The sequence below is a fragment of the Arachis ipaensis genome, chromosome B4, assembly GCF_059453495.1.
Source record: "Arachis ipaensis isolate K30076 ecotype BB chromosome B4, ASM5945349v1, whole genome shotgun sequence".
Taxonomy (NCBI): domain Eukaryota; kingdom Viridiplantae; phylum Streptophyta; class Magnoliopsida; order Fabales; family Fabaceae; genus Arachis; species Arachis ipaensis.
In genome coordinates, this window is record NC_142439.1 from 88031839 (window position 1) to 88103927 (window position 72089).

Sequence of the window (72089 nt, forward strand, 5' to 3'; positions counted from 1 at the left end):
ACGCGTCGTATGATTTTCTACTATCTAAGCTGCATCCGAGAGGTTCCAACTTTTCTTTTCTTCCTCAGCCACTATACACTATGGAGCCTGAGCCAGGGCCTCCTTTTGACATCCAACCCATATACCCTGAGTAGTTCGACCCAGTGCCAGAGCTAGTGATACCAGTGGAGCCTGTGCCGAATTATCAACCACTGGACCCGATGGATGGGCAGTTCAGTCCTTTAGAAAAGGCCTTGATACCAGCCATGCCTAATGGCTTTCGGTTGATCCCTTCCAACGAAGCATCGTCTGATATCATTCCACCTTCGAAGGACCATATGATCATCGATTTGACCACTAGCCTATCAGAGAATACTACACCATGAGAAGTAGAACCAGGATAGTAGTATAATTTATTTTTCCTCGCATTTTGTAGACTTTTGTGAGGGTTAGGACCTTCTGTGTATATATTAGATAGGCTCCAGTCTAATGTACTCTATGACAATTCATATTGTATAAAATTTAGATTTCGAACACCTATGTGATATATTTATCCATGTTTTTCCGCTTTTATCATAAACATATTGTGTGCCTAAATGTTATAAACAATATCGATAGACCTGATTAACTCACAATTATAACATATATACGCTACAGACTCAATAATAGAACTAATATATAGTATAAGAGTTTTAAGGTAAACTAAATAATAACACTTAATGATTAATATTGATCGTCATGACATACCGAGAGTTAGGTCATTACAAGATTCATATTTTTTAATTATATTTTATGGAATTTCAATTTAATTGATGCTTTTTAACAATTGCTACTATAACTTTTATTTGTTTTGTTTATAGTCTTGATTGATGAAGTATATATGATGAATTTTTATCCTTTTATATTAATCTCTTGAAAAATAGTCATACTTGAGGAAATATTTGTAGGTGATTCTCTCTATTTTGTTCTCTAACAAAGTAAGTAATATTTTTCTTTATCATTTTGCTTATATTATACTATATCTTTTTTATGTTGCAGTAACAAATATTGTTCGACAGTTTTTAATAGATTTAATTATTTCGGTTAGTTTTTATAATTTTATTAAATTTTTAATTAAATTTTTTTATTTTTAATTATTTTTTGTTAGAAAATATTTTTAAATATTTATTTTTTGTTTGACGTAAAATGAATTATAGAGCCTTTTAAAAATAAATATTCTAAGATTATTGTAATTTTTTTAAATAACAACTAATTAAGATATAATTATAAATTTTTATTTAATATAAAGATTCAATTACAAATTTTTAAATTATATATAAGAACTTAACCATGTACGAGGATCCCGCTAAGCATCCATGGCTGAATGGTTAAAATTTTAGTGAAACTATGTATAACTAATAAAGTAGTTACACTTTTTTAATAATTACTTTTTTGATAGAGTTGGAAATATTATATTTTTGTTTGATATGATTATACTTGACAATAATTATTTAAATTTTATAAGAATATAATACAAATTTTTATGAGTTAGGTTCTAATGTACTTTTTTATTTAATATAGTATTTATATTTATTAGTATATAATGTGTGCAGCAATAGAAAATTTTCATCCCATATATATATATATATGAATACAAAATTTTATGAGTTTGAGTTTTAATATACAATTGTTATTTAATAGTATTTAATATTAATTAGTATAGTTGTGTAGCAATGGAAAATTTTCATCCCATATATTAATTAAGATAGAGTATTTTAATAACTTTAAGGTAAAGTTATTTAGATAGGATGCTGTCATATATATGGAATTATAGCCACAAAGGGTGTGTCAATAGTCTTTCCAAATGCAACTCATAAAGTAAACATAAGGAGATCAATGAAGTACCAATATAATTTAGGAAGCCTGGTGAGGCAGTCTCCTTTAGTAAAAGATTACTAAAGATCAGTAAACTAGTGTGCAAAATCATTAAGATTTATTGGTAGAAATATAGAAGGTGGAGATTGAGAAAATATAATTTGAGATGGACTTTAAAAGAGAAGACTGCAAAAAGAGACAGAGACTTATTGAGAGAGTATTCTTTTTTGTAACATTAAAAATTATCATTTTATAGAGTTAAAGAGTCCAATTCTATTATTGTAGTCTGACCCATAGGTGTATAGGTATATATGAAATGACTAAATTAAAATTTAATGATAAAAAACTTGATATTTGTAGGTTAAAATATTTTTTTTATTTTTGGAATAATAATAATAATAATAATAATAATAATAATAATAATAATAATAATAATAATAATAATAATAATAATAATAATAATAATAATAATAATAACTAATGAGTGTTTTGAAAGAATATGTATAAAATATTCAAAATTTGCATAATACAATAAGATTAACATTGGCTTATATTAGAAAACATTCATTTTAAGACTTTAATTTGTTCATTTATTTTTTAGTAATACTTTAATTGGTTTTTATTTTGTAATAAATTTTTTTTGGACAAAGTAGTTTTTAATAAAAAAAATTGGTTTTTAATATTTTATAATTTGTGTTAAAAAGAACAAACTTACTATTATGCATATTATTTGTTAATTTTATGGATAGTTTTATTTCACAAATAATCCTATTTTGCTGAGATATATTGATAAATTTAAAAAAATAATAATATTTCATAAGTATTTTCTGCATAACTAAAAAATAAAAAAAATTCATCCCTATTTCACAGACTATGCATGCAAAATCGCATAAAAAAGATTTTAATTATATTAAAATATTATTTTAAATTAATCATTTATTTTATTTTTCATAATCTTTAAAATATAAATATTAATAAAAAAATATATACCTCTATTTTAATTCAAATAAAATATAAAAATATAATATAATAAAATTTAAATTTTGTGTTTTAATTCAAATTCAATAAAAATAATATTTTTATAAATTTATTAATTTAAAACAAATCCGTAATGATTTCTTAAGTTTTATTATAAATCATCATTTAATTTATCATCATTCATAGAACTATTACGGAAATTTTTTATTTTAAATAAATACATCTAACATATAGTCCTACATATAACATATGAATTCAAAGTTAGGATTTTTAGAGTTTGAACTAATATATAATAATATCTAAACATTTGTTATACTATATTTATTTTACAAATTAAATAGTAATCTGACTAATATTATGCTTTAAGTATTTTCAAAATCGTAATTACATAAATTTGGTTAATATTATTGCTGTTAATATCCTCCCAAATAACAAAATTAGGCTCAAATAAAGTTAAGGGTCCAATCCAGTAGATTAGCCTCTTTCCCTTATCCGATCCGACTTCCTTCAAAAGTTGGGGTTCGACGTAAGAAGGCACCTAACATTTATCTAAGTGAATAACTGTCTCCGTAAATCTCTCTCCCACTTCTAGAAGAGAGATCCCAACAACCCTAAGATAAAAGGGACGGTTATCCACTGGTTGAGCCAATAACCACCGTTGAAATAGTTCCACTATCATAAGTGGAACTATTTCAACTGTGGTTATTGGCTCAACCCCTATAAATACCCTGACACACTCAAGTTCACCTAAGTCCAATATTCTAAACCTGCTTAACTCCTTGTTGACTTAAGCATTGGAGTGTTTTTGCAGGTATCACCCCCTATTCCTCAAAACACACAACTCAGACGGCGACTCCCATGCAAAAATCACTCGGAGACCACTTTCCTCAGACATTTGGGCTTTCCATCCAAACCCAATCCACCAGTTTAGGTAACTCTTGGAACAGTTACTTTGTTTTATTATAATTTATTTGTTATTTCAAACTCTTAAATTTAAACTCTTGCACCACCTTAAAAAATTATATATTAGATAAATTGTTTTAAAATCAAAATGTGTAGTTTAAAGTTATAGATTTATAAAAAACAGAATTTTACAAATAAATTTGATTTAAAATAAAAAAAATTGATTTCAATTTATATTAGTTTTTATTTTTTATTTTATTTAATATAGATAAAAATATTTTTTTATTAAAATTTATGATTAGAATATCTTTCACTATGATTTCGCTTACATAACATGCAAAAATAAGAATAATTTCCTTTGTTTCATAATTTTTGTAGTATGTATTTTTTAAATATTCATTTCTTTCTTAATTTTCTAGTCTGTATAATGAAATTAATAAGTAATATGGATAAATATAAATCACCTATTTATAATACAAATTTAAAAATTAAGATTTTTATTTTAAAAAATAATTTGTTATAAAATAAAGTATAAATTAGTCCTCATTTTTTTAAACAATAATATTATTGAGGAATTAAATTTAAAATTTTAAAAACAAAAAAGATTTTATTTTTTATTTTATTAGAGATAGTGTATTATTTTTCTAATAGAAAATTTTTTATAATAATTTCAATGAAGTATTATTTTTAATTTTAATATTTTAGTACACAAAAACTTATAGAATTTTATAACTATTTTAACCATATTTATCAATCTTAGCATTTAAAGAAAAAAAAATATGATATTTAAATTACACTAGTTGATATTTCATATATAAAACCATTTCGGTACTTTTATGTTAATCTTGCTATTTTTATAAAAATATTATAATATTAACATAGAAGTTGAATTTTTTTAATTTATTTTTTTTACAAGTAAGCAATAAATTTTTGTTCGCATAATTCTTTAAAACCTCTTTTCTATTTACTTAGTCATCATACTTAATAATAGAGTCCTTTTTCTTCTTTGGTTATTTTCTCTTGTAACTAATTATTTAGTGAAAAATATATAATAATTAATTTAATAGCTAATTTTTAGTACATATAATAGTATTTTTATCTAAATAATGTATAAAAAAATAAATAATAATGGTTCTTCTATTTTTTATAATGTCATTTCATGCATAATTTTTTATATTGTATATTTGTATTTTTTAAATGACATTATTAAAAAAATGATCATATTCAGTTTTTATAGAAAATATAATTATATATATTAATACTTAAATTTAATATTCAATAAGTCAGATAAAAATTAAAAATTTCAACTTTTTTTATTTTAATTTAATTAAAATTCACAAATTTTAATTTAAAAAAAAAACAAAAAAGGAAATTATTTTTCTTTTTCTAATCGTAGCATTTACATTTTGATGTTAAAATAGAATTTTTTTTTTCTTTCTAAAGAAAATGTGATGATGAGATAAGTTGATTTGAAATTTTTTTTCTCCTGCAAAATTAAACATTCAAACACAAATAGTACTCTGGATCTTTGTCCTATAGCAGCTGTCCCTTACTATTTTTTCTTTTACACCCACACTACAGGACAAATGCCAAACTTACCATTTATTCGTATTTAGAGTATCAAACTTCTATTAAAGGACGATGAAATACCTGAAATATATATATATATATATATATATATATATATATATATATATTGGAATTAAATATAATTTGCCTAATATAATAAATCCTAAAAGAAAATAAAAAAAAATTGAGAAATGCTAGAATGCTTTCAGGATAAGGAATTTCTCACGCTCAGAGAGGTATACTGTTTGTCACATTGTTGAGTATAAATTACTCTTATTTAGCTGATTACAAGATGTGTAAAAAGCAATGAATTAGATTCTTTCAATATTCTACAACAGCAGATGCTAGTATTTCTTGCCCCCTAAAAGCTTTAAATTAGAAAACAAATTTACATGTAAGAATTGCCGGATCTTGCCCGCAACATTGGACTTTGTGATTATCGAACATGAGAGGCGTGTGATTTTTTAATTTTGAAATGTTAAAAAAATATGAGATCGATTAGTTATTTTAGAATAATGTTAATTCAAGAAGTATCTTTTATAATTGAAGACTAGATTATCATTTCATTTTAGTTAAAGACCAAATTATTATATATTATAGAAATGGACTATGATGCATAAACACCTTGTTACGTCTGTCGGCTTTGAGAGTTATTCTTGGTATAAATAGGTAGATATCTGAATGTGACGATAAATAACAAAATGTATTTAATAGAATGAAATTAAATCTGTTAAATTTTAAAATAAGATAGAAAAATACAAACAAGCATATATGTATAGATCAACAGTATTGTATATGTATACAGTATAATACTTACCAGCATATATGTCTATAGTTTGTATGTGTACGAGAATAGTATTATTACGAGTACCATTTAACTCGATAATAATTTGCACTAATATTTAACGTAAAAGAAATAATTTAAGATCAGGTAACCTTAATAGAAGTTTTACTATGATAATTATATTACGTATCTGAAATTTAGTCGACATGTATTTATTCTGTCTTAATGAAAAAAAAATATTTTTATAAACACACTTATACATACGTAAATAAAATCACTTGTTTGTATGTCTGACTTAATTGATAACCTATATTTTTTATATAATTAAGTTTAGAAAAAAAAATACTATTTATATCAAAACACTCTTAACACTCGTATAAAAATATGGTTATTATTAATTAATTGTGTATTTAAACTATTTTTTAATTAACAAAACAAAGAAAATGTGTGTTTAATATTAAAAAAATATCGATTGTCAAATAATATTTATTAATTTAGAAATAATATGTATTATCAATTATTAATATAAAATATTATGTAGATTAATTTTAAATAATTAAAATATTAAAATCATTTAAAAAGTAAATTGATTCTTAATTAATATTAATAAATATTAAAATAATATTATAATTTATCTAATAATCTTTATATTTTACATATTTGTAGTGTTCATGTGATTGAGAAAAAATTAAAATTACCGTATTATAGATATAGACAAAATCGGAGTAGATTTGATGGTAAGGTAGAGGATAGATCCTTACCTGTCAAATTGACTGGCAAGGATATTTTGAGATAGTTGGAGGGTGTGCACGTCTCACTTGGCAAGGTGCAAGCAGTGGCCGGAAAAAGAAGATGCGGACAGCAAACCGTCATGCAAGACGAGTCTCCTTGGAAAAAGAGGAGTATATTCTTTGATCTCCCATACTGGGAGAACAACAAATTACATCCCAACCTTGATATGATGCACATAGAGAAGAATGTGTGCGACAACATTGTTTTTACCATGTTGAACGAGAGTGGTAAAACCAAAGACCACCTAAAAGCTCGAAAAGATCTCCAGTTGATGGGAATCAGGCATGATATATTGCCACTTGAAGGTAGAAAGTATCCCTCTGCAGTCTTTATCATGTCCAATCCACAGAAGGATGTCTTTCTTAAGACCATCAAGAATGTGGTCTTTCCAAACGGGTACTCTAGCAATAACTCTCGCTGTGTTGACTTAAAACAGCGCAGGTTATTGGGCTTGAAGAGTCATGACTGTCACATTCTAATGAAACATCTATTGCCAATTGCGTCAAACATGTATTGCCCACCCTAGTGTCCGCCGTTATGGCAGAGTTATCAACCTTTTTCTGACAAATATGCAGTAAATCCATAGAGCCTCAGCAACTTCCTCTCCTTCAAGATCGTGTGGTCCATACTCTGTGCCACATGGAGATGATATTTCCACCTTCCTTCTTCACATTCATGGTTCATCTAACAATGCATCTGGTCGAGGAGGTACGCCTCAGTGGCCTAGTGCACTACCGGTGGATGTATCCAGTTGGAAGGTAATCATCTAGATAAGCCTTTTCGACCTGTTTTATTAAGATAGCTTCACTAGTAATTTACTTGTTATTGTCTCGAAGGTACCAATGTCGTCTCAAGCAATACGTGCGTAATCGGGCACAACCGGAAGGCTCAATTGTAGAGGGCTACATATTCGAGGAGATTCTCACATTTTGTTCAAGATACCTAGGTAATGTTGAAACTAGGATCAACCGACCGACGCGCGTCAACGATCGGCCGAGCGAAGCTCCGCCGAGCGAGATTGCCAGCATGTTCCCAGAGGTTGGAAAGGCAGTCGGGGCTGCTTCATTTTTTACTCTAACAGCAATCGAAAACCTTCAAGCACATCGCCATGTACTGGTTAATTGCATTACTGTAGAGAAATTCTTGGAGTAAGTATAGAGTCTGAGTTCTAAAATTAACCGGTAAGCCAATATGGTATTGAGAATATTGACCTTGAATCAACTTTTTTGTATGCATAGTGAGTTCAGAGCCATCAGAAAGAGAAAGCTACGAAATAAAACAAGGTCCCAATCTCACATAGATAGTGTTGTGCACAGAGAATTTTTCAACTGGTTCAAACATGAGGTAATCCTTTATATCTCAAGATCCTACTACCCTTTGATGCTATCTTGCATCTAATTGTTCCATGTCAGGTCCCATTTGGAAGCACCAGTCATTCAAACGAGTTGCAGTGGCTTGCCTGTGGTCCTATTGCTCAGGCTAGATGCTTTAAGGCTTACAACATCAATTGATTTAAATTTAGAACCATGTCGAGGGAGGAAATGATGAAAACATAGATTAACGGGTTTATGTCACTTCAAATACTAGAAGTTATGCAAGCAAACGGGATAGCAATGTCGCTGTTGGTGATGTCTCGTACTACGAGAGATTAGTAAACATCATTAAGCTAAATTACAGTGGTGAATTCACGGTAGTCTTGTTCAAGTGTCTTTGGGCAGACACCACGTCGAGCAGAGACATACAACAAGACGTTTTAGGCCATACCTGTGTCAATTTTGCCACTCTGATTCACACTGGTGATCGAGAAGACGACGAGCCATATGTCTTAGCATCTGAGGCGCATCTTGTGTTCTACGTTGATGATGAGGTTGACAACGGATGGAGTGTAGTAGTCCATGTGAAGCCAAGAGATTTGTTTGACATGGGTGAAGATTATGAACATTGTGAGGTCGATCTTCATCCCCAGTCTTGTATGACTAGCTTGCCTGAATTTGATGTCGAAGGCCTACGGTTGACAAGAGACAGCGATTTAGAAGAATCCACTAATGCCGGTGTTGAAGATTGTGATGAGGCCGCCGATTCATAAATACATTTCTCCATCATGCATGTAGCTCATATTCATAGGAGATTTTGCATATACTATCATGCTTCACCAATGATTTACAGTGGATTGTATTTTAGTCATATCATTAGACAGTAGATTGAATTAATCGATATATGTTAGTTATGTAAAAAAAATTTCTCTCATAAAAAGCTCTTTTATCTAACTGGTTTTCACAATGTTGTAACCTCTCCTTCAAGTCTTCTTGCAATCCCATTTTTATATTATCCTTGTATATTCTTTATATGTCTATGGCATATCAGGAAAATTGGAGAGCCGAGACTTCTTTTTGGTTTGCAGAAGCAGCTGGTTCGTAGAGAAGATAAGAGATGCATTTCCATTCTCTTCGTTGGACCACGCAACATCCTTTGCAAGGCAGTTGTGGTTTAAAGATTCTCGTATATAATCATGGCTGGATGCCTTCTCTGGACATATACACTTCACTAATGCCATTGGTCATGCGCCGGCTTCAATGATGAAGGTTTGATTGCTGCCGCCCTTACAAATTTTGACATCCTTTTCATATTTTTTTATGAAACCCGATAGAGATTTTAGGTGGTTATGTTAAAATTTTAGGAATTGCTTCAATGGGATCAAAGGTACAAGGCTAAATTTGGATTTGAGTTTATAACAAGTACGGATATATGGTTGTCACAGAAAATACTTGATGAGGTGAAGGTAAATATTCAGGTGTTTACTCTTGTATTTATCTATGTCTGACGTATATAAAAGTTTTTTATTAGCAATAAGGAGCATATAGTAGTCCATACATATATATAAGTAAATCTCTTTTCATTTATTTTTTATGTTCATGTAATTTAAACCTGATGTCTAGTTAGAAATTGAAGGGACTACCAAATAATTAAGATGCTGCGAGATTTCTTTATTTAATTTCTTTGTGATGTTTAAGATCAATGATGTAAAATCTGATGTAAGAAAAAATTGTGGTTTCAAAAGGCCATGTTACAAGAGAAGCTATGATTAGCTAGCTAGTTATTATATTACATCCTTTCGGCTTTATTCTGTTGCTTGGTTTATATAAAACTCTATTTTATAGAAATAAAATACAAGGTGAAAGTCATAGAACCATACGACATTGTTATATATGGATTTGGTATGGATAGTTTATTTGGATGATAGATAAATCAATCTAATTTTTGTTCCTGTAGTTGTTTCATATAATATTCTTCTATTTTTTAGTCTTTTCGCCATGCATGTTTTGCTATTTCATCATATCTAAATGTCTGGTTACACCCCTGGCTATTTTTTTGTAAATAAATAAAGAAAGGATACAAATTAAACTTTATGCACAACTAAGATAACGCACAACTTATTGTTGGTAAAGTAGTGTCTCCACATCTTAGATTATGCACAAATTACATGGCCTTCACTTTTTTATTACTATTATTAATTAATGCTATTAATTTATTTTTGTTTTTGTTATTATTATTAGTAATGGTGAAGGTTACAAAATATTTTAAATCCTTTTACTGCTATTATAAATTTTTCTACTTTGTGTAGGCACTCTATGAAAATATTCTGTCGTTGAACTGAATATTGCAACACGGGAGGAATTTAAACTCATAAAACATGGACTTGAACGGCTATGAAAACGTAAGAAAGACATGAATTCTATGATGTTAATATAATAATATTATGTTCACACACTAATTCTTCATATTCCGGGCTTGTTTGGCTATGATATAACTCTCAGGGTTATCTTGATCCAAGATTCAAGAGGCATCCGAAGAACCGGGGTAGGTGGTTCTAGATTCAATGGAGAAAGTGGACGTTGTCTCCCCCGATAGTTCTAATGAGGCTGATTCTGCTGGACGAAAGGCTTCCATGCTGTCATATGACCTCAATAAAACGTCAGAAGAGAATGAATATCCTTATAGTGGAATGTCTTCTGAGAAGAAGAGTGCATGGCACTTGGCTATGTGGGCAATCCTTGACAATGCTTTAGTTTAGGTAAAGAATTTCAATTCAGGTTGTATAGGATAGCTGAGAATAAAGTGTTGATTTTGTCTCGACTTTATAACTATTTAGATTGTTATTAGAGATTGTTCTTATTAGAGAGTTTATCATATTAGAGAACATAGGGAATTTGATATTTAGTCAAGATTAGTACATTTGTTATTTTTTGAGGTGAATAATTCCTGAATTGGGTTTATTACTAAAAGTACATTGAAAAAATGGAAATATTTCTTATCCATGCTCATGTTATGTTATTTGTTGAGAATAATGTTCAATAGATTCTCCTATTTAGCAAAGTTGCCGTACGTGTTGTAGTGTTCATTGAAAACTTATTTTAGTGTTTAGCCATTATCATTACAGTAATTACTGTACAAGACTATAAGCATGCAGCAAGTAGCCATGGCAAGAAATAAAAAAGAATTCAATAAGTTTTTGGTCCTGTAAAATTAGTAGTTTATAGTTTTGAATTATTGAAGATGATAATAGAGACTAATTTCAGGGATGGTCTGAATATCTATTTTGAAACCAAAACCATATATTGCTAATGTTAGAGGAATCAAAAGCTGAAGGGGACTAAATTTAATTGTTAAAGTTAAAGTAAAATGAAAATAAAATATGAGAAAAACTGCTTATAAAAGGTCAAAATAAAATAGCAAAACCAAAATAAAAGTTGAAAATACTCTAATTTAATAAGAATGAAAGCTAAAATCAAATAATTGTTATAACAACTTAAACCACTTTTGCTATAACTTTTTTTAATATATATTGACTCTATTATTATTATTATTATTATTATTATTATTATTATTATTATTATTATTATTATTATTATTTTGAAAGTAGCTTCAACGTGCCTCAATCCTTCTTTCCTAATCTTTATACACTATCCACCACCATAGCCCTAACTCACAGCCGTGAATCTATTGAACCAACCCCTTTCCCAGATAAACTCTCACCTCCCCCGCTCTCGCATGTCCTTGCTGTCGCAGACGAGGACCGCTCATCTCGTGTCGCTATCTCGGTCTTTAGAAGCTGCCTGTCGCATTACCGTCTAGGCCCGCGTGGTCGTCGTCGGTTCGGGCCTGCTGCTGGCGCGTCCTCTCTTCTCCGGTAAGCACCAATATTTCTTTCAATTTCTGATGTTAAAATGCGAGTATGGTAGGTGTTCTTACAGTCAATGAACTTTGTTCATGTATCGATCTTTGTACGATGCTTCTCTGTTATTTTATCAAAATTGGTAATATTTAGAGAGATGAGAAATTTGATCAGCTTCCTATTATGATAACCAATGCTATTCTAAACCTTCCAATTAATCATATCGGCAGTTTTTGAAGTGGCTAGTGGCTACTCCCATTCATTTAAGTAACTCTTATCATGCTTTAAAATTGATTTTTATATATATTAACAGTTAAAAGTAAGTATGTCACAAATAGAAGAAAAATATATGAAAGGTAGGATGAAATAGAGTTCCATAATCATATGGATAAAAAGTATTTTTGTTTTGGGAACAACTCTAGATAAAAGCTTACGTGCAGAGAGGATTAGTCTAACATATATAAATGATGTTTTTGTTTATTTTATACATAGGCACATTCAAATATATCTATGTTCTCTAGGCTGTGGTGTTACCTCCGAGAATCCTATACTAATAAGAAAAATCAATTTTGGATTTCAGAGACCACTTTGCATTGCATTGGATCGAATAATAATACTGATGACTAAGCCTTTTTGGTCAAGGGAAGTTAATTCACTGGTCCAATAAATCTGATAGTTGGTTATTACCTGCCCTAATTATTATTAAGCACGCATGTTTGCTAGTAGTGATTAGAAGTAAATGATAATGCTTAACTACTAGTAAGTAATTACTATTTACATTTGTGATTATAAGCAAGTATAATCATTAAAACTAAAATTGATTATGGGTGAGCCATGGCAGCTATGGATCCTCAAATGCTCGAATAGGATTGCCTCTGATATGAAGATACTTAAGGTTTCACCCAAAAAATAAGGATATCACTCATGTATCACTTAGTTATGGTCATAAATACTGACAGTACTTTGTTGTGCCACCTTCAAATGCTGATTGGTTGATAATTTAATTCTAATGATATATATGTAATAGGTAATATAGGGTTTTAATTATAAATTACGAAAGAATATATCATGCTTTGACTCTCATTGATTCTGGTTTGTTTTAGCAGGAAAACAGGTGTCATTTATCTTTTAAGATGGCTAGGAAAGGTTGTTACATGAAAAAACCAAAATTAGGACCAGGATGTCAGCAACCTCAAACGATTCCACCTCCGACTTCGACTTCCCACCATGATGACTCTCAGATTCCCCCAGATAATGGTGATAGTGTTCCTGCAACTTCACGTCCGTTTCATCTACTGCGCAGTGAACCAAGGCTTGCTCCAAGATGAGCACAAATAGCATTCAGAACTCGAAGTCAGGTCACGTAAACTTGGCAGCTAATGCAAATTATGTAGATTCTCTTTATCAAGAAGTTGATGACCCCTTTGTTGCCTCTGGAGCTTAGAGTCGCAAAGGACGCAAGACTACGAAGTTTTGGACAGTTAAGATCATCGGTAACATATTTAATAATTTTTCTTTGTTCAACATGATTTAGACTCTATGCTATATATTAATTTTCTTGCATGCTGTCCACAACAGATACACATATAAGGTATTATATTTGGCTTATAGATTCCAATGGCACAATCAAGCTGGCAAAATTAAGTGTGAGGGAGGCTATGAAACGGCTTAACGGTATAAGGATCATGCTCAAGTTCAACAACGAAAAGCAAGCAATTGGAGACGAAGCTGGATTGTTGAGTGGCGTGTTTGGTCTGCTAGGATCTGCCTATGGAAAATTTCCTTTCTTTGAGAAAAGTTGGCATAAGATTACCACTAAAGACAAGGTTTATAACGAATGTGTCAAGGTAAAAGTTTATATCCGTGTTGAATTAAATCTACTTATTTTTACAATTATTAACAAATTGTATTATTTATATAGAAAATTTTTCACTTTGAAGAAGATAGTGAAGAAACTATCAAGAAAAATATTTTGAAAAGTATGGGAAAGTCTTGGAAGGAAACAAGGCTGAGGTTGTATAATGCTTATTACGAGCCAACATCAACGACTGAACAAAATATTGAGCACCATCTGCCGAAAATTGATCGAGAGCATTGGAGATGGTTCCTTGACTATCGCGCAAAAGCTGAGACGCAGGTAATCTAGTATATCATTGGTACATAACAATACAATTTATGTTGCATTGAGTCTTTTTAAATCAGTTTCTAATCGCCCTTTATCTTTGATGGACCCATAGGAGAAGTGCAGGAAAAATACGATTAATCGATCAAAACAACTATATACCCACACTGGTGGTTCGAAAAGCTTCACACGATGGATGGAAGAAGAGGTACTTTACTTTTTTATTCACTATTTAGACTATCTCTATGACTTAAGTTTCCTTGATTGTGTGGAATACAGTAATGGCATAAACTTTGTTGTTACAGTCAGAACAACAAGGGAAGAGAGTTAGTAGAGGAGAGTTATGGATCACAGTGCACAAAAAAAAAAAATAGCTCCTATATCAATGATAAAGCAAGAGCAATTGGTGTAAGTACTACTTATTAATTATAATTGATCGATAAAATTATGGTCTCATATAGGTTAATAGTTTACTTTTCTATATTTTGTTTGTTTTTTATTTCTTTACTGAATAGTTTACTTCATGAATTGGTTTGGTATTGGGTTGGAAACAGTAATAAAATGTTCAAAGATGAGTTTCTATTAATCCTAATTCATCAGCTTTTCACTTACAATTTCATCCCCTATGTTAAACTGGACCAAAAGAAGTTTACTAGTTTAATTCATGAATTGGTTTGATATTGGGTTGGAAACAGTAATAAAATGTTCAAAGATGAGTTTCTACTAATCCTAATTCATCAGCTTTTCACTTACAATTTCATCCCCTATGTCAAACTGGACCAAAAGAAGTTTACAATTTCCAATGCTGCTTACTTTTAATTATTGTTGCAAATTTACCTCAGATGTTTTTAAACAGTTTCAACTTCAATGTAATTTAGAAACATTTGGGATAGAATTGAAATAATTCAGTTTCACTTATCCCTTATTTCTTTTTATAGTGGTTGGCATCCTATGGAACAAATTCTCTATTTTGGTTGTTTTATGTAAATAACTTTTGAAACCAATTTTTTTCATTCATATTTGTGTGTTTTTTTACTATGATGAGAGTGATACAGTTAATCATCCTGTTTGGCGTGTTCTTGGCATGAGATGGACCTATCAACAAAATGAATGTATTTGGTAATTTGTGTCTGTAGGAAAGAATTGAGGAGATTAAGCAATAGGATGAGTCTTCTAGAGTGTTGTCTCAAAATGATTCCATTGCTGAGATTTTCGGAAAAGAGAAATCGGGTAGAGTGTGTGGTGTGGGAATCGGACCGACTCCTAGTCATCTCTTCGATCCAAATTCATATCTGCCGGGCAACAGAGTCCAAGTAGAGGAGACCCAGAGGAAGCTTCTTGAATTGCAGGTAGAGCTGAAAGCCGAGAAGTTGAACAGGAAAGCGATGGAGGATGAGGCAACAACAGAAAAGAAAAAGAGGCAGGCGATGGAGAGTGCTCTGATTTAGCTATTTCAACAGCAGGGTGAGGAGCTGCCACCAAAGATCGCTGCAGGGATGAGATGGCCATGAATGATAGAGCGAAAAATAATATATTAGGATTGGAGATATTTTGGATTGAAGCAAACATTTTTTTGAATTAGACTATGCAACTCTTTGCAAGAGATTTATTTTCTTGATATTTTTATGAATATATTCTTTTGTTTTGCAGATAATTTTTTTGTTTTTGCCTCAAGTTTAGAGTCTAAGATTAAAAATATTAACTCTTAAAATAATAAAAAATCTAAAAAGCAAAAAACAATAGTTTTATAATATTTTAAAAAAATTATGCGATTTTTTTAGAAAAACCCAAATTTCCTATTTTTTAAAAATTTTTTCTAATTTAGCGGCGGTTTTAAATCGCCAAAAAGTGTCCCAAAATTTGAAAAATATGTCCAAGATTGTGGTGGTTCATAATCACTGGTAACTATGCTCGAAATCAAAAGTTTCATCTTGCGGCGGCTTTAAAACTACTGCAAAACATGCGTAAACTTGGAAACATCGAAGTAAATAGTGGCGGTTTAAAACTGCCGGTAAACATGCAGAAAATTGTGTTACTTGCATTTTATGGCGGTTTTCTAAACGGTTGCCATGAAATACTGATTTAACGGCAGTTATACCAGCGATTGCTGGAAACTGCCGCCAAACCTAATCCCCGTGTCTATAACCAGGGTGGTCCAGTGAGCCGCAGTTTTTGATTTTGCGGTGGTTTAAAACCGCCGTTAATCATAAAAAAATCGCCGGTAAGTAGCACTTTTTTTGTAGTGGTAAATTTTATGTCTTTTTCATGTCTTTGATTCATAGAAAATAGATAACCATTAAATTGAATATTCACTTTGTTTATAAGCATTCCGCATGTATCTCTATAAATTTTTGTTGAAAATAATAAGATTTATAATTTTCATAAACTAACTCATATGAAATTCATATAAATTTTAATGGGTTAATAGTTAAATTAATTCTTGGAAGATAAGATATTCTTCAAATTCACTCGTGAAAGATTTTTTCAATCAAATTGGTCTTTCAAATATTACAAATTAATCATATTTGTCCTTCAGTCACTCTATTAACAATTTTTTTTTAAGATTGATACTGTAAAACGTTAATTATATATATATATATGTCTAATTAGATATTGACTAAATATATTTATGAAAATTTAATGATTTAGTTATTTTTCCTAATTACAAAAAATCTATTCCCAATATGACCTAGTGACTAAATTAATAAATTTTCTTAAATATATTTAGTTAACGTCCAATTGAATATGTTGTGTCATGTATGTTATCAGTTAACATTTTATATCATTAATCGTTGACAAAAATTGTGAGTAGAGTAACTAAAGGACAGATATGATTAATTCTAATCTTTGAAGGAACAACTTGATTGAAAAAATCTTTTAGAAATGAATTTAAAAAATGTCTTATCTTTCAAAGACTAATTTCATTATTAATCCAAATTTTAATATATAATTAAATGCTTATTTTTGCGGGGACAGAGAGGGGTGTGTGTGATTTGATTTGAGTTGGTGGTTCCAACTAAATTGACGTGTAAAAGGCGACAAGGATAGAGGCAGTGATGATGCATGTTGCAAATCAAATTAAAGCTTGGAAGTGCCGCCAGCAAGGGGATACTTCCCTTAGTCACAAAACTCGCCTCTCTACAAAATCTAAGGCAAACTAATAAATAACTAAACAAGTTCGTTCTTCATTCATTTCTCATCCATTTTGAGCAATTTTCCTTCCTTTCTCGTCTTCACTTGGTTACCCTCAAGAAGGCATTGCAAGAATCATGAACGGGAAAGCCTCAATCTCCAAGGAGCTTAATGCCAAGCATACCAAGGTTTCTTGCTACTCCTTGTTTTGCCCTCTCTCTTTTCAACTATATATATCGTTTTGTAAGTTCTAATTTTGATTTTGTGTAATTTTTTGAGCTGGGTGCTTTGAACTTTGAAGTCGCTCCATCTTTTAATACATGGTTTGTGTCCTTAATTAAAGTCCTATTTTATTTAATTTCTTTGTTGATCAACAAGCTAAGAAGTCAAGAACAAGTGATATTGGATGGAAACTTGTTACGATTTATACTAAACCTCAAACCGTTCTGTTCTGCTAAAATATACTAATGATACAGAAAATGATATTTTAACATGGGTAAAAATTGTCTGATCTGTATTATTATTATAAAATTTTTAATTGACAATTTGTGTAAATAATTTATAACTATGTTAAATGTTTGTAACTTTTACAAGTTTTATTATTTTTTTTAATGAAATAATGCTACATCAGTCATTTCTATCAATAATTTTTTTTTTAAAAAATAGAAAAAACTATAACTAGATACACATTACATATTTTAGTATATAAAAAATCTTACCTGATAAAAAAATTAATCATTAAATCAATTATTATATATTTAATATATAAATATATATTATTTAATTTATTTTTAATTTATATTTTATATAAATATCTGATTTTATTATTGATTTTTAATGTATACATAATATAATTGTTACCGTATATATGCAGATACATATTTCTAATTTTTGTAGTTCATAATTAGACAGTTGCTGATAGTATTTTTGTGTTTTTGATATTTGTAACACTCATTTCATCATTCGCACATTCTTTTTAACTTTTGATTTACCCCTTTAAATTATATTGGATAAAAAATAAATACGTATTAGGTGTGCAAATAAATATCACTATTCTTATGGGGTTAAAACCAATTTACTTTTTCACTTTTTGGTCATGCTTTTGGCTTTAGTTCTTAGATTGAATTAAATTTTCTATGATAATATAATAATTTAAATCAAAATCAGAGGTGTAGGAACAGATGGATTATTTAACCTTTATTAGTTATTTTTGTTTCTTATATGATGCCACTTGTCACTATTTGCAGATCTTAGAAGGACTTATGAAGCTACAAGAAAATAGGGAATGTGCAGACTGCCGGAACAAGTAACGAATTTCATCATCACTTTTTTTTTTTTTAATTTAATTTATAGATAAATGAAAATGATTTTATTCATCAATCTCAAATCATAACTTCTTTGAAAGCAACTAGCAAAGTGCATGGTAAATTTAATAAAATTTGGCAACATTGGTGCAACATTATTTCTTTGTTTCTTCAAAGTCTAGTAGCATTTCATTGGACATTTGCTTATAGAAAATTAAGTCTTTCCATGTCCACATGGAACTCTTCTTAAAATCCTCAGTGAAAGAGTTAACTGCAGGTTTTAGACTCAATTTATGATCAAAACACATAATGTCAACAGACCTAGTTTCTTTGGTATTCAACTGAAATTGAATATCATCACCAATATTCAACCTAGAAATACCAGCAAGGAGGATTATAAGTCACAGACTTAACTGTCTAGATATAACCAACAAACACAATATCTATCTAATAAAAATAAGATCAGTAAAATTTGCTTCATTTTAACAAAACAATTAACAATCTATGAATATTATTAACAGAGCACAAACATTGTTACATATTGTTTCACATTCAAACTTTGAGAAGCCAATGCAAGTGATATGACAACAATCTCATTAGCTTTTAGTTGCAATCCAACAAAAGTGTATCATAATATTAGGTAATAGTTGCAGTGCAAGAAAACAACTTAAAATGTTAAATTATTTGAAGTCCTAATACTATGTACTAAAATATCATTCGATGACAAATAGATGCACTAAAAAGGGAATTTAAAAGAAATTGAGGTAACAACTACCTACCCCTGCTTCTTCTTCTGACTCATATGAAATCTTCACTAAAAGTCTTTCAAGATGATGTCAATAAGGGATCAAATGTTTTGTTCAGGCTTAGGGTACACACATTTCATGATAGTTTTTCTGCACTTTTTAATGATAGCTTAAAAGATCAACGACAAATATTCCTCTCTATTGATCCACTCTCACAGCAGTATATGCTCCTTTTTCTGCTGTGAAACATGAAGATTAGAAGATGGCATCAGTAATTTCAAGACCTAGAAAATAATGTAAATTCCTAAGATCCTTTAGTGGAAAGATTTTGTTAATGTCTTGAATAAATGTTTCAATTTCTTTTGAATCACTACTTGTAACAACAACATCGTCAACATATGCAAGAAGAAAAATAACAGAATTGAAAATCTGTCTTATAAAGAGTGATAAGTCAGAACGTGCATTAGTGAATCCAAAGTCTTTTAAAGTTGCTACAAGTATTTAAAACCAAGCTCTTGGAACTTATTTGATCCCATAAAGGGCTTTATTGAGTTTACAAACTCACATATCATCAGGGCTACCATAGCCAAGAAGTTGTAACATAAAGACTTGTTCATCAAGTTTTCCATTAAGGAAAGCGTCATCAAAATCAAATTGTTTCAATTTTCAAATAAGAGACAATACAATAGTAAGAATTACCGTAACTATTGATGGATAAATGACTGGGCTATATACTTCACTAAAGTCTATGCCTTCTTGTTGGTGAAAGCCCTAAGCTACCATTTTGTACCTCAACATGTTACCTTGAGGATTCTTTTTGATTGCATACACCCATTTGCAACTAATGATAGTTGCATTGGGAGGGGGATATACCAAACCCTAAGTATGACACTTTTGAAGTGCATTCATCTCAATATCCATACCATTCTTCCAATGATCACATGTAATAACTCTGTACAGATTTATGAATTTGATGAACCAAATCAATAGGAGCTGAATTTTTTGTAGTGGAATTAGGAGTTAAACTTTTGCTTTTGATCTTGTAAGCATATGATGAGTATTAGAAGTAGAATGTAAATTCTGAACAGTACCAGTATTTGTACTATGAGATAAATTTTCAAATAGTAAGCAAATCTCAATGTTAAAAATAGGCATTGGTATATCACAATGAGTGTTAGAATTATCAATAGTATTTGATGTTGAAGTATCAATAAAGATAGTAGAAGAAGATGGTGAAGAGTTAGCATCATCATGTCCAATGACAAAATTTGTCATAGATGTAGAAGGACCAGATGTAGGAGGAGATGTTGTACTAGTTGTTGATGGAATAGTTAGTGGCTGAAAATTAAAATCAAAACTAATAATAGAAGAATTAGCGGCACTAGAGTTCAAATAAGATTGAGATTGTAATACAGATTTTTGTTGAAACAAATTATTATAAAGAAATTCTTTTTCATCAAAGATCACATGTCTAGAAAGATAAATCTTACCATCCATATTCATGCACTTGTATCCTCTATGTTGATTATCATAACCCAAGAAAAAGTTTTTTTGATTTATAATCAAATTTCACTTTATTATGTGGCCTTAAGAATAAAAAACAAGTGCATCTAAAGACTTTTAAAAGATGATAGTATGAAATTTTTTCAAAAAAAATCTCTCAGAGACTTTTATTGTGTAAAATCTTGGTAGGCAATCTAGTTACAATGAAGACAGTGCTGCTAAAGGCATCTACCCAAAATTATATTGGGAGTAAGGCAGTAGCCAAAAGAGCTAATTCTACTTCGGTAATATGTCTATGTCTTTGTTCTACACTTACAAGACATTCGATGTATGATTCCTTGGCTAGCAAGAAAATCAGTAAAGGCTTTAGATAAAAACTCCATACCTTTATCTGTTTGAAGAGTCTTTAGTTACACCTGGTTGAGTTTTCATAAAGACTTTGTAGTTCTTAAATGTTGTGGAGCTTGAAATTTATTGGTTAACAAATACAAACAAACAAATTTTGTACAAGAATCAACAAAAATGATGAAATAATAAAATCTAGATCTAGAGTGAACAGGGGTTAGTCCCCAAATGTCAGCAAAAAAGTAATTCTAAAAGTGTAGAGTAAACTATATCAGATTGAACAAATGAAAGTTTGTTCATCTTAGCTTTAGAACAAGGTTCACATATAAGTAAAGAATGAATGCCATAAGCTGCAGATAAAGCACATGTATTAAGAACTTGTAAAACTTATAGGTGTTGTAGTATGGCCAAGTCTTTGTTGCCACAACTCAGTGTAAAATTTTTACTAGAATTAACTATCAAAGCCGTTTTTGTTATGGCCAAGTTTTTGTTATGAGAGCTATCTCTATTACAATTCAAAGGAAAAGAAACGAGAATAGCAGTCTTAGGAACAATTAGTTCATTAAAAGCATAAATGTCATTTCTAACAGTGTCTTGAAGAAAAATCTTGTGTGAGTTTTGATCACGAACAATGCAATTATTAGGTCAAAATTCAAACAAAAATGGTTATTTTTTGCAAATTTGGAAACACTTAAGAGAATGTGAGTAATAGATGGTATATGTAATAAATTCTTAAGCAGAAATTTGATTTTTGAATGTTTATCAGATAGAAATGAAGAACCAATAAGGATGAAACAGGTGTACATTGACCATTCCCAACAAATAATTGATCCTGATCATTAGTAGATTGAATAGAATTTAATAGGTTTGAGTGATTAGAAGTGATATGATGGCTAGCTCCAGAATCTGCATACCAAAAACCACCACTTACGACTAATGATGTAGAAAAAAAGAACCTTGGTTGGTGGAATGAGGAAGATGGTAGTAGAGGATGAGAATTGGTATAGGAAATCTGAGCTGGTGGAGGTTGTTATTGTGATTGTTGTAGATTTGGATTCAAGTCGGAATAGCGTAGTGGTCTTGTCTTCCACATAGCTGGGACTGAATACTTGGAGTTGAGAACAAAAATCTACCTCTTCTTCCATTTCTATCACTTCTTCCCATTCTACCATTAAAGCCTCTAATATTGTTGTAGTCAAATTGAAACTGTGATCGAGCAAGATTGGTCATAGCCTCATAGGCATGCCAATTTCAAATTTCTTAAACCTCTCAATCACATCTTTATAAGCCACCAAAAAAAATTCAGCTTCAACAACTCTAATAGTTCCCAATCTTGACATTAGTGTATTCTTCATTTAAACCATCTAGAATTTCTTGGATATGATCATCTACTTGAACATAGTAACTAAGAGAGGATAAGAAATTCACAAGCTTTTGAATTTTTGAAAGATACTTTTTTACTGAAGTTGTCTTCTTTACAGATCTCAATTGAAGTTTTTGTAGCTGAAGAATCTATACGCATCTTGTTGATGTAATCCCAAACTTGATGAAATCGAGTGAAATGTAAAACCTTATTCTTGTAAGTATTTGTCATGGAAGTAACAAGCCAGGTGGAGTAGAATGTGAGATTATCTAATCTCCATTTCTTGAATTCTTCTGATTTAGTCTTGGTCTTCTTGGTGTCATCAACCATGAATTCTTCTGGAATTTTAGAAGAATCCAAATGAGATAGATTTAGGTGTCTCCATGTTAAAAAATCCTTATCATCTAATTTTTTAGTAAGCAAAGGACCGGAATAGACTTCTTCAAAAAAAAGTCTGTGAGTGAAATTTTCATGATGCAGATAAAGATTGATTGATATAGAAAATACAGATGAAACAGGAAAGAGAATGAAAGAAATTCCAAGAAAAATATCTAGAACCTGACTCTAGATACTATGAAAGCTTCTCCCATTAGAAGTAACTGTAGCTAAGATGAAAATAGAATGAAAAAAGAAAGTTTTTCGCATTAGAAGCAATTGTAGCACAGAGAGAGAGAGAGAGAGTTTTGCTTGTGAAAGAAGAAATAGAGATTATATTACTAAAGAACAAGAAAAAAGCCTAAGCTACCCTTACTCTATTATTATAATAGTAAAAATCAATATTATAATTTTTGGAATGAAGACTATATATGCCCAATATCAAATAGTGATTTTAATGTTCAAAGAGCATTATATTTTTCCGTGAATCGTATGGTAAAGGAGTATTTTCACATGCATGTTCACAAATTACTTAATGGGAAGAGATGCTATTCTAAATTATGGTTAGTTTATAATTATTGCAACACTTGATTTACAAATTTTTAGGGCACCACGATGGGCGAGTGTGAACCTAGGGATATTCATTTGCATGCAATGTTCCGGGATACACCGAGGTCTTGGAGTGCATATATCCAAGGTTTTTCATCGACAGCTTTTAGCCTAATAACTTGTTCTCTTCTGATCTATTGAGATTATTTTTATATATGCTTGAGACTTAGACAAATATACAACATGATATTACAGTGAATTGGAAGCAGACAAACAGAGAATTATCCTCGCCTAATAATAACTACAGAACTATCTACTTACCATTTGCTTATAGTTGCTAGGTTCAGTGGTTCTACTTGGTCATGCAAATTAAAGCCGCAAATAAGCCACTATTTGTATGATTAAAATTTGTCTTACTGTAGTCCTTAGATATACGTTCTCTTAATTTATACACACATATATATGTTTAGTGTATGTATCGATAATTGATTATATCCCTTCTGATTTTACGTGCGATTAGGTGCGATCTACAACCTTGGATACATGGTTGCCCGATCAGGTTTCTTTCATGCAATGTAAGCAACCACCAGTAAATGGTTAAATTCGTCTTTAAAAAATTACTTAATTTCAAATTGGATGGTTTCCAAAATTTTTTTAATTAAATTTGTCTTTTAAAAATTTTAAATTAATTAAATTAGTCCTTTCGTCATTTTCTTTATTCATGACATTAACATATTTACTAGCGCAACATATTAAGTGATACTACAGTATACATCTGACCGTCGTAATTGGCTGCTAATATAATAAGTTTATGAAATTAGTAAAAATTAACTCGAAAATTGAGAGATTTTAATATTTCAAGATCTCCCTCAATTTAAGATTAATTTGATCTAATTGCATAAACTTACCATGTTAGCAGCTAATTAAGACAATCAAATATATGTTGTGGTCAGTATGATGTCACTTAACGTACTATATCAGTAAACTTTGATACTATGAATATTGGAAATGACAAAAAAAACTAATGTGATGATCAACTTAAAATTTTTAAAAAACGAATTTAATTAAAAAAAATCTTTCAAAAATTAATTTAAAAAATGTATAATCTTTCGAAGACTAATATGACCATTTACTCAACTTATGCAATCCTTTTGTTATTTTCTTAGTGTGTTTAGGATTCTTATGGAAGAGGTTCGTAAAATTTTAAACTCCATTTACGAGGATTTCATTTTAATATTTGATTCTCAAAATGAATTGTACTTATTAATTTTAAATATATATAAAGCCTTTTCTTAACTAATACTCTGTAATTAAAGATACAGAAAATGATTAGAGATAGAAGTATTTGTCTTTTTTTTTTTTAAATTCTATATACAATATATATAGATACACACATAAGACTATCAAATAGATTAATTTTGTCCATTCAAATTTAACCCGCTTAAATTTACAGATTAAATAGACTGATCCGTTTAAATTTATTTTTTTTACTAACTATAATTTTTTAATTTTAGCCGTTTATGACTAGCCTAATAAATTAAATGGGCGGGACTCAATTATCCTTTTATTTTATTTTTTAAAAAATTTTTAACAAAAAATATTACTTTTGACTCAAAAATCATAAATGAACAATGACTTTTTAATTGATGGGTTGAGTTTTCAATTTAGATAAAAAAAAAATATTGACCGTAGGTGTTAATTTTTTAAAAAAAATACAAAAAAATTAAATGTCATTCTTGTTGAGTTTGTAGATTTTTCTATTTAATCTGTTATTTTTTTAATCCAAAATTTAAACATCTAATTATAAAGATAAAAATTTTAAATTTATCTATTTAAACAAATAAATAAAATAATTTTACAGATTTAATCCATTTTAATGCTCTACACATGCTCTTTTTTTAAATTTTTTCTTTTCATTTCACTTTTGAATATCTTATATTAATGCCTACTAAACTAGTCTCTTGATTTACATGTCTCATATGTAGTTATGGGTAATGAGAAATCAAATAAGGATTGGGAGGCAAAGCTGCCCGCCAATTTCGACAGAAGCACAATGGGAATTGAGAAATTTATTTATTCCAAGTAAACAATTAAACTTTGAAACTTTTAGTACCGAGATTTTATTTTACTTTTAAAGACATCACCTGAAAGTTGAAATTAGACGATTATATTTAATAATTTTTCATGGAATTGCAGGTATGTGGAGAAAAAGTGGGCTTCAAAAGAAGGATTAATTAGTGGAGCTACAAATTATTTCCCGAAGAACATTAGTAGGAAACTTTCTTTAGAAGAAAGCATTCTTTCCAAACACGTGGCACAAGTTCTGCCTCCATTGACAAGAGCTCATGGTGGGGTAAGTTATAAACAATACAAATACAATTATGTTAAAGATAATAACAATAATCACTAATTAATTATTTATATAAAAATATAAAATAATTTTATATTCATATTTATAATAAATTTTTTTAAATAATATAAGAATAAAATATGTTTTTTATTTCAACATTTTTAAAATTATCTTTAACATTTAATTTGAATCAATTATATTCTTAATTTTTAAAATGAGTTTTAATATTAATCATGCTATTAAATTTTTAGCAATTAAAAATTAATCAAACTTTTTTCTCAATTTTATCTTTAACCTGATTCTAGCTCCCAAATTTCAATCCTAATTGTCAAATCAAACCCTATTATTGTCACTGTCATTCATCTATCCCTCTACCATCATCACTAGCCACCGCTACAGTTGTTTAAAGTGAAGAGAGAAAGTCTGAAACAGTGAAAGAGGAAGGAAAGAAAGCAAATATAGTTGGAATGCATTAACAAGGTGATCGAAAGCTAATAAGAAAGTCAAAGACTTATTACTTTCGGAGATGGATGAGTAAGCTTGAAGTTGAATCCGAAGTGAGAGTGAAGGTGAGGGCGGTTACTGGAGGAGGTGGTAGCGGAGGATGAAGAAGAGGAGGAAGAGAAAAAGAAAGAGGATATGTAGAACCTCTCAAAGATGGCCATGAGCAAGAACATGGAGATGAGAATGAAAGTGGAAATGAAACCAAAGGAAACTGCATTACCGGAAAGTAAGATATCCAAAAAATATTGGAAAAAGAACATTCAAAAACTAAAAAAAGAAACATCTAAAACTATTAAAAAAATCATTCAAAATCAAAACAAAGAAACATCCAAAACCAACACAGACGAAAAAGAAACAAAGGAAGATGTGGAAAAAGGAGGGTTTTGCATGTCGCAACGAAGGGAGATGCAGCGTTCGGCGGCCCTGCACGACGCGAGGAGGGAACTACAGTGGTTGCTTGGGCTATGCAACGCAAGGGAGGGAAGCGTAGTGGTCGGAAGCACTGCACGTCATGACAGAGGGAGATGCGATGTTCAGCAGGGCTATATGCGAGGTGGGACCAATGATGGCCGGAGGTGCTGGGATTCGCAACAGAGGGAGCAGCGGTAGTTGGCGGCGCTGCACCCTGCGGTGGTGGTTGGCAGGAATGTGGGGAGGTATTATAATTTTTCACATGGATGAGGAGAGAGAGATTAGGGTTTGTGTAGTTAGTTTTTTGATTGTATACTGTCAAGGGAATTAGGATAAAACTAGGTTGACTCTTTTTTGGGATTTTTTTTATTGGAATCTATTTTACCCTAGTAGACTACAATTGGCTATACCACTAATTGGTCCCATATACTTTTTTTTTCTGATTGATCTCTTCCCTTTTTTTCTCTTCTTCTCCTTTATTATTACCATCATCATTTTCTTCTACAAAAGTGACACATAAATTTTGGTTAATCACATAAAAAATCTATTAGAATGACATTGAAAATTTTGATAAATAACACAAAAAAAAATTAAAGAACTACAAATCCAAAACCTTAACTCAATAAATAAATGTGTTTCAAAACTAAAAAATATATTAATTTATTACAAATGACACAGAAAATGGTTAAACTCTTTATATATGAGTTTAATATCACTTAATTAGTTTAATAATAAAAAAATATTTTTTGATTGAAAATGGTATAGAAATTTTTTGTGAAAGACACAAGAAGTTTTCAAAAGATCACAAGTTAAGAAATATTCTAATAACTTTTAATTGGTTAAAAAATTTCTTGTGTCATGGTTAAGAAATTACGGTGTCAAAATTAACGAACTACATGTGCCATGATTAAAAAATTTTGGTGCTATTTTTTTAATAAATTCTATACAATTCAAAACAATTCCTCCTCTTCCTCATCATCATCATCTTCATCATCTTCTTCACATTTCTATAATTATTCTTTTTTTCACCCTCTTAACAAAAATTTGTATCACGGTTAAAAAATTTTAATATCAAATTTAAGAAATTTTTTGTGTCACGGTTAAAAATATTTCGATATTATTTTTATGATAAATTTTGCACAATTTAAAATTTTTCTCCTTTTCTTATTCTTTTTCTTCATCATTATCACTGTCATCTTTTTTTTATTCATCTTCCCTTTCTTGTTTTACCTTCTCATAATTCTTCTTATTTCACCTCTTAATAAGAATAAAATCAAGAAAAAAAGAGAAGACAAAAATTAAACAAAGAAAAAATGAAATAAAAAAGCTGAAATAAATTTTTTATTGGAGGAGGAAGAGGAAGAGGAAGAGAAAGGTAAGAAGAAATAAAAAAAATATAGCAACAACAATAATAGAAAGAATAACGATGAGGAAAAAATATGCGAAGAAGAACAAACACGAAGAAAAAGAAGTGTGTGATTCACACGCATATTATGTGATTGATTTTTGTTGTATTTTATTATACCTAATATAATTTGTTATGTACTCTCGTACTCCTACTTGTAAACAAATACCAATATGAATACACAGTTCATTCATTTTGCATCCCAATATGGTATCAGATGAGAACTTTTACGCTTCTGTCCTTTTTCCCTCTCTGGTAAGAAAATTCTCCAATTTTCTCGCCACGAACATCATAACCACTTAGATTTCTCCTTTTCCTCAATCGATTTCTCCTTTTCCTCAATTGATTTTTTCTATTCTTCGATTTCTTCTTAACTAATTTCTGAGCAATGATGTCCCTTTCAAATGAAGTTCCGTCACAAGCGGTTCTTCCAGCTTTGATGCTACATTCGTCAATTCCTGACGCTTATACACTTCATTCAAGTGATCACCCAGGCCTCATGCTGGTGTCTCAACCACTTCAAGAAGACAATTATGCTTCTTGATGCCGATCAATGCGTCTCGCACTCAGTGGAAAGAGCAAAGTTGGGTTCATTGATGGCTCCCTCCCAAAATCAGACCCCGCTCTTGATCCAGTGCTTGCAGAAACATGGCAATGCACCAATGATATCGTCACTACTTGGTTGCTAAATTCAATTTCAAAAGATATCGCAGCAAGTGTGATTTAGGCTAGCTCAGCTACACTTTTATGGCAAGATCTGGAAGCTAGGTTCTCCCAAAGCAACGTGCCTTGAATCTTTGAGTTAAAGAAATCACTGATGACACTGACTCAAGGATCTCTCACTGTCTCACAGTACTTCACAAAGCTGAAGATTCTTTGGGAAGAACTCAACACCTTTAAGCCTCTTATCAAGAGTATGTGATGCTATTCCTCATGGGCTTGAATGACAAATTGGCAAATGTGAGGAGCCAAATTCTGCTCTTAGATCCCCTGCCTCCAATTGAAAAAGTTTTTTCACTAGTGCTGCAAGAGGAGAAACAACGAGCACTCACTTCATATCAACCACCTCAACACATGGCTTTTGCCGTGAAGCAAGCTCCAGGAATCATGAAAACTTCTGGATCTAAGATGAAAGGCAAGAAAGACCATCCTCAATGTGCACACCGTGGCTATCTTGGCCACACAGAAGAAAAGTGCTACAAACTGCATGGCTATCCACCCGGCTACTCATAGAGCAGAAATACTCACTAAGTCGCTCAGGTGAATCCTGTCGACAAGCTCGAGCCAAGCCAAGAAAATCAAGATTCCCAACCAAGGAACGGATTCTCACTTACAGCATCACAATACAATCAATTAATGGCATTGCTTCAAACTCAGCAAGCAATGCAAGCCATAGAACCTGAAATCTGTGCAGGTGAAATATTTTCTTCATGTTACATGAATCAAAAGGCAGTGTCCAGCTCCTGGATCATTGATTCAGGGGCAACCACACACATAACCAACTCCTTCACTACTCTCATCAACCCACAATCATTACTTAATCATTTTGTAGCCCTACCAAATCAAACTAGAATCAAGGCCTTAGCCACGGGCAATGTCATTCTTAGCCCCATATAACCATCTACAATGTCATTTTTATTCCTTCTTTTCGGTGAATTTAATTTCTATAAGTTCTTTACAAAAATTGTCTTATTGCATGGTTACCTTCTCTGACCTCTCTTTCATTATATAGGACAAGATCTCCAAAAAGGTGATTGGCAAAGGTGATGAGTTAGATGATTTGTTTGTGCTGCAATCACCTTCCATATCACCTTCCACACACATAACTGGTTCTTGTCATCAAGCGTCCTTTGTTAGTAGTGATGTTTGGCATGCTCATTTGGGTCACACATATGAAAAGATTTTGAATAAATTGAGTCCTGTTTTGTCATTAAAACCCATCAAATACAATAATTCAAATTGTCCTGTATGTCCTTTAGCAAAACTTAAGCATCTTTCTTTCCAGTCACAAAATAATTTATGTAATAATGCCTTTAAATTGATTCACTGTGGCATTTGGGGCCCTTATCGTACTTTCACATACAATAATATGAGATATTTCCTCACAATTGTGGATGATTATTCAAGATTTACTTGGACTTATCTTTTGAAATAAAACTCCAATGCTACTAATATTCTTATGAATTTTGTTAACATGGAGGAAACTCAATTCAGTGTTAATGTAAAACAGATTCGATCAGACAATACCAAGGAGTTATTACTCACTGATTTTCTGCCGTCGAAGGGCATAATTCACCAATTTTCATGCGTAGAGAGACCCAAGCAAAATTCAGTTGTAGAAAAAAAAAAGCATCAACACTTACTTAATGTTGCAAGAGCCCTCTTTTTTCAGTCCAAGGCACCCATCAAATTCTGGGAAGAATATATTCTGACTGCTACCTTCTTGGTGAATAGGATGCCTAGTCCAGGCCTATAGCACACTTCACCATATGAGAAATTATTTCTCAAATAACCAGATTATCATGCACTGCGGGTTTTCAGGTGTTTGGTTCATGCATCCACGTTAATATCTCAGAGGAACAAATTCTTTACACGGGCTATAAAAGCAGTTTTTGTTGGATATCCTTCAGGGTATAAAGGATACAAGTTATATGATTTAGAGGCAAAGAAGTTCTTCATGTCCAGAAATGTCACATTCAATGAAAGTGTATTTTCCTTCAGTGAGCTACCAGCTGATCAGTTCCTTTTTGTGGATAATTTTCCAGATGTGGTGATGCCTACAATGCTCCAAGACACTTCTCTTCATGGCTCAGCACCAATTCAGCAATCCTTTACCAATACTTTCAACCCTCATCACCCAACAATACCTTTAACACCTGATCACAATCATGATATTATCCTTGAACCTCAACCATCTCAACCTATCCTTAGAAGATCTACTAGACTAAATAAACCTCCACAATATCTTCATGATTACCAATGCCATAATGTTGCCACCATAACCAATTCCAAACATTTGACGAAACCATACATAAATTTTGTAGCCAATGAAAATACCATACCTGAACCTGCTTTCTACCACCAAGCTGTGAAATACCCAGAATGGTGACAAGCCATGAATGAAGAGCTTCAGGCAATGGAAGAAACTAACACATGGACCTTGGCACCTCTCCCACAAGAAAAACACACTATATGTTGTAGATGGGTATACAAGGTAAAGTGTAAGGCTAATGGATCAGTAGAGAGATACAAGGCGAGGTTGGTCACAAAGGAATATACACAACAAGCTGGGATAGATTACAAAGACACCTTTTCTCCAGTAGCCAAATTAACTACTATTCGGGTTCTTCTATCACCAGAAGCCATTAATAACTAGTTTTTGTTACAAATAGACATGAATAATGCGTTCCTTAATGGTGACCTCTTTGAAGAAGTCTATATGGATTTGCCTCTTGGATACAAGACCAAGGAGTCAAATCTTGTGTGCAAATTGAATAAGTCCATCTATGGCTTGAAACAAGTATCCAGACAATGGTTCTTTAAATTTTTCTCAGCATTATTGAGCCACAATTTCAAACAATCCAAGAGAGAATACTCCTTTTTCACCTTTAGCACAGGTGACAACATAGTCTACTTACTTGTATATGTGGACCACATCATCTTGGCAAACTCCTCCAAGAAAATAATGTGCAAGGTACAACACTTATTAGAATCTATGTTCAAACTCAAGGTTTTACGTGATTTAAAATACTTTCTGGGGCTGGAACTTGCAAGATCATCTGAAGGCATTGTCCTTAGCCAAAGAAAGTACACCTTGAGCATATTGGAAGACACCAACTTTGTTGGTGCTAAGCCAAGTTCCTTATCTATGGAGACAAATCTGAGGATGAGTGCCTTTGATGGGGACCCATTGCATGATCCTTCCACTTATAGGCGTATAATTGGGAGGCTAATGTACTTTACAATATCACGCTCTAACATCACATATGCTGTCTCCACATTGAGTCAATTTCTATCCAAACTAGCCACCACTTATCTTACTGCTCTCCACCACTTACTGAGGTACTTAAAAGGGACTGTGGGACAAGGCCTTCTCTTCTCTGCCAAGTCAAAACTGCGACTTATGGCATATGCTGACGCTGATTGGGCAGGTTTTCCGGACACTACTAGAAGAAGTGTTACCGGTTACTGCATTTTCGTTGGTGATTTTTTATCTCTTAGAGATCAAAGAAGTAACACACTGTCTCAAGGTCTTCTGCTGAATCTGAATACCGTGCCATGGCAGAAGTGGCAGCTGAAATTAACTTGGTTGAAAGGCCTTCACTCTGACTTTGAAGTTGACATTCCATCTTCTATGCTCTTTTGTAACTCACAATCAGTCATCCACATTGCAACGAATCCCACATTTCATGAGAGAACAAAGCATATCGAGATCGATTGTCACTTTATTCGAGAGCGAGTGATGGCAGGATTCCTGAATCTCATTCACATTCGGACACAACACCAACTAGCTGATATGTTTACTAAGCCTGTAACTCTAACTCACTTCAATAATCTCATTTCCAAGTTTGGCATGATAAACATTTATCTGCCAACTTGAGGGGGGATATTATACCTAATATAATTTATTATGTACTCTCGTACTCCTATATATATATAAACAAATACCAATACGAATACACAATTTATTCATTTTGCATTCCAATATATTTAGATCAACTTGATTGAATTTGATTAATAAAAATATTTAGATGTATAGTAAAATCGGTATTTAATATCGAAGTGTGTATGTGTGAGTGTAATTAGAGAGAAACAAATTAGTAAAATCTCTTTTCGGTATTTTCTTTTGAAAAAAAAAATAAAAAATTTGTAATTTTACTATTTACTTATATTATTTTCATGATTATTTAAATATAGATTATAGTTTCTTTTTAACTTTTTTTTTATCTATAAATTTTAGTTGCCTCATTTTGATATTTAAAAGGTGATATCAAAGACTTATGATATTAATCTTCCACTAAAGATCAAGGCATTTTAAATACAAAAAGTTGATTAGATGCAATTGAAGGAAAATACGTAGGAGTTAATCATGACAAGTGAATGAGATAGACAACAATTATGTTATTGCTGACTTACACTTGACAATAATAGATTTGGTATTGTCGTTTATCTTAACGAAAAAAAAAAAGAAAAATTGGAATGCGCTCACAAAATTATACAAAGTTAAGTTGTTATACAATAGAATATTCTTAAAAAGAAAGACTTTATACGATTAAAATTGTGCACGTCGTGTTCTTTCTTGATAGAGTGAGCAAAACACGAGTTGAGCTGTGAGTGGTAAGATCTCTTCTAATTTTTATAATATATTTTAGTGTGTTATAGTTTTCTCTTAAAATTTGAGTTTATATATAATTTTATCACTTAATCATATTATTTTTGTTATTATTTAAATATAAATTATAATAGTAATTTCTATTTTCTATTTTATAAATTTCAGTTGTATTACTTTATTTCATTAACTCAAATATGCAATACAAAAAAAAAAAAGGAAAAATTATATGATACTTTTCATAAGCTTAGATTTTGTCCCTTCATTTCAGGGTTCCTTAGTTGTGCAAAAGAAGAGTTCAGCTCCACCGTTAATTAAGAGGGCATCTTCATCAGTTGATTTTGATAAGTTCATAGGAAAGAGCAATGGCAGTGCTGACCTTTTTGCCTTGCTTTCTGTCCAAGAAGATAAACAAGGTTTCTCAAGTTGGGCAACATTTGATTGTGAGACATCAAAAACTTTATTCTTATACCCTTATATATTATTTTCTTCAAACAAAATTGAGGAAATTATTGTTAAACTAACTAAATAGTAAATTACAAAACGGGTAAGACGTACGGTGCTACATCTTGAGCAAAATTTTAATGTGATTAATTATTAAGGCTATTGGTCTTTTCAAATTTATATTATTTATTTAGTTCAAATTTAATCGTTATAACAACTTACACTTGAAGTTTCAATATAATTTTGTAGGACAACTGGAAGCTGGTGAAGAACATTATGATTTTGTAAATAATTTTTTTGGAGAATATAACAGGAAAATACCGATGCTTTTCTTTATTTTCGTGATTGTGTTTTGATTGGTATAAAAGTAGCATGAAAATAACAACAGCGAGTTACTTATAGATTGTTTTACTATATTTTGTTCAACTTGTAAAATTTTTAGATATATTTTTAGATTGTTCTATCTTTGCAGGAGGTGTGAATTAAATGGCGAAAATTCGATGAATAGATTGTCCTACAGCAGCCATAGTTGGAGCAAGTGCCAAAAGATTATCTTTGTTGATCACATTACAATTTGGCATCAGAATAATGAAGTTGCATTCATTTGGTGCATGCTCTTCTTTTTCCTTGATTTTTTCAACAATGCCATCTGTACTATCGCAGCTATTTTTGTAAACTCATCTGGAAGACTTGCTAGTGGTCGTATGTAGCATGACTTACCTAATTAAACTAGAATTTCAAAATAGCTTATTTATAAAGAGGGAACAATAATTCAGATACTTTATTTTTTTAAAAATAAAAAATATTTCCCAATATAACCAGTAATAAAAAAAACGATTATTATGTTAGGAGAACATAAAAAATAGCTAGAACTTATCTTATTTATCATTCATTAATTATTGTAATAATTGATGATACTAAATAAGATAAGTTTTAGTTGTTTTTAGCTAATTATTTTTTGTTACTAAATATTTCCATAAGAAAAATTACAAATTTGTGTATGACAATAGCAACAAAACGATTTGAGCAATTTTCACTTTTGATGCCAGAAAAAATGGTATAAAATTCAATCCTATCTTCGATCGTGATCCTAACTTATGAAAATGAGCCATAATGATTTCGTCTTTTTCGACTGCAAAAATGACTCTGAGCTATTGTCAGATGGTGTTATAAACATAATTAAGAACATTTTAACTAAAATAAATATAATACGTGAAATATAATCAAGGAGTTAAGAGTTCAAAATATTTACACAACCATGTATATTGTTTCAGCTAAAATGCATGCTTACATCTAGTTCTTAAAAATTATTGAGAGTACCATCAATTTTAAAAAAAAGTGTACAAAGAATTTTATTTGCATTGAGCTTTCTTAAGCTATAATTTTGATTCAGATTAAACTGAAGATAATAAAAAAATTTTAGATATTATATATTTATCCAAACCTTCTTACGATTACAAAGTGTCACAAATTGGATCACACACTAAAAGAAAAACGTTGAATAACGTTAAATTTAGCATCGCAGAATAGCGGTAAATTTATCGTTGGATTTACCGGCGGTAACGACATCAAATTTGTAAGATTAAGTAATTACCGGCAGATTTATGTTTTCAACGGTAAATTTGCCGGTAATATTTGAAGGAAAACAAAAATAAATTAGCGCATTCTTTAGGGTCGGATTTACCGTTGGATAACCCGGACGGTAAATCAACTATGTGAAACTGTGCATTTTGGTGACTCGCAATGATTTTTCATGGTAACTGGGCCGTAAATTTAAAGCGTGAATCCTCTTTTTCCTCATTCGATTTTCTCTCTCTCTCTCTCTCTCTCTCCCTCTCCCGCTCTCTCTCCACCACCACCACCATCTTCCACCGCCGAAACCACCACCATCACAACCTCCTCTTCATCGCCGTCAACCCACCACCTAGACCCTTCCCTCCTCATTCTTCTTCTTCTTACATTCTTCTCTTTCCCTTTGGTCGCTGGTACGGAATTTATAACCACAAACTAACCGGCAAGTGCACCGGGTCGTACCAAGTAATACCTCAGGTGAGTGAGGGTTGATCCCACGAGGATTGAGGGACTAAGCAACAATGGTTGATTAATTTACTTAGTTAGACAAGCAGAAAATAGTGTTTGAAAGTTCAAAAGCATTAAACAGTAAATTCAGAATATCAGAAGACAGTCAAGTAAATAAGTTGGAAAAACAATATGGAGAAGGCAATTAAGGCTTCAGAGTTATCTATTTTTCGGATTGATTTTTTTTTATTAATTTATTTTAATCATGCAAGATTTAATTCATGGCAAATTATATGTGACTAGAACCTAATTCCTTAGACCTTTTTAGTCTCCTCTAACTTTCATCAACCGCCAATTCCTTGGTCAATTAATTCCAATTAGGGGGTGAAGTTTAATTCTAGTTATTATGCCACAAAAATCCTAATTATCCAAATATAAGAAGATTATATGTCACGTATCCCGTTAAGTCCAGATAATTAGAATTTAGGAGAAATTGTTTTCAAGCTGTTGTTCAAGTAAAGAGCTTTTCCAAGTTATACAAGAACTCAATTAGAAAGAGGGTCATACTTTCGTTCCACCTCAAATTCATAAGATAAAGAACGAAAACAATTCTTAAATTATAAATCAGTACATGAATTAAAATACAAAAATAATAGAATCAATCTATACAAATAGACAGAGCTCCTAACCTTAACAGTGGAGGTTTAGTTGCTCATGAAAAAGAGTGAAAACTAGGATTCTCGTAAACTGTAAATTGCGTTGAGGTGGAATAATCCAGAAGAGAAGTTTCTTTTCTCTTTTATATCTAATCCTAATTAATTTAAAATATATTTTCTAAAACTAATATAATATATTTTCCTATTTATAAAAATTAAAGTTTAAATCAAAATTAATTATAGCAATCAGCGTTTTCTGCGTTTCCTGCACGTGGCGCATGTCACGCGTACGCGTCAGTCACGCGTACGCGTCGATGGTCTTCTTCACATGTCGCGCGTACGTGTCAGGTACGCACACGCGTCACTCCTCGCTGGTCATCTCCTTTAATTCTTGTGCTCCTTCCATTTGTGCAAGCTTCCTCTCCATCCTCTAAGCCATTCCTGCCCTATATAGCCTTCTTCTCTTTTTCTACGGAAACTCCATCAAATCTAACCAAATGCTACCTAAAATAAACAGAATTACACACGACTCAAAGTAGCATTCATAGTGGTTAAAAGATAATTAATTCTTAATTAAACTCAATCAAATTAAATGCAAATTCACTAGAAAAATATAGGAAAGATGCTCATGCATCAGTCGCACCCTAGCCCTTCCCAATAGCCACCCACCATTACCTCTATTTCTTCTTCTCTGTCACCGCTGGCAACCACAGAGCCGCTGCGACATCGCCCTCTTTCCTTCTTCTTCTCCTTCCTCTTGTTCTTCCTAGCTTTGGCCAAACCACCCTCGCTATCCCAGAGACTACCGAAGTTCTAACCCTTTCCCCCTTTGAGCTCACTGCCGCTGCCGTCTACCAAGTGCCATCTACCGAACCTCTCTTTGGGCCTTCAATTGGATTTAGAATTCCCTAGTTTTATTTTATTTCCTTTTGTAATATTTATTTACGAACAATATTTTTTTAGGTCTAGCATTTATTACTAGGATTAGTATTTAAAGGAATAAGATGCACCCTTTTGGGGGCATCAAGGATCTTGCATCAAGCATCATTAGGGAATTGCGTTTTCTCTATAAGTATGAGCAACTAAACCTCTCTTGGTTAAGGTTAGGAGTTATGTTTATTTCTATGAATTAGAACTATTATTCTTCAATTTTAATTTATGTTTGATTCAACTCTAAGGATTATTTTCGTTCTTAATCTTATAAATTGGGTGGAACGAGAGTATGACCCTTTTCTACATGAGTTCTTGTGATTCTCAAAAGAGTTATCTCGCTTGAACTACAGCTTGAAAATACTCATCTTAGATGGCTAATTACATGAACCGATGAGGATAAGTAACATCTATTCAGCCGGTTTGGGGTGATCAGGGCCTTCGTGGTATAAACTAGTTTTCTGAACTTCACCCTCTAATCTGAGTTAAGTGACCATGAGAGTGGCGGTTGATGAAGGTTAGAGGAGGCTAAATCGCTAAGAGATTAGGGTTTAGACACCTATGGTTTGCCATAAAATGAATCATGCATTGTTAAAATAGTTGGTAAGACATTTTAATCTGGAAAAGTAAACATCTCCGAAGCCTTAACTGTTTTCTCATAATGTTTTCATACCAACTTGTTTATTGCTTTCTTTATTTTATTGTTTATTGCTGTATGTGAATTGCACTCACCAAACCCCTTTTTAATTCGCCTGACTAAGTCCAACAAGACAACCATTGCTTGCTCAGTCCGACAATTCTCATGGGATTGACCCTCATTCACCTGAGGTATTACTTGAATGATCCGGTGTACTTGCTGGTTAAGCTGTGCGAGTTCACAATTCGCACACCAAGTTTTTGGCGCCGTTGTCGGGGATTATTTATGATTGACAACTACCAGTTATCTTGTTGCTTAGATTAGGTATTTTTAGTTTTTGTTTTTCCTTTTTAATTTTTGATTTCTATTTTGCTTATTTTTTGAATTTTTTTCTTATTTATCTTCATATAATTTTTAATTTTAAGTTTAGTATCCTGTTAGGGTTTTTCTTTTCTCTTTATTTTCAAAAATTTTAGGGTTATTGTCTTTTTAGTTTTAAATTTTTTTTAAGTCATTTTCTCACTTGTTGTTTCGATTTTTTTAGGTTAATTGTTTACTTTGTTTTACTTTGCTTCTTTTACATAGGATATCTCACTGGGAGTTCTCTATACTCTGACATAGAGGCTCCCACCTTTTCGTTTCTTTTTTGTTTATGAGCAGGAATAAGGACAAGGAACCCCTTCTTGATTTTGATCCTGAGCCTGAGAGGACCTTAAGGCGGCGTTTACAACAAACCAAAGCTTACAAAGCCGGAGAGAATCTCAAGGAAACTTTCGAGAAGGAAGTCAAAGAATCCACCATGGAGGATAATGATGGAAACGTTGGGGAGCAAGCAAGGAAGGTGCTTGGCTCATACACTGCACCAACGCCCGACTTCTACGGGCACAGTATAGCTATACCTGCTATTGGTGCAAATAATTTTGAGCTTAAACCTCAACTGGTCACTCTAGTACAGCAGAATTGTCAGTACCATGGACTCCCGTAAGAGGATTTCAAAAAATTCATCTCTGACTTCCTACAGATCTGTGACATTATAAAGACGAAGGGAGTGAATCCAATGGTCTACAAGCTTATGCTTTTTCCTTTTGCTGTAAGGGACAAAGTAAAGCAGTGGCTTGACTCTCAGCCCAAGGAGAGCCTGAACACATGGGATAAGGTGGTCACAAGATTTCTAACCAAATTTTTCCACCTCAGAAGCTGACTAAGCTTAGGGTAGATGTCTAGACTTTCAGACAAAAAGATGGAGAGTCTCTTTATGGAGCCTGGAAGAGATACAAGCAGATGATCAGGAAGTGCCTCCTGACATATTTTCTGAATGGACCAGGCTGCAGATCTTTTATGATGGCATCTCTGATATGGCCAAGAGATCACTAGATCACTCTGCTGGTGGTTCCCTACACATGAAGAAGATGCTCGAAGAGGCAGACGAGCTCATTGAGATGGTTGTCAATAACCAATATCTATACACTTCTGAAAGGAACCCTGTGAACATTGGGACCACTCAAAAGAAAGGAGTCATGGAGGTGGACATACTACACGCCATCTTGGCTCAGAACAAGATCATGTCCTAGCAGATTAGCATGATTTCTCAGCACTTGGCAGGGATGCAGGTTTCAACTGTCAACACTTAAGATGCATCCTACGGCCTGAATGGAAGCTACACTCAAGGGGATGCTTGTGAAGTTGCTCAGCCCACTATGGAGGACATTAATTACATGGAAAATTCCTCTAAAAATCCTAACAATGACCCCTAATCAAATACCTTTAATTAGGGATGGAGGAATGACCTTAATTTTGGTTGGAGGGAGGAGCAACAGAAGCCCCAACAGAGGTTCAACAATAATCAGGGTAGAACCAATCAAACTAGGTTCAACAACAGCCAGTTCCAACCTTCTCAGCAGCAGCAAGAGCCCTCTCAAAGGCAAAGCTTCTTTGACTTAGCCACAATAGTCTCTGAACTTTCCAAGATCACACACAGCTTTATCCAAGAGACTAGATCTTCAATTCGGAACTTAGAAGTACACGTAGGTCAGTTGAGCAAGAGGGTACCTGAGAGACCTCCCAACACTATTCCAAGCAACACAGAGATAAATCCAAGGGAAGAGTGCAAGGCCTTGACTAGGGACAAGGAGGCCGAACCTAAAGAGGAGTATGATGTTGAGGATTTGAAGGAGAAAGAGGCTCAAGAGGAGACTGGAGGTACACTACACGCCCCAGTAATGGTGAAGGAGCCTGAAGTACAACACGTTTAGAACACACAAGAGGAGAACAAGGATGAGCAACTCACTCAATTCTTGGAAACCTTTAAAAAGTTAAAAATTAATATTCCTTTTGCTGAGGTGTTGAAGAAGAAGCCCCCCTATATGGCCTATTTTAAAAGCGTATTCTTTGAGAAGAAGGCCTTAAGGGAAGATGAAACTGTGGTGCTGACCAAGGAGTGTAGTGCACTGGTGCAGAAGAAGCTACCTCAGAAATTGCCAGATCCCGGAAGCTTCCTAATTCCCTGTACCATAGGGACTATTACATTTGAAAAGGCACTATGCGACCTTGGATCAAGCATAAATCTAATGTGACCTTGAATTTGTTTAAATCTAGTGCACCGTTTATCCTCTTATTTGTCTTTCTTTAGTCAAAGGTTCTTTCTTGAGAATTCACTATTGATTGAGTTGTCTTTCCTTAAGAGTTTTGTATTCTTTTGGATAAATTGAAAGCTTGTTTGATGTCTCATGCCTCGTGGATCTTATTTAAACTCCTTTGATTTAAGATCCTTTCTCGTATGGCCTGATTTCTTTTTAAGTACATCTTAATATTCTTGAATGTTCCTAAGTGATGGTGATTTCAAGTATATTCTTGGAGTTTTGATATGAACTTTTAAAACAACTTTTGGATTCCCTTAAGAAATTTTAAATCAATTTTTCTCGCTTAATTGCATCCATAGCTATTCTTTAAATTTGACAAAGTTGTTTTGAAGTTGGCATGCACTATTTTAAATGAAGTTTTGAAAACCTTCCTTATTTAGCAGAATCCTGTCTGTTTTTAACGTACCACTTATTTCTTTTACCGACTTATAAGCAAATTTTTATCTCGGATTTTCTTTTCTGAATAGAGATTAACTTCTTCTTCCATCTTTGCTATAACTTTTATACATGCTTGTTTGAATATAAACCTTGAGAATTTTTGAACAAACATTTGATTTTCTTACAACCTTTCCACGATTTCACTGTATATCTTTATTTGATTGAGTACCTAAATGTCTTTCAGAATTTTCGAAAAATTGTTTTGGCCTTAACCCAATTGACTTTCCTTTTTCAAACCTCACCTATTTTGTTTTTAACTTAGAAATTGTTTTGACGTGAGGCAACTTGATTTTCTTCTGAGTTTTATGCCTGCTTTTGGTTAAGTTGTGTACATGACTATCTTTCTTAATGTTAGAGTAAATATTTTTTCTCTTAGCCAAACTGGTGTTCATTTTGTTTTAGAACTCTACATAATCTATTTCAACATGAAATTATATTAACGTAATGCCACAATTATACTTTTGTTATTCTTTTACAAAGTGTTTGTTGCACACATTTTCTTTGAAAACATGAATTATTTTTTGAAAAATTTTTCACTCTTCATGAGCAATGGATTCGAAAGTATTTTTAATCCTACTCTTGAGTCTTGTAAGCTTTGTCTTTGGTTTTAGACATTCTTCTTTTGTAAACTTTATACTTCTTTTTGACTCAGCTTGATTTTGTTCAAACTACTGCACTACCTTTTCTTTTATCATTCCTATCGGACTTCTTTGATTTAGGTGTCATTCTTGAGGTTGCCAAAGTGATTTTCTTTTTGGCACTCATCATTCCTTGTATATCCTTGATTGCTTGTGATCTCAACAATATTTTCAACTTCTTGCGAATTTTGTCCTTATCACTTGTCCTTTTCTAAGGTTTAGTACCCTTTGATGACATGTCATCATGTCATGTTTTTCTATACTTTTTTATACAAGAAATTGATGATTAGTGCTTAAATATTGAATGCTTTTGTGCTTAAATGGTATATTTCTTTGATCTTTTGATTTTACAAACTTTGTAGGAAATAATAGAAGAAAAAGCAATAAAAAGCACTAAAAGAAGAATCATACTCCCAAGGTGGCAAAAGAGTTGGAAACAGACTCAAGGAGGAGCAAAGAGGATTTGCAACCCTGACCTCTTTACAATCCAACAAGAATAACTCGAGCTACAAAACTCCAAATGCAGTGATTTTAGTGGCATTGGAAAGTAGGAATCTAGAGCTTTCCAAGCATATATGGTACTACAAGGTGGACACTAAATCTGAGGGAGAAGACTTACCTCGAAAGTGCAAAGATGAACATAGTATCAACCTGCAGTAAGGCCAGCTGACCTCTCCACCTTTCAAGAAGGATAACTTGAGCTGTAGAGCTTTGAATGACGCAATCTCAAATGCATTGGAAAGTAGACATCCAGAGCTTTCCAACGATATATAATAGTATGGGGTGAACATTAAGTTTGGGCCTCAGAAGCTGGCGCTAACTTTGGTCTCCAATCAGCGCTCATTTGCCAAGTGAGCGTCACGCTCACTAATTGAGCGTTTTCGGCCTCCAAAACAGCATGACCATGCCTTCTTCAAAGGACTATAACTTGAGCTACAGATGTCCAATTGATGCGCTTTCAGTTACGTTGGAAAGCTGACAATCAGAGCTTTCCAACGATATATAACAATCTATATTTGGCATGAAATTAAAGCACAAGTGATAGGCATCTTTAAGACCCAAAAACCATGCTCAATAGCCAAACAAGGCTAGCGTTCACTTTGGAAGTGAGCGTGGCGCTCACTTTTCTACCTTTTTCGTGACTTGCAAGCCTTGGGGAGGAAGTTCCTGCCATCCGTACACTAAAGTAGCACTCAAATATTGAGCGTAGCGTTCATAACGCAAGCACCAAAGGAGGAGCGCTCAACCAAGGAAGCACCAAATGCGCACCAAAGGAGCGCTCACTCAAGGAGCGTAGCGTTCAAAAAGCAAGCGCCAACCAAGAAAGGCACGCACCAAATTGGCGCACCAAAGGGAATGAACTGGGCGTTCACTTTCCCAACTGAACGCTCCACTGGAGCATCACCAAGCCAACCCTGCCCTACTTATTCAAAGCCAAATCTAAATCAACCCATTCAATTGAAGCCCCAAAACAAGCAAAGCCCATCGACATGACTCAAAGGCACAAGAAAAAGCTAGATTAGGAATTTCATTTAAATTGTAATTTGTTTTCAATTTCAATTTCATTTTCATTTTGTAAAGCCTATATAAAGGCATCAATTTCATTTCATTAGTTTGGCCGGCTCTGCTAGAGAGCAATAGGAGTAGGAGTAGGAGTAGAATAGAAGACTCTCTTTGACACTTTTATTTTCTGCACTCTTTACATTTCAAGTATTGAATTCATCTTTATACAATTTCCTTTTCTGCTACAATTTCCTTCTCTGCTACAATTTCCTTTTCTGCTATAATTTTCTTCTCTGCAATTTTACTTTTCTACAACTTTACAATTTTGTTCATGATTCAGCCTGATTTAATCTTCCTGCAATTTAAATTTTCAGTCACTTGTTCTTAAGTTCCTTTCGATTGCTTGATCTATTGCTTTCTTTAATTTTCCAGCACCCAATTCCCTTTACATTTGCTGTAATTTATGTTTCTTGCTCTTCAAGATTCTGTCAATTTATTTCCTGCAAGTTAGATCTTCTGCAATTTGTTTTTTTTGCTCTTTAAGTTTTTGCCAAATTTACTTTCTGCACTCTACAATTCCTGTAATTTACTTTCTGTTGCTTCAATTTCATTCAATCTGTCTGCTTGACTAAACTAATCACCCACTAAAGTTGCTTGATCCATCAATCCTTGTGGGATCGACCTCACTCTTGTGAGTTATTACTACTTGATGCGACCCGGTACACTTGCCGGTGAGTTTGTGTGGAAATCTAATTTTCACCCATCAAGTTTTTGGCACCATTGCCAGGGATTGATTTTGATCGACAATGATTAAGTGGGTGAGAAGTCTAGATTAAGCATTTTCTTTGTTTTTGTTCTTTTTAATTTTCTGTTTTCTGCTAAAACCAAGGTGTTTGTGTTTTTGCCTCACTAAGCAGATCTCATCTGAAACATGAATTTCGATTTTAATTGGTGATGTGTTTTATAAAATTCAAATGGAGTTCAACTCATCTTATAATCAAACAGATTTTATGGGATATTACCCACCATCAACAATCTCTAATGGTGGCTGGGAATATCATCAAGAAATCACAGATTCTGAGCACTCCAATCAATGGAGATATGCTCCAGAGCCATAAATTGATCAAGAAACTCACATGAGATATTGTCCAGAACCACAAAATGATTTATGTCATTATCCTCATGCTATTTGGGCATATCAACAAGAGTGTGAACAATCAAGTGAAATGAATTTCCTCCCAGAGCCACAAAGTGACTCATACTGTTATGACAGTTACATAAACTATAGCTGGGAAGGGAATTCTAGTGCTCCATATGATACTCAGCAAGAGACATCATCTCTTGATTATGCTATCAATGAATTCATGCAAAATTGCTCCCTAGGACCACAACATGATCCATATTGTGATGAATTTGTTAATGACTCACATTGTGAGTGGAAAGAGCAAAACCAGAAAGCATTTGATAGTGCATACTCCACTTATCAAGAGCCATCATCACTTGAGCAGACCTTTAATTCATTTATGCAAAGTTTTCCACCCTCACTTCCCAGTTTTTCATTTGAAAACTCTTCATCACTTGATTATGCCTCAACACAAAGTTTCCTCCAAAATCCATACAACTCATCCCACTAACCACAGAATTCATCCCACAACTCACAAAACTCATTCCACACCCCTCAACACAACTTCACCACAACACATCCATGTCATCAAAATTACTCTCAACCTTCATCTCTTGAACTAGCAGTTGAGGATTACCTTCAATGGTCCAAAGAATCCTTGGAAAGCTGATACTAAGTCATTGAAAGACAAGGACAACTCTTGGAAAGACACAAACAATCCTGGAAAGAAATCCTCTTCAAGAAGATGGATGGGCACTTAGAGCAAAGTAGGAGAAACTTAGGAGAGCCAAGAATTGAGGATAAAGAACAATCCGTGAGTGAGAAAGTAGAAGAGCAAGATGAAGAGGTCCCTGTACCAAGTGAAACTTTACTAGGGAATGAGGTGGTGGAGGTATATGAGCCCAGGATTCCAAATCCACAGAGGCTAATTGAAGTGACAATAGAACATGAAGATTCCCTCCCAAAGGACTTAATGGAAAGTCATGAAGAAGGAATTGAGGAAGACAATCAAAAGAAGTCACACTCAATTGAAGCAGAGAAGTGCATAGAGGAAGGGCTCATGGAACCACCAATTCAAGAGGCTCTTAATGAAGAAAACACTTCAACAATCACACAACCACCAAGTCTTGATATCCAAGAAGTGAAGGCAACTAACAAGAGCACCAAAAAGAGGATTGTGACCAAGATACCAAGGATAACATTTAAGAAAAGGTCAACTACAAACAATCCTCCCCCTGATCCAGCAAGCAAGTTAAATTCAGCAAATAACAAAAGGAAGCTTGCTGAGGAGAGGCTAAGACAAGGGACACTAGCTGGTTCATCTCTCCCCTTGAGGTCATTCCTCTTAACAAACTGGAGGAAGAGGAAGAAAGTGAAGAACAACATGTCAAGCTAATGACACTAAAAGAGCACTTGTTGGGAGGCAACCTAACCTTAGGTAACATTTTATTCCTTTACTTTGTTTATTTTCTCTGCCTGCTGTGTTTAAATTTCAATAAATTGGCATATGATTACATTCTAAATTTGGTGTTGCCCTGCAGCAATCTGTTTTCAATCTTTATGGATAATTGCACCAATTCTAAACTGAAAGTGTCACACTAAGTTTCTAAGTTTGGTGTGCCACTTAATTTTCTGTGCAATAAATCCAGCAACACCACTTGTCTGTGTAATGATAATGCCTTTGCAGTGTTATTTTTCTTTCGGTTTGACACTTTTTCATTTCTTTGTTTTTAGTGTTGTCTTTTAGTTTGCTCATTTACTGTTGTTTCTAATACCTCACCAAGAAATCTTGACTATGACAAATTTTTGACTTGGTGATTGTGTTATTAGCATGTAATAGTTTCCTTTATTTAGTGTTAGTTCAAATAAATTGACATATGGTTGCATTCTATGTTTGGTGTTGCTATGCAACAAAATTTGCTTCCAATCTTTACTGGATACTTGCATCAATTCCAAGTGGAAGTGTCACACTAAGTTTGGTGTGCCACTTATCTTTTATGCAATGTATCATGCACACCCTCTTATTCTTGCAATCACAATGTCTCTGTTTCTCCGTGCCTTCATTGTTATTATTCATTTTGCTTGCTTAAACACATGTACTACTAACATTTCATTGTAAGACACTCATGATCCATCTTAGCCCCATCATCCCTGTTTTAATTGTTGCTTGATGATGAGAAAGCATTCTGAGTTTGGCATGGAAAGGGGAAGAATGGGAGGAAAAGGACAACAACAGTGAAGATGAAATACAAGGTGGTAATGTTCCTTTCTCCTCCTACTTACTTCTAGCACTGTAAATTGCATGATTGTCTTTATTTTCTCTGTATGCATGTGTGTTATGAATAAGCATAGTTTGATTACTGATTGTTAATATCTTGCTGTGACATTATGATTACCAACTTGAATTCTGTGAGTTCAAAAGAAATAAAGCATCATGATCTTAAACAAACGAGGAATTAAAGAAGAATTTAGCATGAGCATACAAGTATTGGAAGGCTAGTATAATTAACTGTTGCTCAAATGCATTAGATTTTATTTAATTGAAGTTTTCATCTAGGACATTTTATGAAATTTTTTTGAAATCATGAAAACCTTGAAAAAGCAAATGGAATTAAGGCAAGAAAAGCAAAAGGGAAAGAATGAGAAAGCTAAAGGCTCTGAGTACCAATGACAATTAAGTTGTTAAGTACTTGTGGTGTTTATGTATCAAGTAAAAAGCTTGAAAACAAAACACTTAGAATCAAGGCTAGGCTCAAGTGCAAATGCACTCCCTCAAAGCTCAAGGCTCTGAGCATCAATGATTAGAGAGTAAAGAAAAGAAACAAATTAGCTAAAAAGGACCTCTAATTAAATGCTTGTGGTGCTTATGTATCAAGTGGTAATACTTGAAAACAAAGCATTTAGAGTCGTAGCTTTGTTATCAACTCATGGGGCAAAGCACCCAAAAGGAGAAGCTAATAAGAGAATGAAAAGCTTATTTCAAGGAAGAAACATAAGGAAAAGATTTCATAAAATGAGCTAGATAGAAGCATCAATCATTTACATTTCTTTTGTGATTGTGGCATGCATAGAAAACTAGCCAACCATGAACATTGAGTTGCTATTCTTCTTACCTTGGATTGTCAATCTCTATTGCATGATTCTTTTCTTGCTTGGAGACAAGCAATGTTTAAGTTTGGTGTTGTGATGACATGTCATCATGTCATGTTTTTCTATGCTTTTTCATACAAAAAATTGATGATTAGTGCTTAAATATTGAATGCTTTTGTGCTTAAATGGTATATTTCTTTGATCTTTTGATTTTATAAACTTTGTAGGAAATAATAGAAGAAGAAGTAATAAAAAGCACTAAAAGAAGAATCATACTCCCAAGGTGGCAAAAGAGTTGGAAACAGACTCAAGGAGGAGCAAAGAGGATTTGCAACCCTGACCTCTTACACTCCAACAAGAATAACTCGAGCTACAAAACTCCAAATGAGGTGATTTTAGTGGCATTGGAAAGTAGGAACCCAGAGCTTTCCAGGAATATATGGCACTGCATGGTGGACACTAAATCTGAGGGAGAAAACTTACCCCGAAAGTGCAAAGATGAACATAGTATCAACCTGCAGTAAGGCCAGCTGACCTCTCCACCTTCCAAGGAGGATAACTTGAGCTGTAAACCTTTGAATGATGCTCTCTCAAATGCATTGGAAAGTAGACATCCAGATCTTTCCAACGATATATAATAGTATGGGGTGAACATTAAGTTTGGGCCTCAGAAGCTGGCGCTAACTTTGGCCTCCAATCAGCGCTCATTTGCCAAGTGAGCGCCACGCTCACTAATTGAGCGTTTTCGGCCTCCAAAATAGCATGCCCATGCCTTCTTCAAAGGACCATAACTTGAACTACATATGTCCAATTGATGCGCTTCTAGTTGCGTTGGAAAGCTGACATTCAGAGCTTTCCAACGATATATAAAATTTATATTTGGCATGAAATTGAAGCACAAGTGATAGGCATCTTTAAGACCCAAAAACCACGCTCAATAGCCAAACAAGGCTAGCGTTCACTTTGGAAGTGAGCGTGGCGCTCACTTTTCTACCTTTTTCGTGACTTGCAAGCCATGGGGAGGAAGTTCATGCCAGCCGTACACTAAAGTAGCGCTCAAATATTGAGCGTAGCGTTCATAAAGCAAGCACCAAAGGAGGAGCGCTCAACCAAGGAAGCACCAAATGCGCACCAAAGGAGCGCTCACTCAAGGAGCGTAGCGTTCAAAAAGCGAGCGCCAACCAAGAAACGCACGCACCAAATTGGCGCACCAAAGGGAATGAACGGGGCGTTCACTTTCCCAACTGAACGCTCCACTAGAGCATCACCAAGCCAACCCTGACCCACTTATTCAAAGCCAAATCCTAATCAACCCATTCCATTGAAGCCTCAAAACAAGCAAAGCCCATCGACATGACTCAAAGGCACAAGAAAAAGCTAGATTAGGAATTTCATTTAAATTGTAATTTGTTTTCAATTTCAATTTTATTTTCATTTTGTAAAGCCTATATAAAGGCATCAATTTCATTTTATTAGTTAGGCTGGCTCTACTAGAGAGCAATAGGAGTAGGAGTAGGAGTAGAATAGAAGACTCTCGTTGACAAACTTTTATTTTCTGCACGCTTTACATTTCAAGTATTGAATTCATCTTTATACAATTTTCTTTTCTGCTACAATTTCCTTCTCTGCAATTTTACTTTTCTGTAACTTTACAATTCTGTACATGATTCAGCCTGATTTAATCTTCCTGCAATTTAAATTTCCAATCACTTGTTCTTAAGTTCTTTTCGATTGCTTGATCTATTGCTTTCTTTAATTTCCCAGCACCCAATTCCCTTTACATTTGCTGCAATTTACGTTTCTTGCTCTTCAAGATTTTGTCAATTTATTTCCTGCAAGTTAGATCTTCTGCAATTTGTTTTTCTTGCTCTTTAAGTTTTTGCCAAATTTACTTTCTGCACTCTACAATTCCTGCAATTTATTTTCTGTTGCTTCAACTTCATTCAATTCACTTTGTCTGCTTGACTAAACTAATCACCCACTAAAGTTGTTTGATCCATCAATCCCTGTGGGATCGACCTCACTCTCTTGAGTTATTACTACTTGATGCGACCCGGTACACTTGCCGGTGAGTTTGTGTGAAAATCTAATTTTCACCCATCACCCTTCTGAGTAAACTTGAGAATTGTTTTGATGCCATGTACGACCTTTACGTATAGTAATGCGATGCGTTAGTTCTTTAAAACGTGGTTTGTGGATATGGAAGGTGAAGCGGTAAGTGTCCATCGTTATGAGAAGTTGTGGGAGTTTCGTTTCTCATGGAAGAGTTTGCAGATGTTAGGCTTTTGACCGGTTAAGGGGTTGTGAAGTGATCGGTGGAGTTGGAAAGTTGATGTTTTGAAGTGGATACGAGATTTGTGAGCGAACGTTATATCCGTTGTTTAAATACCAGCCTGCTTTGTAGCCTTTTGCCACATTTACTACCCCTATTTTGTTCTTTCAAGTTTTTGTAAAGTCTTGAAACCATATAACCTTTTTGCATCAAGCTTATCTTGTATCTTCTGCCTTACACCATACTTTACCCTTATATTTAAATCTTATGATTATTCGGTATTTAAACATTTATATATGTATGACAAGATTTCTTACATTTCTAAAAGGTATTTAAAAAGTAGAGTGCTAAGACTATGTATTACTTTAATTTTCGAGGACGAAAATTTTTATAAGGTGGGTAGAATGTAAGACCCAAAACTTTTGAAAAGTCTTATTATGGACAAATTTCAAATCATATAATTATTTATAGTTTTAATTTCAGAAATTATTTTATTAAAGATAATTAAAGGCATTTTTGATTAACTATGGATTATTTTTCTATTTATAATTTAAAGTTTTAGAAATTAAAAAATAATAAGATTTGGCTATTTAAATTAGGATTTTATCTAATTTTATAATTATTGAGTTATTTTTGTATTTAAATTATAAATTTAGTAGTTATGAAATAATAAGAGTTGTTATATGATTTAATTTAACTAATTGATATTTTTATAATTTAATGCTTTAAGTTTTAGAAATAATGAAAATTAATCTTATTAGCTTATAATTTCAATCAGAGTATTTGATTCCAAATCAAATAGTATTTTAATACAACAAATAATATTTTAGAATAATTTTAAGGATTTAATTAGTTTCAAATTAAACCCCAAAATCTTCAATTCCACACATAAACCCTAATCCTAATTAAACCACAATTTTTCCCTTTATCCTAAATGCAACCCTAGCCGCTACCCTTCTTTTTCCTTTCAACAAACACACAAAAAACAACACAACACACACACACACACTGAAACATAAAGAGAAGAAAAGGGAAAGGGGGAAGGGACCACGGAGAAGAAGGAAAGAGGGGAAGGAGGAGCTCGCCGGCCAGCCGCGCCCTGCCACCGTGCCAGCTCCTCACCGCCGTGCTACATCGCCGTCCGTGGGAAGTCGCTACCGTCGCTGACTGAGGAGAGAGGAGATCCGAGAAAGAGAGAAGGAGCGCCGGTGGGAGAGGGAGACCGCTGCCATAGCCGTCGCCGTTCGTGCTCTATCTCGTCACCACCATCGTGTCCCCTGCACAGTCGCCATCGTCCGTCACGCCACCACCACGCCACACCACCGTCGAGAGCAGAGCCGCAGGGAGAGAAGGCTCGCGAGTGAGAAAGGTTGCAGGCCTATAACTACCGCGTGTTTTCGCCTTTCCTCGCCGTTTCTGTTGCCACTGTCAGTGCCTTGCTGTCGTCGCCGTTGCTGCTGGGAGCCGCACCACCGTGATCGAGCCTCTGCCGCTAAGAAACGTCGTTGCCGCTGCTGAGATCCACTTCCACTAAGGGTTTTAAGTTGGTTTTCATTTTCTTTGAATTTTCGGGAGCTTTGTCATCGCTGCATATTTGTTACAGTCACCGTCGCTGGAGTTTTGGTCACCACTGCCGCTCGAGGTGGCTACAGGGGCTGCCGCCAAACTAGTTCAGTGACCACCGGTATTTTGTTTCCTTATTACAGTAAGTGTTTATGTTTCAAAAACCCCTACGTTAGTATCCTGTTATGTTTGGTTATAAACTTTGAAGTTTTGATAATGCAGGGTCGTGTTCTGAGCATTGCATGTCGCTTTTAAGTTGCTGTGATTACTACAAAGTGATCAGGGGCTGAGGCTTCGGTTGCTGTTGGTTTCAGGATGAGAGAAAAGAGTTCCATTAACGCGTTTGGTTTATGATTTTGACTTGCCGAGGTAGGGACGTTTTCTACAAACTAATTTATTTTAGAGTGGAATTGTTATAAATTGATATGATGAGAAAAATGCTTTTCTAGTGATTATGTAAGTCTTATAAATTTTTTTATTTGTCTTGGATGAATATGGTTGTCTGTTTGATTGAAATAATGTCTAATTTTGTTAAAATAGAGACTTCTGATTAGTTTGATTTGAAATAATTTTAATATTTAAAAGTTTGGATTTGGTTTTATTGAAAACTGATTTAGTCTTGAACCTATTAGAAAGAGTGAGGATTGGTTTGGTTAGGACCCGAAAAGGGTGGCAAAGTCCAAGTTTTAGGGGAGATGCTGCCAATATTTCTATAAAATCCAAAACTTTGTTTGAAAATGTTATTTTGAAAATAATGAATTATGCTTTGAATTGAATTACTGATGAATGAATTATGTTTGAACTTATTTTATTAAGAAAATTATTATATTTTGATTGTAATTTATTTAAGAAAAGAATTATGTTTTAAAGTTGATCTAAAGATGAAAATACTTATGTTTTGGAATTTGATTTAAGTAAATATATTTGGGGAAGTTTTAGTGGATTTAAAAGAAACTTGAATTTCGATTAACAAATTTCACTTGACGACATTTTAGAAAAAGTGTGAAGTATTCTCTAAAATTTTGATTTAGCAAAACTAAAATAATTTCCGAGCCTTTGGAAACAGATTTAAGAATGAAACTGAAATTGGTTTTCGGTTTAAATGATTTATTTTGGTTTAAGTAAGTTGGTTTTGAAATTGGTCTGGAATATTTGGATACATGACTTGATTTTGATTTAAACTCTAAATTATTTATTCAAATCATGAAGCTAAGGTTTAGAGGTTTTCAATGAATTTAAAGAAATGAGTTTCATTATTCTCCCCTAAAATCTTGAGAATCTGCTAAGAAATTTTATCACCAAATCCTGATTTAGAATGAATGATTTTGGGTCTTTCAGAAGAGATTTTGAATTTGGCATGGTTTTGAAGTTGTTTGGAAGTTTTGAAAAGATGTTGCGAAAAGTGGCTCTATTTTGAAAAGAAAGTTGACTTGAGAAAAGTGGTTATTGGCAAGATGTGAACTAAATACGTTTATTATTTGAAAGTAAATGGGGCCAAGATTGATTTTTGAAATAAGATTTTTATCCTGATTGATTGAAAGTGTGCAGGAAACTATATCCCTGGCGGCTGGCGTGGCAGATCTTCTGCTGCAAGAGTGTGCCTGGCACTATATCCGTGGTTTAAGTGAGATCGGAGGTAGATTATCCTGCTCACATTCTTTCGGAATCACAAGAGTGTGCCAGGTACTATATCCCTGGACCGTGTGCCGGACACGATATCCCTAGGGGTTCCCATTTATATTCGTGACCAAAAGGTAACATCTCCATGGGAATGTGTCGGATTGGAAGTTGAACCGACATGTGATATCACAGCCAGTAGGACAGACATTCATCATATGCATCTATGTGATATTATTTGGGTGTGCATATTGTAATTGGTTTGCCTATGTGAATAATTATGTTTAACTGCTAATTGCCATACTTGATGTAACTACTTTGATTGTGTTTGAACCTCTTTACTTGTGTTTGTGATTGAAATTGTTTGGATTGTGGTGATTTGGATGCTGACTGAGTTGTTTGGGCCTGAGGCTGTGGCTGGTATGTTTGAGGTCTAGTTCTGTATAAAGTATCTAACTAGTTTAGCATAGACTTAATGAACCTATGATTGGAATAGGATGATCATTTATACAGGTTGGGTAACTTCTTTTATGTTTATGGTCTAGTAAAGTATGAAAAATCAAACTCCTACAGCATAGACTTAATTGAACCTATTCTTGGGAGTTGGGACAGGTTGGTCATTTATACTATCAAGGAAAACTTTTAAGATTTTACAAGAAAGGCACTACAAGAAAAAAGGCCCGTCGGTACACTTTTTTCTTGCCAAGCTTTTAAAGCGTGTCCAAAAGTGGTCAATGGCCATGCTTTTTCGACGGTGGCCACTGATTTGTGATTTGGCCATGCTTTTTTTCGCCACACTTGAAAATGTAACACCCTCACTATCAGAATGTCACGCTTCCGGCTGAGCTACTCTGACAGCAAGAAGTATTATGACGACTTCATATACTTAATAATAAAATAGGAGCCTTTGACTCGAAATTGTATCATTGTTCCTTTTTGAAAACCAGAAAAAGAATACTTTTTAAATAAAACAAAACAAAACAAGCATATACATGTACAAAACTTCTTACTCAAGTAACCTATACATATTATATACATACAAATCATACAAATCCTATCCCTCTTACACAATATAATATTGATGACAAGGGGTAAGTAAATAAAAACTAAACAGCATTATCAACTAAGCGAAACGCAATACAACCCTTCGTGAGCTTTTTCATCTGTCTCCTAAAAAGATAAAGCTGTAGGGAGTGAGAACCTAACCACACGGTCTCACCACAGAGTTTCAGAATTGTCATAATAAGATATTTAAAGAGAAATCTATTTTTAAGCTCAGTGATTATTGTTCGTCCTTTGAATCTTTTAAAAATCAACAACTAGTCATCCAAAAACCCTTTTTGAAAATCAATATTTAAATATCCAAAAATCCAAAACCTTTCTTTTCTTTTAAGAAAATCTTAATCAGAAACCAACTACGCAATCAAACAACACAATCATTAATTCAGCACTAAAGCTCATTCTCAAAAGTAGCACACCAGGACAAACTCATGCAAAACAGACAAAGAAAGCATAAGTTTAGGTAGCAGTTGCAGCAAATAGTTCAGATAACAGTTAATAACAGTCTAACAATTAAGCAAACCAAAACAAATTCAAACCCAAGCAAAGCATGCAAATGCATATGATGCATGCCTGTCCTATGGCTAATGAGCTCATCTGTCAGTTATACAGCCAACCCGACAAGTTCGGTTTGCTAAACCCTTGGACTGTCCCCCGACGCGCATCCCCATGAGTCTATGCATAGCTTTTTCTCATATATATATATATATATATATATATATATATATATATATATATATATATATATATACATATCAAATCGCTCAATGGGGAAACCATTCCCGGGAATTTATAAGTGCCCGGTCACCCTTACGTTGTAGGATCAACAGAGTATCGAGTCTCAACCTGGAGCAAGTGGTGGCAAGCCACTACGTCTACCCAGGAAAACTCGTGTCTCAGATAATTCAAATTCATAAGCCATATGAATAATTCATTCAAAATTCATCAATATCTAAGTCATTCTCAATATCATCATCATTCGTCAATCCATATCTCATTTCCAAATTCATTCAAAAATTATGTTTCAAAGTCAATCCTCATCATCCTTCTTTCCATTCCGTTCATCAACAATCCCAATTCAAAACATAATTCTTTCTTTGCTAAATAAATCAATCTTAAAACATATAATGTTTAAAACCAAATCTTTTTAAATAATTACTTCAAACGAAACTTCCAATTTTATAAAATTTCGGCAGCATCTCCTTTAAAACTCGGACTCTGACACTCTTTTCGGGTCCAATCCAAACATTCCTCAAACCCTTTCTCAACCATTTCCAAATCTCAATCGTTTTCCAAAATTCAACCAGTTTTAATATCAAATTATTTTCAAATCCAACCATTTCCAATAATAAATCTTTTTCAAAATTAAACCAGCTCAAATATTAAATCATTTATAAAATTAAACTAATTCAAAATTAAACCGCTTCCAAAATTGATTCATTTTCATATCTCGAATCATTTTCAAAGCCGATTCATTTACATTATCAAAATAACTTCAAAACCAAGAAAAACCACTTTTCATAATAATCAACTAAATAACTTTTCAAACTAATTACTTTTCAACAATCACATACCACTCAAGCAATCAAGCAATCAGTCATTCAGTCCAGCAAACAACCACATTTGTAAGACAATCATAATTACAGACATATATTTTTCACATTAATATCTATTTATAACAACTCTATAAGATAAAATAAATTTTAAGAAAACCCCTACCTCAACAAGTCGAAACACATAAACCTCTTTTTTTTTCTTGGCCTGAAAACAACGACAACCGCGACCTCAGCTCCACTCACTTCCATCACAACAGAAGCAACCTTAATCACGACATGTGGCCCCGACGACTAAATCCTAAAATATTAACGTCGCAAGAATCTTAACAACATACAACAGAACAGCGACTAAAAGAGTTCGAAACTGAAACAAGGAATAGCTTACCGTACTAAAGAGGAATGACTAAACTGAGTAGCCGCAACAACAACAATACTTGCTGTAACAATGGCTTAGAGCAAAGGCAGCAGCAGCAGGATGGTGGCTTCAACGGCGACGTACAACAGAGAAACTCGCGATGACTGTATAACATGACGCAGACAACCTCAGTAACAACTCACGGGAGAGCCAACTTAACAGAAAAGAAGACCTGAGGCAAGATTAGAGCATACCAAGCAGTCCTAGACCTCAGTGGCGGTTTCTGGTGGCAACGGCGGTGGCGTGGAGCTTCGGCGATGCAGCAACAAGCATAAACAGCGGCGGGCAGATCGGCGAAGGCGGCCATCCTTCCAGCAGCGGTGGCAAAACGCGAATAGCCTCTCTCTCTCACTCGCGGATTGATGAGTCCATATTTTCTGGTATATTTTAAGTTTTATTTGAATGGATTTCATCATATAAACTCACATTTATTCATCCAAATAGCATGCTTTTGTGTTCTCTCCCTTAATTGTGCCTAAATGTGAAAACATGCTATTTTGTGCTTAAATTGGTGATTTTAATCCCACTTTTTTGCCATTCGATGCCATGACATGTTTGTTAAGTGATTTTAGGTACTAAAGGCAAGTTTGGCAAGGAAAAAGTGGAAGGAAGCATGTACAAAGGGAGAAAGCATGAAGAAAACAAAGGAGAAGCACACATTGGAGTATGCGTGCGCACAACCTAGTGTGCATACGCACAGGAGCCACAAAACTATGTGTGCGTACGCATGACCACCTGTGCATACGCACAAGAAGAAAATCAGCAAGTGTGCGGACGCACACACCTGTGCGTCCGCACACGTCCCAGCGCGTGACTCATTTATTGTAAATCGCTGGGGGCGATTTATGGGCCTCCAGGGCCCAATTTTGGGACTTTCTAAAGCTGATTGGATGCTATATTAAGACAGGCTTTACTCCATGTGAAGGGGGGGGGGGAGAAATTAGGGTTAGATTAGCATTATGTAGGTTGTTCTCTAGAGAGAGAAGTGATGAGCGGATAATTTATACGCTTTTTGGCATAGTTTTTAAATAGTTTTCAGCATAATTTAGTTAGTTTTTAGTATATTTTTATTAGTTTTTAAATAAAATTTACATTTCTGGACTTTATTATGAGTTTGTGTGTTTTTCTGTGATTTCAGGTATTTTCTGGCTGAAATTGAGGGACTTGAGCAAAAATCAGATTCAGAGGTTGAAGAAGGACTGCATATGCTGTTGGATTCTGACTTCCCTGCATTGAAAGTGGATTTTCTGGAGCTACAGAACTACAAATGGCGCGCTCTCAATTGCGTTGGAAAGTAGACATCCAGGGCTTTCCAGCAATATATAATAGTTTATACTTTGCCCGAGTTTAGACGACGCAAACTGGCATTCAACACCAGTTCCATGTTGCATTCTGGAGTTAAACGCCAGAAACAGGTTGCAAAGTGGAGTTAAACGCCAGAAACAGGTTACAAACTGGCGTTCAACTCCAAGAGAAGCCTCTACATGTGTAAAGCTCAATGCTCAGCCCAAGCACACACCAAGTGGGCCCCGGAAGTGGATTTCTGCATCAATTACTCATTCTGTAAACCCTAGTAACTAGTTTAGTATAAATAGGACATTTTACTATTGTATTTACATCTTTGGTTCAGATCTTTGATCAGTTTTATGCTATCTTAGACCTTTATGGAGGCTGGCCATTCGGCCATGCCTGGACCTTATCACTTATGTATTTTCAACGGTAGAGTTTCTACACTCCATAGATTAAGGTGTGGAGCTCTGCTGTTCCTCATGAATTAATACAAAGTACTACTGTTTTTCTATTCAATTCAAGCTTATTCCTTCTCTAAGATATCCATTCGCACCCAAGAACATGATGAATGTGATGATTATGTGACGCTCATCATTATTCTAACCTATGAACGCGTGCCTGACAAACACTTCCGTTCTACATGCAAACAAGCTAGAATGAGTATCTCTTGGAAATCTAATACAGAGGACCAAGTCTGAGATATTAGAATCTTTGTGGTATAAGATAGAACCCATGGACGGCCATTCTTGAGATTCGGAAAGTCTAAACCTTGTCTGTGGTATTCCGAGTAGGATCTGGGAAGGGATGGTTGTGACGAGCTTCAAACTCGCGAGTGCTGGGCGTAGTGACAGACGCAAAAGGATAGTAAATCCTATTCCAGTATGATCGAGAACCGACAGATGATTAGCCATGTAGTGACAGCGCATTGGACCATTTTCACAGAGAGGATGGGATGTAGCCATTGACAACGGTGATGCCCTACATAAAGCTTGCCATGGAAAGGAGTAGTAATGATTGGATGAAGACAGCAGGAAAGCAGAGGTTCAGAGGAACGAAAGCATTTCTATACGCTTATATGAAATTCTCACTAATAAATTACATAAGTATCTCTATCCCACTTTATATTTTATTTATTTTTTTATTATCAATTCACCATAACCATTTGAATCCGCCTGACTGAGATTTACAAGGTGACAATAGCTTGCTTCAGGCCGATAATCTCCGTAGGATCGACCCTTACTCACGTAAGGTTTATTACTTGGACGACCCAGTGCACTTGCTGGTTAGTTGTGCGAAGTTGTGATAAAGAGTTGAGATTACAATTGTGCGTACCAAGTTGTTGGTGCTATTGATGATCACAATTTCGTGCACCAAGTTTTTGGCGCCGTTGCCTGGGATTGTTCGAGTTTGGACAACTGACGGTTCATCTTGTTGCTCAAATTAGGTAACTTTATTTTAATTTTAACCTTTTTGTTTTTATTATTCTTATTTTCGAAAAAATCAAAAAAATATATTTTTTATTCAAAATTTTTAAGAATAAATTCTAGAGTTTCATGAAGCACGTTGAAGCCTGGCTGGCTGTCAAGCCATGTCTAATACATTTGGACCGAGGCTTCCACTTATCAGCATATGAAGTTGGATGAAGTATCAGCTGTTGTATGTCTAATTTGTATCTGCTGAAGCTTGGCTGGCCATTGGCTATGTCTAGTGTTTTGGACCGGAGCTTTCACTGAAAGCTTGGCTGGCTAGTAAGCCATGTCTAATTCCTGGACTGGAACTTTAGACTAACATTGCAAGATTCCTAGAATTCCTATTAAAAATTTTGAAATCCTTATTTTCTTTTTCAAAATAATTTTCGAAAAATACCAAAAATTTTTTTAATAAAATCATAAAATCAAAAATAATTTTATGTTTCTTGTTTGAGTCTTGTGTCAAGTTTTAAGTTTGGTGTCAATTGCATGTTTATCTCTTTCTTGCATTTTTTGAAACTTCATGCATATGTTCTTCATGATCTTCAAGTTGTTCTTGGTAAGTCTTCTTGTTTGATCTTTAAATTTTAATGTTTTGTGTCTTTTCTTATTTTTCATATGCATTCTTGAATTATCAGTGTCTAAAGTTTGAAAATTCCTAAGTTTGGTGTCTTGCATGTTTTTCTTTTCTTGAAAATTTTCAAAAATAAGTCTTGATGTTCATCTTGATCTTTAAAGTGTTCTTGGTGTTCATCTTGACATTCAAAGTGTTCTTGCATGCATCATGTGTTTTGATTCATAATCTTCATGTTTTGAGTCTTTTTGTTGTTTTTCTCTTTCATCATTAAAAATTCAAAAAATAAAAAAAATATCTTTCCCTTTTTTTCTCATCAAATTCAAAAATTTGAATTGACTTTTTCAAAAATTTTTAAAATCTTGTTATTTCTTATGAGTCAAATCAAATTTTCAATTTAAAAATTCTATCTTTTTCAAATCTTTTTCAAAAATCAAATCTTTTTCATTTTTCTTTCATAATTTCGAAATTTTCAAAATTTATTTTCAAAATATTTTTCTTATTTTTATTTCATATTTTTGAAATTAATGCTAACAATTAATATGATTGATTCAAAAAATTTTTAGTTTGTTACTTGCCTAGTAAGAAAGATTCAACCTTTAAAATCTAGAATCATATCTTTTTAGTTTCTTGTTAGTCAAGTAATCAACTTTGATTTCAAAATCAAATCTTTTTAAATTTCTTTTTCAAATCTTTTTCAAATTAAGTTTCAATCATATCTTTTTCAAAATTAATTTCAAAATCTTTTCTAACTTCTTTTCTAACTTCTTATCTTTTCAAAATTAATTTTCAAATCCTTTTTTTGTAATCCTATCTTTTTGTTTTAATCATATCTTTTTCAAAAACTACCTAACTAACTCTCTCTCTAATTTTCGAAAATCCCTTCCTCTTTTTCAAAAATTCCTTTTTAATTGATTAATTGTTTTAAATTTAATTTAATTTTATTTTTCTTTTTAATTTTCGAATTCTAATTCTAATTTTAATTAAAAACAAAAATATTTTTCTTTTCTTTTTATTTAATTTTCGAAATTCTCTCCCCCTCAGCTCTTTCTAATTATTTTATTTACTTACTAACACTTCTCTTCATCTAAAAATTCGAACCCTCTCTTCCTCATGGTGTTCGAATTTCTTTTCTTCTACTCACATAAAGGAATCTCTATACTGTGACATAGAGGATTCCATATTTTCTTTGTTATTTCTTTCTTTGTCATATGAGCAGGAACAAGGATAAGAACATTCTTGTTGAGGCTGATCCTGAACCTGAAAGGACTCTGAAGAGGAAGCTAAGGGAAGCTAAAGCACAACTCTCTGGAGAAAATCTGACAGAAATTTTCAAAAAAGAAGGAGACATGGCCGAAAATAATAACAATGCAAGGAAGATGTTTGGTGACTTTACTGCACCCAATTCCAATTTACATGGAAGAAGCATCTCAATTCCTGCCATTGGAGCAAACAAATTTGAGCTGAAACCTCAATTAGTTTCTCTGATGCAACAGAACTGCAAGTTTCATGGACTTCCATCTGAAGATCCTTTTCAGTTCTTAACTGAATTCTTGCAGATCTGTGATACTGTTAAGACCAATGGGGTTGATCCCGAGGTCTACATGCTTATGCTTTTTCCGTTTGCTGTAAGAGACGGAGCTAGAGTATGGTTGGACTCTCAACCTAAAGATAGCCTGAACTCTTGGGATAAGCTGGTCACGGCTTTCTTAGCCAAGTTCTTTCCTCCTCAAAAGCTTAGTAAGCTTAGAGTGGATGTTCAGACCTTCAAACAGAAGGAAGGTGAATCCCTCTATGAAGCTTGGGAGAGATATAAGGAACTGACCAAAAAGTGTCCTTCTGACATGCTTTCAGAATGGACCATCCTGGATATATTCTATGATGGTCTTTCTGAATTATCTAAAATGTCATTGGACCATTCTGCAGGTGGATCCATTCACCTAAAGAAAACGCCTGCAGAAGCTAAAGAACTCATTGACATGGTTGCAAATAACCAGTTCATGTATACTTCTGAAAGGAATCCTGTGAGTAATGAGACGGCTATGAAGAAGGGAGTTCTTGAAATTGATATCCTGAATGCCGTATTGGCTCAGAATAAAATATTGACTCAGCAAGTCAATATGATTTCTCAGAGTCTGAATGGATTGAAGGAATCATCCAACAGTACTAAAGAGGCCTCTTCTGAAGAAGAAGCTTATGATCCTGAGAACCCTGTAATAGCAGAGGTAAATTACATGGGTGAACCCTATGGAAACACCTATAATCCCTCATGGAAAAATCACTCAAATTTCTCATGGAAGGATCAACAAAAGTCTCAACAAGGCTTTAATAATGATGGAAGAAACAGGTTTAGCAATAGCAAGCCTTTTCCATCATCCACTCAGCAAAAGATAGAGAGTTCTGAGCAGAATTCATCTAGCTTAGCAAATATAGTCTCTGATCTATCTAAGGCTACTTTAAGTTTCATGAATGAAACAAGGTCCTCCATTAGAAATTTGGAGGCACAAGTGGGCCAGCTGAGTAAAAGAGTCACTGAAACTCCTCCTAGTACTCTCCCAAGCAATACAGAAGAAAATCCAAAGAGAGAGTGCAAAGCTATTGATTTAATCATCATGGCTGAACCCACAAGGGAGGAGGATGACGTGAATCCTAGTGAGGAAGACCTCCTGGGACGTCTAGTGATCAATAAGGAGTTTTCCTCTGAGGAACCAAAGGTATCTGAGGCTCATCTAGAGACCATAGAGATTCTATTGAACCTCCTTATGCCATTCATGAGCTCTGATGAGTATTCTTCTTCTGAAGAGAATGAAGATGTTACTGGAGAGTAAGTTGCCAAGTACCTTGGTGCAATCATGAAGTTGAATGCCAAATTATTTGGTAATGAGACTTGGGAAGATGAACCTCCCTTGCTCACCAATGAACTGAGTGATCTGGATCAACTGACATTGCCTCAGAAGAGACAGGATCCTGGAAAGTTCTTAATACTTTGTACCGTAGGCACCATGACCTTTGAGAAGGCTCTATGTGACCTTGGGTCAGGGATAAACCTCATGCCACTCTCTGTAATGGAGAAACTGGGAATCTTTGAGGTGCAAGCTGCAAGAATCTCATTAGAGATGGCAGACAACTCAAGAAAACAGGCTTATGGACAAGTAGAGGACGTGTTAGTAAAGGTTGAAGGCCTTTACATCCCTGCTGATTTCATAATCCTAGACACTGGGAAGGATGAGGATGAATCCATCATCCTTAGAAGACCCTTCCTAGCCACAGCAAAAGCTGTGATTGATGTGGACAGAGGAGAGTTGATCCTTCAACTGAATGAGGACAACCTTGTGTTTAAAACTCAAGGATCTCCTTCTGTAACCATGGAGAGGAAGCATGAAAAGATTCTCTCAATGCAGAGTCAACAAAAGCACCCACAGTTAAACTCTAAGTTTGGTGTTGGGAGGCCACAACCAAACTCTAAGTTTGGTGTTGAACCCCCACATTCAAACTCTAAGTTTGGTGTTGGGAGGTCCCAACAATGCTCTGAACATCTGTGAGGCTCCATGAGAGCTCACTGTCAAGCTATTGACATTAAAGAAGCACTTATTGGGAGGCAACCCAATGTTATTTAATCATATCTATTTTCTTTTCTTTTTGTTGTTCCGTGTTTTATTAGGTTGATGATCATGTGAAGTCACAAAAACTACTGAAAAATCAAAAACAGAATGAAAAACAGCATTGAAAATAGCACATCCTGGAGGAGAGCAGTCTGGCGTTTAACGCCAGAAACAGACACCAAGCTGGCGTTTAACGCCAGAAACAAGCATCTGCCTGGTGTTAAACGCCAGAAACAAGCTACATTTGGGCGTTTAACGCCAGAAACAGGCAGCAATCTGGCGTTAAACGCCAGGATTGCACAGCAAGGGCATTTTACACGCCTAATTGGAGCAGGAATGTTAAATCCTTGGCCCCACTGGATCTGTGGATCCCACAGGATCCCTACCACTTCTTCTCTCATCTTCACACCTTTTCATAATATTCTTCCTCAATTAACCTCCACCAATCACCTCCATTACTCCTTCAAAACCATTATACAACCCACCTACTTAAATTCAAACCATCACTCATTCCTTTTCACACATCATAACCACCTAAACCCCCTTGACCGAACCATTCACACACCTCTATCTCCTCCATTTTTTTCTTTTTCTACTCACTTCTTTCTTCTTTTTCTCGGGGACGAGCAAACCTTCTAAGTTTGGTGTGGTAAAAGCATTGCTTTTTATTTTTCCATAACCATCTAGGGCACCTAAGGCCAGAGACATTCTCATTGAAAAGGACAAGCCCATCACTAAGAAAAGGATGGAGCAAACAAGAGATCATGGACCTCAACAAGAGCATGAGGAAATCCCTCACCATGAAATCTCTGAGATGCCTCAGGGGATGCATTTTCATCCACAAAACTATTGGGAGCAAATCAACACCTCCCTAGGAGAATTAAGTTCCAATATGGGACAACTAAGGGTGGAGCACCAAGAGCATTCCATCAACCCTATGAAATTAGAGAAGATCAAAGAGCTATGAGGGAGGAGCAACAAAGACAAGGAAGAGACATAGAGGAGCTCAAAAGCACCATTGGTTCTTCAAGAAGAGGAAGACGCCACCCTCACTAAGGTGGACTCATTCCTTAATCTTCTTGTCTATTTATTTTCTGTTTTCGGTTTCCATGCTTCATGTTTAATTATGTTTGTGTCTTTACTATATGATCATTAGTGTCTAAGTGTCTATGCCTTAAAGTTATGAATATGAATCCATCACCTCTCTTAAATGAAAACTGTTCTAAAAAACAAAAGAACAAGAAGTACATGGTTTCGAATTCATCCTTGAAACTAGTTTAATTATTTTGATGTGGTGGCAATACTTTTTGTTTTCTGAATGTATGCTTGAACAGTGCATATGTCTTTTGAAGTTGATGTTTATGAATGTTAAATATGTTGGCTTTTGAAGAATAAGGAAAAAGGAGAAATGTTATTTGATAATCTGAAAAATCATAAAAATGATTCTTGAAGCAAGAAAAAGCAGTGAATACAAAAGCTTGCGAAAAAAAAAGAAAAGAAAAAAAATTAGCGAAAAAAAAAGCAAGCAGAAAAAGCCAATAGCCCTTAAAACCAAAAGGCAAGGGTAAATAAAAAGGATCTAAGGCTTTGAGCATCAGTGGATAGGAGGGCCTAAAGGAATAAAATCCTGGCCTAAACGGCTAAACCAAGCTGTCCTTAACCATGTGCTTGTGGCGTGAAGGTGTCAAGTGAAAACTTGAGACTGGGCGGTTAAAGTCGAGGTCCAAAGCAAAAACTGAGTGTGCTTAAGAACCCTGGACACCTCTAATTGGGGACTTTAGCAAAGCTGAGTCACAATCTGAAAAGGTTCACTCAGTTATGTGTCTGTGGCATTTATGTATCCGGTGGTAATACTGGAAAACAAAGTGCTTAGGGCCACGGCCAAGACTCATAAAGTAGCTGTGTTCAAGAATCAACATACTGAACTAGGAGAATCAATAACACTATCTGAATTCTGAGTTCCTATAGATGCCAATCATTCTGAACTTCAATGGATAAAGTGAGATGCCAAAACTATTCAAGAGGCAAAAAGCTACAAGTCCCGCTCATCTGATTGGAGCTAAGTTTCATTGATATTTTGAAATTTATAGTATATTCTCTTCTTTTTATCCTATTTGATTTTCAGTTGCTTGGGGACAAGCAACAATTTCAGTTTGGTGTTGTGATGAGCGGATAACTTATACGCTTTTTGGCATTATTTTTACATAGTTTTCAGTATAATTTAGTTAGTTTTTTGTATATTTTTATTAGTTTTTAAATAAAATTTACATTTCTGGACTTTACTATGAGTTTGTGTGTTTTTCTGTGATTTCAGGTATTTTCTGGCTGAAATTGAGGGACTTGAGCAAAAATCAGATTCAGAGGTTGAAGAAGGACTGCAGATGCTATTGGATTCTGATCTCCCTGCACTCAAAGTGGATTTTCTGGAGCTAAAAAACTCCAAATGGCGCGCTCTCAATTGTATGGGAAAGTAGACATTCAGAGCTTTCCAGCAATATATAATAGTCCATACTTTGCCCGAGTTTAGACGATGCAAACTGGCGTTCAACTCCAAGAGAAGCCTCTACACGTGTGAAGCTCAATGCTCAGTCCAAGCACCCACCAAGTGGGCCCCGGAAGTGAATTTCTGCATCAATTACTCATTTTGTAAACCCTAGTAACTAGTTTAGTATAAATAGGACTTTTTACTATTGTATTTACATCTTCGGATCAGATTTTTGATCAGTTTTATGCTATCTTAGACCTTTATGGGGGCTGGCCATTCGGCCATGCCTGGACCTTATCACTTATGTATTTTCAACGGTAGAGTTTCTACACTCCATAGATTAAGGTGTGGAGCTCTGTTGTTCCTCATGAATTAATACAAAGTACTACTGTTTTTCTATTCAATTCAAGCTTATTCCTTCTCTAAGATATCCATTCGCACCCAAGAACATGATGAATGTGATGATTATGTGACGCTCATCATTATTCTAACCTATGAACGCGTGCCTGACAAACACTTCCGTTCTACATGCAAACAAGCTAGAATGAGTATCTCTTGGAAATCTAATACAGAGGACCAAGTCTGAGATATTAGAATCTTTGTGGTATAAGATAGAACCCATGGACGGCCATTCTTGAGATTCGGAAAGTCTAAACCTTGTCTGTGGTATTCCGAGTAGGATCTGGGAAGGGATGGTTGTGACGAGCTTCAAACTCGCGAGTGCTGGGCGTAGTGACAGACGCAAAAGGATAGTAAATCCTATTCCAGTATGATCGAGAACCGACAGATGATTAGCCATGTAGTGACAGCGCATTGGACCATTTTCACAGAGAGGATGGGATGTAGCCATTGACAACGGTGATGCCCTACATAAAGCTTGCCATGGAAAGGAGTAGGAATGATTGGATGAAGACAGCAGGAAAGCAGAGGTTCAGAGGAACGAAAGCATCTCTATACGCTTATCTGAAATTCTCACCAATAAATTACATAAGTATCTTTATCCCACTTTATATTTTATTTATGTTTTTATTATCAATTCACCATAACCATTTGAATCCGCCTGACTGAGATTTACAAGGTGACCATAGCTTGCTTCAGGCCGATAATCTCCGTGGGATCGACCCTTACTCACGTAAGGTTTATTACTTGGACGACCCAGTGCACTTGCTGGTTAGTTGTGCGAAGTTGTGATAAAGAGTTGAGATTACAATTGTGCGTACCAAGTTGTTGGCGCCATTGATGATCACAATTTCGTGCACCAAGAAGCTCCCCCTCTCTTTAGAATTAGGGTTCTTTAGTTTAATTTCTTGTAATTTCTACTTTTAATTCTTGTTTTCATTTACTTTTTCTTATCATTTATTGTTATTACCTCTTTGCTCTTCTTCATTTCTCTTGTTATTTCCTTTACTTTGTTATTTTCATGTTATGGACACTTTTGTTATTTTAATTCCAATTAATGCAATTTTATGTTTCCATGTCATATGTTGCTATATTGAGTTGCTATCTTTATTTTCCTTGCTTGGTAGTTGTAGCATTTATTTCAATGCATTTTAATATTATTTTATTCTCATGCACACCAAGTGTTTGATAAAATGCTTGGCTTAGTTTTTACTTAGTTTTTCTACACTCTTGGCTTGGAATTGATGACTTTGGTGTCCCTTGAGTCATTGATGTCCATTCTTGTTTGATACATTAGAGTAGTTAGTTGATTTGATCTCCCTTGACTCTATGTGACCCCTTAGTGTTGACATAGCACTTAGGGATTGAAATTAACTATGCCTATTTGACTTATCTTCGATGTATGGTTGACTAAGTAAGATTAACTCCTCATAATCATCATGTGTTTGTGGTCAATGGCTAGGATAGATAGCCTTAGTTCTCAATTACTTGCAAAGAGATTTCTTGCTTTTGAAGTTTTATTGCTTTGACTTTTACTTGCTTTCATTTACTTTCTTGCATGTTAAGTTACTTTCTTGCCATTTCTTTTCCTTGCATTTAATCGCTTTAACTTTTATTGCTTTGATGTTTAATTTCTTGCACGTTTAATTCCTTGGTTGAGAAATTGGATGTTTGGGTGGAATTGAGTTGTGGATGTCCATTCCGCATTGTGTGAGATTAGTTAATTGATTTGGTTTCCATTGACGCTAGTCTTTCAATAAGTAATTAGTGAGTTGACTAGGACTTATGGATTGAGATCAATTACATCTTTTGACTAATTCTCAAGAAGGATTAATTGATTTGGATTGATTCCACATAATTTCCATGTTTGTGGTCCACAACTAGTATAGAAAACCTAGATTATCCACTTCTTGCCAAGTGTCCTTTAATTGCTTTCTTTTCAATTCCTTGCATGCTTGTTTAAATTCTTGCTATTTACATTTCTTGCTCCCTTGCTTTCATTCCCAATCCCCCATGCTCTCTCTCATAGCCAATGAATGTACATTTCATTGCAACTCCTAGGGAAGACGACCCGGGAGCTAAATACTTTCGGTTATATGTTTTGATTTGAATTTAATATTTGATTGATGATCAATGGTTGGGTTTGGACTATACTTGCAACGTGAATCCTATTTTTAGTGTAAAAATCCAAACCTATGCTTTTGGTCATTCACCAAATTTGGCGCAGTTGCCGGGGAGTTGCAATGGTGTAAAGTTAGTGACTATTGTGAATATGTTAATATGTAAATAGCTTACTTTTTGGTTGTCTTTTGTTAGGATTGGGATCCCGGAGGACATAGGAGATTCAAGCATTTGGTGGGAAAGTCAAGCACAAGCCACCATAGCAAGGGCTCTCCCAATTGTCTAACTTAGAGACATTAAATAAAAGTGTTTGGTAACATTGTTCTAACTCTCCTCTTCTTGTACATATTTTTACTTAGAGTAAATTACCAATTTCGTCCTCGAATTATCAAGACGCTGACAAAAATAACCTTCACTTTTATTAACGACAAAAATACACTTAAAATATTAGAAAACACTACAAAAATATCTGATCATAAATAAAAATTTATTCCGTTAACAGAGTTGGTTGAACGGTCAAACAGATTCTGTTATACCCCTTCTTCTCCTTCTCTTTCATTCTCCCTCACTTCCTCCCTCCCTAAAGCAACTACAACAACAATAAATAGCATCTCAGTCACTCTTCCCTCCCCCAAATCTCCTAGAAACCGCTGCAAGCTACAACAACAACAATATATCTCAGTCACCCAGAAATTGCAACAACGACAACAACATCATCTTCCTAGCTAGCTGAAACTCCTGCAACAACAACGTCTTTCTCACTATTTCTCTCCTCAAATACGATGTCGCCTCTTCTTCCATAGTTTCTCTCCCTCAAATACGACAATAGTCTTACTCTTTGCTAGTGTCATCTTGCTCATCCACTTCTCTTTCTTCGATTCTTCTCTCTTGTCGCCTCTCTCTTTCTCTCTCCTTGTTATTCTTCTTCTCTCTCTTCTTAACGATGGTGCCTATAGTGATGTTGCCATCTCCTCCCATCCTCCCTCACTTCCCAAAGCAACTACAATAACAATAAGCAACATCTGACTCCCTCCCTCCTCCAAACCTCCCAAAATAGACCTTATGTCTCACCCTCTTCATCTCAGCCACAGCAATAATCAGCCATAATAAATAATAATCATACATAATCAGTAATTTCACAATTTCTCATTATACTTTTTTAATAATATAATAAAAATAGAATCTAAAGAGAAAGAATGACAAAGAGAGGAGCTAAAAAGATAACTTCTCACCGCCTTGGAGAGAGGGACTGTCCGCTGCTGGCTTACTGCAAGAGAGGAGAGTAAGGCGCTGCAAGACAGGTTTCTAACAGTGATGGAGAGGTGGCGAGCAAGCAGCAACGGTGATGGCGAATCTGGTAGAAAAGATCAGAAGATCTGCTGCGAGAGTGAAGAGGGTAAGGAACTGCCAGATCCACTTCTGACGACAACGGAGGGGCGGCGAGCAAGAAGCAGCAGCGACAACAAGGTTCTGTCGTTGAAGACAAAGAGAAAGTGGCGTGGGTTGATGAGCAACTGTTCTGTGTGTTGGAGAAATGAAAGTGAGAATAAGGGAGAAGAAAAAAGGAGAGAGGAATGGGCTATGAGAGCGTGAGACAGAGAAGATTCGAAGACAGCAGCCATAGATTTAGAGTGAGAGTGAAGAGAGTGAGGCATAAGCTCTTTCCGGGAGGTTTAGGGGAGGGAGGGAGTGAGGACGAATGAGGGAAAGGTAGAAAAAGGGTATAACGGAATCCGTTTAATAGCTCAGCCAACTCTGTTAACGGAATATAGTTTTATTTACGGTTGGATATTTTTGTAGAATTTTCCAATATTTTAAGTGTATTTTTGTCATTAATAAAAGTGGAGGTTATTTTTGTCAGCGTTTTAATAATTCGAGGATAGAATTGGTAATTTACTCTTTTACTTATTTGCTTTTTGTTATAGTTGGTTAGCTTAGAATTAATTTAATTTTTAGTTAGTTATATTAATTTTGGTTTGGATCATGAATTTAATGGGTTCTTGCATGTTTTGGTATTTGGTTTTGATTAAACTAAGGCTTGGTACCTTAGAATTTTGAAGAAAAAAATTTTGCAAAACAGGGCATCTGTGCGTACGCACGTACTTGTGCGTGCGCACAGAACAACTATTTTCTGCTTCCTGTGCGTGCGCACCGACCTGTGCGCATGCACACGCATGATTTTTCCCTCTGTTCGCAGTGCCAGCACGCCTTGTGCGCGCGCACCCACTCGTACGTACGCACACATACCCTTTTTCGCACTCTTTGTGCGGAAGCACAGATGTGTGCGTCCGCACGCCAACTTGCAACCACTCTGGTGGGAGCGTTGGCACAGCCTGTGTGTGTGAAACCCTACCCTTACACTTTTGTACGCGCACGAACCTGTGTGCGCGCGCACACGTGATCCTTTTCAAAAAAAAAATGTTTTGTGCATACGCATACCTTCTAATCCTCTCTCTATTTAGAGCGCTCGCACACACTTGTGCGTCCGCTCACCCTCCATTTCCTTACCTTTTGTGCGTGCGCACACCTAGGTGCGTACGCACGCATCTTGATTCCCTCTCTGCTGATAGCGTTCGCACACTTGGTGCGGACGCACACCTTTCCTTTTTAGCCTTGTGTGCATACGCACACTACCCTGTGCGTGCGCACACCCCTGTTTTCTCACACTTTACTTCTCTCCTTCTCTTCTCGCTACTTCTTCTCTTCTTCTTTCTTCCACCACTCTCTTCTCTTACTTTTTCCCTCTTTTCTACTTTTTCTAGTTGCTTTTCATTGTATTTCATTTTTTTTATTTTAGTAAATTTATATTAGCTTTGATTTAGTTATTTGTTAATTGAATAAATCGCAAGTATTGATTGATGATTATTGGGTTGATTCTTGCTTGAATTTGGATTCAAGTTTGATGAATATGTGCACTGAGCATTACAGCCTTGTGTAATTGCCTAGATGAATTGTTAGTTTGATTCATATATTGTCATGACCATATGCATTAAACTTTATCCTTGTTTGGCATTATGAATTGTGCACTTTTACTTTAGTGAATTGAGTTGAGCTACTTAGTCATCATGGTTCTTAAGTGAATGTAATCACATAACAAGGTATTTGTTCCTTGTTAATGCCTTGCATTTTTTTAGTTGACTTGACTTCACTCTTATCAAGACTTGTCACTTTTTTTGTAACAAGCACCTTATACATGTGATTATTTCCTTATGCCTAAGGATGAATATGTAGTCTCTTTTCATCATTGAATTGGTTGTTGTTAATTGTGCCATTTTCTATTAACTTTGCACTTCCACTTGCACGATTTCAATAACCAATGTCTTATATACCCAATTCACTTTAGGTGTAGTTACCTAGGTTGTTTGTGCCTTAAATTTTGCTTATTTATTACTTGTAACCTAGGACTACTTGATTGAGGAACATGCAATTTTTTTTGCTTTTGTGGTTATTGTTTTACCCGATCAATATGTTGTGTTCTAAATTGTGCGCGCATTTAGAATACACACATTGCATTTTATCATACCACACGCATCTTACTTTTCCTCAATTATTGTTTATTTGCCTACAAAGCAACCGAAGCCCCCGGAGCACACCAGCTGAAGGTGGAGCCTTACGTCTCTTCATCCCCTGGATCGTGTGCATGCACGAAGGACCGTGCATTATTTAAGTGTGGGGGAGGATTGCCAACTTCAAGGGGGTAAAATTCTTTTCTGAGACACTTTGCAATACTCTTTTTGTTCTTTTTTCTTCAATTTTTGCAACTTCCGTTCTTGGTTGCATTTTTGTTTGGTTTGATTTGTTTGTATATATCTCTTTAATGCTTATAGTTATATGATAGTAAATATTTGCATGTTGCATGTTAGATTGAATAAGTTTGGTGAAATAACAAAGAATTTTCAAGAAATCCCTTTTTAGGGCATTCCATTGATTAGATTTGAAACTTATTTTTGAACTTGCTTGAAGTGTCTTTTTATGGAACATAGAAAAGAGTTTGAACAAATACCAAGTGAGATTTGAGCTTTAATTGTGTGGTTGCACATTTTCAACCACAATTTTTGTTCTTGTGTGATAAACTCCTTT

At 34.1% G+C, this 72089-nt stretch overlaps 1 protein-coding gene and 1 non-coding gene across 3 annotated transcripts; one reads left to right on the top strand and one right to left on the bottom strand.

Annotated features, from left to right (window-relative positions):
- The first annotated feature begins 17152 nt into the window (after positions 1–17152).
- Positions 17153–34691, top strand: LOC107637859 (putative ADP-ribosylation factor GTPase-activating protein AGD15). 2 transcript variants are annotated; one of them, XM_016341137.3, is made up of 8 exons: positions 17153–17474; positions 18534–18592; positions 23529–23619; positions 23992–24046; positions 25457–25553; positions 25668–25824; positions 33742–33913; positions 34387–34691. In XM_016341137.3, coding segments are annotated over exons 1-8 (684 nt in total). In that variant the 5' UTR covers positions 17153–17423; the 3' UTR covers positions 34389–34691. The 2 variants fall into 2 exon arrangements, with proteins under 2 accessions (XP_016196623.1, XP_020976963.1); XM_021121304.2 differs by lacking the exon at positions 34387–34691 and adding an exon at positions 34164–34375.
- A 26453-nt stretch (positions 34692–61144) lies between these two features.
- LOC148568271 (small nucleolar RNA R71) lies at positions 61145–61252 on the bottom strand. The gene has a single exon (XR_015882808.1). It is a non-coding gene; the product is annotated as a small nucleolar RNA R71 (small nucleolar RNA).
- Between the last annotated feature and the right edge of the window lie 10837 nt (positions 61253–72089).

Bases quoted from the DNA above. Each gene is read 5' to 3' on its own strand.
- LOC107637859 (XM_016341137.3), top strand. From the start codon at position 17,424: ATGAACGGGAAAGCCTCAATCTCCAAGGAGCTTAATGCCAAGCATACC. The intron at 17,475-18,533 runs GTTTCTTGCTAC...CACTATTTGCAG, and splicing joins TTAATGCCAAGCATACCAAG to ATCTTAGAAGGACTTATGAA. The intron at 24,047-25,456 runs GTAAGCAACCAC...TCTCATATGTAG, and splicing joins TCAGGTTTCTTTCATGCAAT to TTATGGGTAATGAGAAATCA.